This window comes from Lissotriton helveticus, chromosome 1_2, assembly GCF_964261635.1.
Source record: "Lissotriton helveticus chromosome 1_2, aLisHel1.1, whole genome shotgun sequence".
NCBI classification, from domain to species: Eukaryota; Metazoa; Chordata; class Amphibia; order Caudata; family Salamandridae; genus Lissotriton; species Lissotriton helveticus.
In genome coordinates this window covers 315,586,852-315,658,940 of record NC_136058.1, presented here as the reverse complement: position 1 = coordinate 315,658,940, position 72,089 = coordinate 315,586,852, and the positions used below count along the sequence as shown (strand labels likewise).

At 45.9% G+C, this 72,089-nt stretch overlaps 4 non-coding genes across 4 annotated transcripts; 1 reads left to right on the top strand and 3 right to left on the bottom strand.

Moving 5' to 3' along the window:
* Positions 1-38,688: 38,688 nt before the first annotated feature.
* On the bottom strand, positions 38,689-38,774 carry TRNAY-GUA (transfer RNA tyrosine (anticodon GUA)). The gene is given in 2 exon segments: positions 38,689-38,724; positions 38,738-38,774. It is a non-coding gene; the product is annotated as a tRNA-Tyr (tRNA).
* A 1,292-nt stretch (positions 38,775-40,066) lies between these two features.
* Positions 40,067-40,139, bottom strand: TRNAF-GAA (transfer RNA phenylalanine (anticodon GAA)). Its single transcript has one exon. It is a non-coding gene; the product is annotated as a tRNA-Phe (tRNA).
* A 537-nt stretch (positions 40,140-40,676) lies between these two features.
* On the top strand, positions 40,677-40,748 carry TRNAP-AGG (transfer RNA proline (anticodon AGG)). Its single transcript has one exon. It is a non-coding gene; the product is annotated as a tRNA-Pro (tRNA).
* Positions 40,749-56,047: 15,299 nt separating this feature from the next.
* On the bottom strand, positions 56,048-56,130 carry TRNAL-CAG (transfer RNA leucine (anticodon CAG)). The gene has a single exon. It is a non-coding gene; the product is annotated as a tRNA-Leu (tRNA).
* Positions 56,131-72,089: the final 15,959 nt, after the last annotated feature.

Here is a 72,089-nt window from a genome sequence, read left to right as displayed (position 1 = left end):
CACGTCCCAAGCCCCCATTATCTCCACCACCACCACCACAGCAACAACAACAGCGATGATCCCTGCTGTAAAGACCTGTGCGGCTTCAACCACCACCACCACTGCTGCCTGCACCACTCTCCCTGCCTCAGTGGTTACCCACATCACCACACAGTCAGCGGAGGGCAGGGGGAGTATGCGGGTGCATCGAGTGCCAAGGCCACAGGTCTGGGACAGCAGGGCAGATGAGAGGGCAACTGGGTGATAAATTAGAGAGGACACTGGGACCAAAGTCCTGGCCAACATCGCCAGAGTCATTGGGGCATATGACCAAACCCATGGACACATGGGCCAGGTTTTGGAAGAAGTGTGTGATCTCCGCTTGCTGCTGAGGTCCATGGACATGTGTATGGGCCACATTGTGGACCTCCAGAGCCAGCGTGTGGGTGTTCTGAGGGACAGATATGCGGCCTAAAGGACAGCTCCACCCCCATCCAGTGGCCCGCAGGATGATACTCCCACCACCTCAGCTGCAGCCACAGAGAGGGGTGAGCTGCAACAAAATGACTCCTCAGACTCCGCTGAGCCCTCAGCAGTGGCTAAATGCAAAAGGGGCTATTCAAGAAGCATCAGGAGAGGATCACGTGGCAAAGCACCATCCAAACGCTAGTTGCCGAGCCAGCCATGATGGCACCTCTGTTCCCCATGACATTGACTTTGTTGACTATCCTTACCCACAATGCCATGTTGATGGCAGGTGATTGTTGGACTGTGTGACTACATCAATGTGGTGACTACTCTATTGTCTCATTTACCATCACTGACAACTCATAAGTTCACTTAGCACCATTTTGTAAATGATCCATTTTCTGTAACAAATACTCATTGTAAATAAACACTCTTTACACACCTATGTCTTTGTGTCAGCTCCATGTTTATCACAGTATGTACAATGTCTACTCAGATTCCTATGTACCTCAAGCACTGATTGTGAAGAGACTTTGAGAGGGTGAAGGGACCTAGAAAGACACATCAGAATGTCATTTACTTGTCAGGTGATGGCATCACAGCTAGAACACACCACTAGTTATCAAGGTACACAAACTAGCACACATTACAATGAGAAACAATATCATAATAGACAGCATGTGGCTGGTCATACCTACCCTGTGCCACATACATCAGCCATTAGTACAGAGCCAACAACAGCCAGCAGTCAAAAAGCTCTTCTAGGCCTTGTCACTACCATTAAAGACAGCAGACAATGTCACTGTTGTACAATGTCACTCACACTCAAGGGAAGTAGTTGATGAGCTGTTGACGCAGGTCAACACCTTCCTCCTTTCCACCTTTGCACTATCGTCGTCACTGGACATGTGTGGGTTTGTAAGGGGGGGCATCTGCTGCTCATCATCATCCGGGAGCAGGGGGATCTCTTTGCGCAAGGCCAGGTTGTGGAGCATGCAGCATGCAACTATGATCTGACACACCTTTTGGGGAGAGGAGAGTAGTGCACTTCTGCTCTTGTCCAGACACCGGAATCTAGACTTCAGAAGACCAAAAGCACACTTCACCACACGACGTGTCCTCCCATGTGCATCATTGTAGCGGACTTCACCCGGGGTCCGTGGATTCCTCAGTGGGCTCAGCAACCAAGGCCGGTTGGGATATGCAGAGTCACCTAGGTGTGAGATACACAGACCAATTTTGTAATATAAATAGTAGCTGAGGACAGCATGTCACATATATAGTACACTACTTGACGCTGCGTACTCACCAACAATTCATGCACGCTCCGGGTGCAGATTTTTCATCAGCTGTGATATGATGCTGTTACTCAGTATGTAGGAGTATGTATGTATGTATGTATGTATGTATTTGCATACTTGTATAGCGCTGTTCTGTCACCCAGAGGGTATCCTGGCGCTTTGACTCAGCAAGCCGAACCACTGATGCGGAGCTCAGGCTACTCTAGGAAACAAATGAGTTTTCAGCCCTTTTTTGAAGGCTGGGAATTCACCCTGACTCCTTAACAAGAGCGGGAGGGAGTTCCAGAGTCTGGCGACCGCAAAACTGAACGACCGCCCTCCCATCCTTACCCTCTGAACTCTGGGGACCGTCACCAGACATGCAGAAGAGGAGCGTAGGCTCCGAGATGTAGAGTACCAGGAGAAAAGGTTCTGTAACAAAACTGGGCCCTGCCCATGTACAGCTCTAAAAACCAGACAGGATGCTTTAAAAAGGATACGCTGATGAACCGGCAGCCAGTGTAAATCCTGTAGTGCCATGGTAGAAGAGGCTTTTTTTTTTTAAGCAATGGAGTTAGGTCCTGGGACATACAGTGGGTTGGACCTTTAGAATAATGGGAAATAATGAAATACCCCCTGTATTGTTACTTTTTAGCTCAGCGCTTAAGTAGCACAAACTAGTTTAATATAGTTTATGCGGTATTATTTATTTATACCTTTTTATTTTGCTCTTTGTCAAAAAAATTTAAATTCATTAATATCTGAGAACACATACTGTCACAAACAATTACATCACAGTTAACATCACAATTCAACATACATATTTACAGTTACAAATTACATTTATATACAGCCAATAAATCAAATCAAATTGTCTTTTCAACAGACATTCATTATGGCTAGAGTTATTCGATAACAATAGTGACAATGCCATGCAGCATTAACCTGAACAGTCCATTACTTGTGAACCAATATCAGTAAATCAAAAATACATGAAAACAAAATCTATTTAAATTTTTTAGAAAAGATACAATAACAAGAATTATTTGCTGAAGACCACAAATTAATTTCTTGGTCAACTAGACATTTAAGGTATATTTTCGAAATGCCGACGCGGTTGTCGGCAGTTTATAGCGATTTTGGATCAAGCGATAGGTCACCTATCGCTTGATCCAGTCGAACTCGGAGCTACAAACAAACAGGCAAGCAGGAAGGCCCTGACGGGCGCGAGAAAGTAATTCCAGTCTAAAAAATTCACAGGCGATAAACGAGGCGTTCACTCCTTTGGAAAGAAGGTTGTTACACAAAATCGCTATAAACTGCCGACAACCACGAACAGTAAAAGACAAGTACCCAAAAGTGTCCACACTAACTAGAGGACACAGGAAGCAGGAAAGCTGAACGATTTTTTAACTGAGAGAGCCCTCGGACCGGCAAAAGCTGGAAGTCAGACAACTAAAAAGGAAAGAGCCCTGATGAGAACCCAATAACTGAAGTGACAGGGTTTGAAACGCGTCGGCATTTCGAAAATATACCTTGAATGTCCAGTTGACCAAGAAATTAATTTGTGGTCTTCAGCAAACAATTCTTGTTATTGTATCTTTTCTAAAAAATGTAAATAGATTTTGTTTTCATGTATTTTTGATTTACTGATATTGGTTCACAAGTAATGGACTGTTCAGGTTAATGCTGCATGGCATTGTCACTATTGTTATCGAATAACTCTAGCCTTAATGAATGTCTGTTGAAAAGACAATTTGATTCGATTTATTGGCTGTATATAAATGTAATTTGTAATTGTAAATATGTATGTTGAATTGTGATGTTAACTGTGATGTAATTGTTTGTGACAGTATGTGTTCTCAGATATTAATGAATTTAAAATTTTTTGACAAAGAGCAAAATAAAAAGGTATAAATAAATAATACCGCATAAACTATATTAAACTAGTTTGTGCTACTTAAGCGCTGAGCTAAAAAGAAACAATACAGGGGGTATTTCATTATTTCCCATGGTAGAAGAGGCAGCACGCGGTCGAGAAAGTGCCAGCTTGGCTGCCATATTTTGGACCCGCTGCAGCCTGCCCACCAGCGTTCTAGGCACCTCCAGGATCAGTGCGTTGCAGTAGTCCAATCTGCTTAAGATCAGACCCCGCACTACCTCTGGCCTAGCCTGCGCTGGGAGTAGTGGTAGGACCTTCCACAACATCCGAAGCAACATCATACAAGTGGCTACGGTTTTGTTAACGAAAAGGTCCAGTTGAAGGTTGGGGCCAAACATGACCCCCAGATTTCGAGCAGACTCTGCAGCAGTCACTGTCCCGGAGAAGGAAGGGGGCCAGAAATCATCCGGTAGTGCACGCGGTACATTGTCATTGGAGCAGTAGAGCACCTCCGTCTTAGATCCATTAAACTGGAGGGAGATTTAGCGCAACCAGTTCGATGTAGCAGTCAAACAGCGGTGGAATGTCTCTAAAGAGACAGCGTCTTTGCCCTCCAAAGAAAAGACCAATTGGGTGCCGTGGGCGTAATTAAACACCGAGATACCGAAAGATTTTATCAATTGGATCAGAGGGCGGAGGTACAGATTGAATAATATGGGGCTGATGGCAGAGCCCTGCGGTACCCCCTGCCCAACTTTCCGCACCTCCGACATAAAAAGGCGGCAGAGCCACCACCTGCTGTTTGTTGTTAAGGTAAGAGACTAACCAGTCCCTGGCCGGCCCCGTAACCCCGATCTCCTCCAGTCTCTCAATGAGGGTGGAATGGCTGACCGTGTCGAACGCGGCCGACATATCGAGCAGCACTAAAAAGGCTGCCCGACCTGTGTCGACCCACGAACGAAGATTGTCTAACACGGCCACCAGCGCAGATTCCGTCCCATGCCCTGGCCGAAACCCAAACTGGGCCACATCCAGCCAGGCGTTATCCCTTAGGAAACTGGATAGGGAGCGGGTGACCAACTTCTCCAAGATCTTAACCGGAAAAGGGAGCAGGGAAATAGGCCTATAGTTTGACAAACAGGTGGGGTCAAGTGTGGGTTTTCTCAGGAGGGGGGAAACCACTGCTAGCTTCCAACTCTCCGGAACAGTCGCAGTGACAAGCGACTGATGGCAGATGGAATACAGAGGAGTGTATGTGCTGATCCTGGAAATCTGGCACAGACATAGATTATCATATCCGCTTGGCATACCACTTGCACATTAATGGAATGGAAATGCTTCCTGTTCCTGTAAATGTGCTCACGTGCCTGTGGAGGAACCAGGCCAACATGTGTGCAGTCAATGGCGCCAACAACATTGGGGATGAGGCCAAGGTCATAAAAATCACCCTTCAAAGCTGCCAATTCATGTCTCCTGGGAAAATGGATGTAGCGGTCCTTGTATGTCATCATTGCGGACAGGACATCACGTAGCACCATGCTGAACATCGGTTGAGACATCCCACCTGCACTGGCCACGTTGTACTGGAACGAACCAGTTACAAAGAAATGCAGGGCCGCCATCACCTTAACTGTTGGTGTCAAAGCAGTTGGATAGATTCTGCCAGGCCTCAGATGGGGCTCCAATATACCACATAGGTTTTGAAGGGTAAGTCGAAAAGGAATTTCCGTATGATGTCCTCATCCTCCATGTCCGCCAGCAATGTGAAAGGACGATGCACATTTGGTCGTCTCCTACATAAAATGAAAGTGGACGCATGTCAATTAAATTCCCCTATGAGATGTGTCCAACAATGATTGGACTGAAACAACAGCTTAAAGCACTTAGGGCCCGATGTAGGTGGCAAATACCGGTCGGAAACGGCCGAATTCGGCCCTTTCTGACCGGTATTTGGCATCTTGATTTGTAGGGGGTCAGATTTTACAGATTCAGTAAATTTACCGAATCGGTAAATTTACCGAATCTGTAAAATACCGAATCGGTATTTTTACCGATTCGGTAATGGCCAGATGTAGGTGGGACTCTTCAGAGTCCCTAAGGCCTTACAGAATCGGTATTTTACCACCCAATCCAATTGGGTGGTAAAATACCGATTCCAGGTGTGCATGCACATGTGTGCATGCACACCTAGCCATGTGGCACACAGACATGCCCTGAGGGCATGTCTGTGTGCCACATGGCACACATGCCCGTCTTTGGGGTGCTAGAGGGTGTCAAAGTGACACCCCCTGCACCCTTGCTAAAATCGGTATTTACCGATTCTGTAATTACAGAATCGGTATTGTCCATTGATTCCGATGGGCTTCAAGGCCCATAGGAATCAATGGGCAATACCGATTCGGTATTTACAGATTCGGTAAATACCGAATCTTAACGATTCGGTATTTACAGAATCTGTAATACCTAAATCTCCCCCCTTCATATTTACCGACTCTTAAATACCGAATCGGTAAAATTCGGTATTTAAGCGTCGGTAAATATGAATTACCTACATCTAGCCCCTAGTCACATGCAGAGACAACTTGATCTCAAGTAGTTGTACACGTGTTAGGTATGTACATACTGAGTACCCCAAAAACAGATTCTGATTATGTGAACGGAAAATGGTACATTCTGACATCTTGTGTCACCAGCCCTGAGAGTAGTTGAGACATCACATGTTTGAAACTACAACACTGCTGGCTTCTACATAGCTGCTGCACCTGCCACATCTTCTTGCGTAAGTCGGACAGAGCACACATTTTCAACACAATGAGCACAGTTTGTGTAGCAGATCAACTATCAAAATGATTTCAGCAATCTACACAGTTAAATAGGCACATTATTAAGCCTCGACAAAGCAGTACGCTATGCTCGCATAGTTTGCGAAGTTTGCGCTATTTCGCACTACGCGAATTGCACATAGTGCAGTGCAAAGTTGGCGACCATGAGCAAGCAAAATGACATCCCGGCAAGACTTTTTCCTCGTTCGCGATCAGCAACATCAAGTTGCCGATCGTGAGCGTGGAAAATAAGCCTCCCAGGGAGCTTCTCAACGCGGGCAGGTCAGGTTTCTCATTCGAGTGGTCGCATATGCTCTCAACCGCTCGCGATGAGAAACTACCAGTCCGCGTTGAGAAAGCTGCAGCTCGAGTAGAAATCTACTGGAGCGGCAGAAAACGACCGCTCGCACTGTGCAAGATGCCTTTTTCAATGATTGCACAGTGCGGACAAGCATCCGACACTGTGCAATCATCGCGAACAGCGCGCTACACAGTTCGCACAGCGCTACGCATAGCTTGCATAGCGCAAAGTACACATCACGTAGCTACCCGTAGCGCTAATTCGCAAACTACGCCCTGGGTTACACATTATGTAGTCAGTCCACCTTTGCTGTGGGTTGATTAGCCATCTCACACATTGACATGTTCACAAATTTGAGAGCCCATTACACAACAAATCTGTGTACACGCACACAAATATCATGTGTGACATGTGAGGAAGTACATGCCAATGCATGTTATCCTGTGCACTGACATGGCATGTGTAGTCATCAGTGAGTTCAAATGTCACACTAGCATTGAATTTACCAATCAGGTGGCATGATTCATTGTAAGTGTCTAGTGTTCCATGGTGAGAAGTACCCATTGCATTGCTACCGCATGGTGTGTCCATAGGTACCGTATGCGTGCACCGCCACCGCAATCACGGTCATTAGCACCAATTAAAAAATGCCAATTCGCGGCCGTGACCGCCTGGCCCCGTGGTGTGACACCGCCAATGCCCGTGCCCTACCAGCCAATGGGAACTGCGATCACGGTAGTGAATTACACATTTCAAACCCGTGGTAGGTGTGCTCCACTACCGCTGGCCCGGTCATTGGGGGATCTATGACAGAATATCGACAGACAAAATATCGACCTACAGAAACATCGATGCTGGTATATCGAAGGCAAGTATATCGACATCCTATCTACAACATAGTACACAAATATTGAAAAAAAATATCGATGTTAAAAATATCATAATTAAAAATATCGTTTTATATCTGTTAAAATATATTGTGTAAAATAAAGTAAATAATACTTATAAATAAAATAAACATTGTTTAAAATATTTAGTAATGTTTAAAATTAATAAATAATAGATATATAATAATGTAACATTAATTAAACACATATGTAAAATATATATTATATATTTACTTATTATTACATTTTAATATTTACTTTAATTACTTAAAAATTATTTAAAAATACTATAAATTACAAATAGATCTCCACACATAAAATAATTACATACAAAAGTAAATAATTATTTTTAATACATTAAAAAAATTAAATATACTTTCAATATTTTTAAAATTGATAACATAACACATTATCTAAATTCATTCTAAATAATAAATAAAACTACTATTTAAAGTCCGAAAAAAATGACAGTATTAAAAACATTGGATAGCGTAAAACGTAAAATTACTATTCCCACTCCAGAAAATGCAAAATTAGGGAAAACATTGTATAGCATAGAGATAAAAATTACTATTACCACTCCAGAGAGTGAAACAGTAAAGAAAACATTGGATAGCGTAGGGGTAAAAATTACTATTCCAACTCAAGAGAGTGAAACAGTAGGGAAAGCGCTGGATAGCGTAGGGATAAAAATTACTATTCCAACTCCAGAGTGAAACAGTAGGGAAAGCGCTGGATAGCGTAGGGGTAAAAATTACTATTCCAACTCCAGTGAGTGCAACAGTAGGCAAAGCGCTGGATAGCGTAGGGGTAAAAATTACTATTCCAACTCCAGAGAGTGAAACAGTAGGGAAAACGCTGGATAGCGTAGGAGTAAAAATTACTATTCCCACTCCAGAGAGTGCAACAGTAGGGATAGCGTAGGGGTAAAAATTACTATTCCAACTTCAGTGAGTGCGACAGTAGGGAAGGCGTTGCATAGCGTAGCCGAACAAATTACTATTCCAACTCCAGAGAGTGAAACAGTAGGGAAAGCGCTAGATAGCGTAGGGGTAAAAATTACTATTCCAACTCCAGAGAGTGAAACAGTAGGTAAAGCGTTAGATAGCGTAGGGGTAAAAATTACTATTCCCACTCCAGAGAGTGAAACAGTAGGGAAAGCGCTGGATACCGTAGGGGTAAAAATTACTATCCCAACTCCAGAGAGTGAAACAGTAGGGAAAGCGGTGGATAGCATATAGGGGTAAAAATTACTATTCCAACTCCAGAGAGTGCAACAGTAGGGAAAGCGTTGGATAGCGGGTGGGTAAAAATTACTATTCCCACTCCAGAGAGTGCAACAGTAGGGAAAGCGTTGGATAGCGTAGGGGTACAAATTACTATTCCAACTCCAGAGAGTGCAACAGTAGGGAAAGCGTTGGATAGCGTAGGGGTAAAAATTACTGTTCCCACTCCAGAGAGTACAACAGTAAGGAAAGCATTGGATACCATAAAAACTTAAAAACAACATACTTAGAAAGAATTTTTATATTTACATTTATTAATATTCTAATTTTTAATTAACTAAATATCATTTAAAAATACCCATTAATATATATAAAAAATAGATTTGAATAAATAATTAACAATAAATTAACAATAAATATCAATTAATAAATAATAGTTACCAAATAATAAATATTAAGCAATAAAATACGGTAAAAAACAAAAAAATATTATTAATAATTGATTCCCAGGTAAAAAACATCAAACAATAAAATTATTTGTATACCAAAAAAGACTTTTTATAACACATTAATTACCAATTATTTACAAATAATTTCCAATAATTTTTTTTAATTACCAATTAAATAAATTAATTACCAATTACAAACATTAATTACCTATTACAAAAATGTATTACATATTAAATACATTAATTACCAATTACAAACATTAACTACCAATTACAAACATTAATTACCAATTAAATAAATGAATTATCAATTACAAATATTTATTACCAATTAAAACAATTAATTAACAATTAAAATGATGAATTGCCAATTAATAATTAATTAATAATTAATTAAAAATACATACATTATCAATACCAATAAATAAAAATAATTCATTACTTAATTACAATTAAAATAGTTCCCACCCAATTCCCCTATAAACCCACTACCCACTACAGAACTTAAATGCAAAAATTAATTAAAATTAATTTATAATTCCTAAAAAGTAATAAATAATTTAATATAATTAAATTACTTCCCACCCTATTCCCCTATAAACCCACAACCCGCTCCGGTACTAAAACATAAAACTGACTTAAAAATAACATTATAAATATATGAAAATAGTTCACATATAACTTAAAACAAGTAAAATACTTGTTTTAAGTTATATGTGAACTATTTTCGATATTAGTAACATCGAAATTACTAACATCGATATATTTGATATCGATATTACTGACTTCAATATTACTTACATCGATATAAAAAAATCGATATTACTTACCTTAGTGTCGATATTCTGTCCAACGATATTCTTGACATCGATATTCTTTACCTTCGATATTTGTTATTGTTATTGTTAATTTAGATTTATATCGCGCCAATCACCTGCAGGTCTCTAGGCGCTCGGAAATCGATGGATTCATACAATAACTATACGTCCCACAAGAAGGTAATACAGGTAATAATATTTCTAACTCGATATTTGTGTAGGTCGATATTTACAACTCGATATTTTGACTGTGTACCGTCATTGGGTACTATCAAAAATTGCACAATTGCGGTAGCGACCGCCTGGGCTCGCGGTGTGACACCGCCAATGCCCATGCCCTACCAGCCAAGCGATCACGGTAGTGAATTACACATTTGAAACCTGCGGTAGGCGTGCACCGCCACCGCGGGCCTTTCATTGGTTACATTTTAAAAAAGCTGACCAGGAACACCAATTGCAGCATTTGAGTACCACTGAAAAAACAACACCAGGGGCAATATATGTCTGAGAGAGCCACACATTTCCACTGCATCCAGACACTGCTGCCTGCCATTCTTCATCCCCAACTGCTGCTGTTCCTGTCTCCTATACCCAGTGATGGCGAGAACATCAGGGCCCGCCCCTTCACCACAGAGGAGCTGGAGGTCCTGGGTGACGAGGTGCTTTCAACATATGGGAAGGTATATGGTGCTCCAGATGTACTGGTAAGTATTTCAGAGTGACAGTTTTAGAGGGCTCACAGTGCTCACATGATATTGCTCTGTAGTAGTATGTGCCTGTGTGTGCAAGTTAATGTGCATGCATCCTCATTTTTTATGTACCATGCTACATAACTGGACTAGTAAATATGGCACTTGACTATTTGTTGAGGATGGCAACATGAACATTTCTACAGCCCTTCTCCAGCAAATAAAATATAAAAGTAGGTATGAGACTGGGTGATGTAAATGAGTGATACACTGCCTGGCATGACTTATTTCCACAGAACCATGGCTGCATTGAAAGATGGGAGGGACATGCAGTGTTTTTGCAGCCATATTGTTGCAATGCTAGTTTGCACAGACGAAGTCTGAAAAAATATTTCCTGGGCTATGTGATGACATAGTCCGCGAGGTTTTCACATGCTCATTTGTGATATTGCAAATGTATGTGTTCCAGAGGGTAATGAAGAATGGATGTACAATTTTCACATTGCCCCCATGGATATGTGTACATTATGTAACAGTTTTGGTAGTAATTCACCTATAAAACATCAGATAAATGTAATTTGGAAAAATCAGCCTTCCATTGTGTTGTGTCATGCAGATTACCCATGCCGAGACTGGTAAGCGTTCAGTATATTCTTTATTCCTCTGGTTGCCTCATGCCCACATGCACGTCCGTTCCCTTTGCCCTCATCCAGTGTAATGCCCGCCCCTTTTCCTGACCGGAAGTGGTGTCCGGTCTCTGTCCCCTTCCCTCAGTCTGAGTGCAGGTTCCTAGTGCCCCTGACCTCAAGTCACTACATCTCCCCCCTTGTCACAAAAGAATGTGAAGATAGAGAGTTCTTCGTGTAGTGTGTTGAAACGATAGGGGAAAAGAGAAAGATAGAGAGAATAAGAGAGAGAGAGAGAGAGAGAGAGAGAGAAAGAGAGAGAGATATGGAAAATGGAAAGAATGGAGAGACATGTGGTCATCCCCATTGCTACATTTCTTCAATCAGTCTTTTTGTCCTTTAGCTCTCTCTTTTTGGACAAGTCTCTTCCTCTTCATTTTGTGATTCATCTTCTTGTCCTTCACTCTTGTCCGTCCATCTTCCTTCTTCGTCTGTTGCTCGGGTTTCTCTTTTGTGCTCTTGTGTTCTCTGTCACAGCGTCCTCTCCATCTTCATTGATGGTCTTCCCTCCTTAGAAGTGAGAACTGTTATTTGTTATACGGTATGGGCCCGACTCCGCCGTAACCATTGGCCCCTTGACCTCCGTTACTATTAGCTGGTCCTTGGAGAATGGACTGTCAGACTTTCTCCGTTGCCGCTGACGCACAATCACTTAGTCTCCCTGCTTGAGGTGCACTGTAGTGGCATGTCCCCTGGCGTCTGCGTATGTTTTCATCTTTTCTTTTGGCTCCTGGTCCCTGACAGCAATGCTGCTGTGTTCTGATTACTTCTTCACTTCTAACTGTGGTAGCCATGCTCTGCTTGTCATCCCAAGCACTACCTCAGCTGGACACCTCCCTGTGGAGCTGTGGGGGGTGTTTCTATAGTTTTGTAATACTTGACAGAGCGCCTGTCCTATAGAGATCTGTGCCAGCTTTGCTCTTTGGACAGCTTTCTTGATGTTGCCTACGAACCTCTCCATCATACCATTCGCTTGTGGCCACAGAGGCATTATCTTCCTGTGATGAATGCCTAGGTAGTTCATGAATTTTTTAACTCCTCCCCTGAGAATGGAGGACCGTTGTCTGTCTTTAGTGTCTCTGGTGATCCCCAGGCTGCAAATATGTCATCTAGTACCGGCAGTGTTGCGGTGGCTCATGTTGAGGAGATGTGGCGTACTATGGGAAACCATGAGTATTCGTCAACGATCACAAGCAAGTAGTTGCCCGTGTCCAGCGGCCCATAGTATTCTGCCGCCAACGTTGTCAATACTGCCTTTGGAAGTTCAGACATTTGAAGCCGCTTGGCCGCAGTGCGCTGTAGCAAGTTCCTTTTCATTTCATTTCATTTCATTTCATTGGTTCCAGCTTCGCTGGCTGGCCTGTTGTTTCACAGATGTGACAGCTCATTATGGTGTCTTCCACCATTTTGTCGAGAGCAGGGTACCATACCTTCTTCCTTAGCATCTTCATTGTCGCGACTATGCCTCTGTGCGCCTTGTGTGCCAAACTGACAGTCCGTCGACGTAGCCCTCTTGGCATTACTATCCCTGTTACTCGCATTAGTATGCTGTTTTCAGTCTCTGATAGTTCGTCATGTATCTTTTTGAATGCTATCATTTCCTCCTTGTTGACTCCATCTCCCACTGTGCAATTGTTGGTGATGTGTCTCCATCTTTGCTGTCTTGTTGCTGTTTTCATCGCTTGCATTGTGTTGTCCTTTTCTGTCTCCTGTTCCAGTTCAGCCAGTGTTATCGGCGCCGGCGTGTTCTGTCTTAGTACGAAATTGAGATATTCTTCTGCCATTGAGGTCTTTTCTGGTGCGTGTGGAAAGGGGTGTCTAGACATGTAGTCAGCCGGGTTGTGCTCTTTGCCCGGCTTGTGCACTATCTTGAAATCCTAGTCCATCAGTCTTATGCCCCAGCGCTCAATGCGAGGTGGCATCTTTGCATTCGGATTGCCATATATTGTCACCAGAGGCTGACGGTCAGTGACGATGGTAATTGGTTTTCCGTAAATGAACATGTGGTAGTGTTTGCACGCCCAGACCACTACTAAGCTCACCTTTTCAGGTTGGGAGTATGCTCTTTCAATGTCAGACAGACTTTTGCTTGCGTATGCAACAATTTTTCTTGGCAAGTCTCTCCCTAGCAGGGTTGTGCTAAGATTGCCCCTAGTCCTACCGGGCTGGTGTCTACGGTCAGCTAGGTATATAGCAGCAGAACAAAGTCGACAAGGTGAGCTATGGTCATCACGGCCTGTCTGATGGCTTCAAATGCCCAGCCACACTCTTGTGACCAGATGAACTTTTAACCCTGCTTTGTTAGGTCCCGCAGTGGTGTGCTCACTGTGGCGAAGTCTTTTATGTAGCAGGCACAGTAACTAGCAAGACCAAGAAACAACCTCACTTCTGTAAAATTTATTGGAGGGTTTACCTTGTTTAATGTCTCTACCTTGCTGGGGTCTGGCCTCATTCCTTTTTTAGAGAAGATATGCCCAAAGAACACCAGTTCACTTCTTCCCAACTCACATTTGTCAGCGTTTAATGTTAGTCCTACTTGTTCCAGCTGCAGGCATATTTCACGTAGGGGCATTGTCATGTGCTTCATCGGACTGACCAAACACCAGGATGTTATGGCTGTAGTTTAGACTGTTCTTTACTGGCATGATTACCTGCCTTATTGTTTGCTGAAATATCTCCGCAGCTGATGATATCCCAAAACTCAGGCCAATGTGTGTAGAGAACGTGATGATGTATCTCGATTGCTCGTCGAGCTCCAGTTGATGGTACCCTTTGCACTGGTCCAGCTTTGAGAATCGGCATGCTCCAGTGTGACAGCTTATCATGTCGTTTCGGTGTGGCCCAGGGTGTCATTTTCTTTCAATGGCTGTGTTTGGTATCCTCATGTCCACGCATATGCGGATCTTTGAGGTGCTCTTTTTTGGAACCGCCAATATAAGAGACACCCAAGGAGTCGGACCTTCTGCAGTCTCAATGATGTCTTGTGCCAGCAGACTCTCTATTTCCTCTTCAACCTGAGGTTGTAGGTATATGGGCACTCGTCGGTGCTGCTGCACCACAAGTTTGACTGCCTCGTTGATGTGCAATGTTATTTGTTTCCCTTTTAGCCTCCCTAGGCCTTGTAGTATGGCTGGATGTTATTGGAGAATGTTTAGTTTCTCTGACATGTGCTATGTCATGGCCAAGAGGCCCGTTACCTGTGCTGTGACATTGCTCAGTAGGCATGGTGCCGGGATGTTTCCCCATAGCACATGTATCTCTTCTCTACATGACCCGTCATTGTACGTTAGTGTTTCTATTAACTTCCCCATGTTTTCCACCGGCTTCTTCGAGCCCCAGGTGAAAACATCGAAGGTCGATGGTGATAGCGGCGGTTTTATCTTCATCTTCTTGAACTCCGACATGCACATGATGGCCCCACTAAGCGTGTGCTGTGGCATCCTACTTCAATCTCCACTGTTGCTGTTTTCTTTATTTGTTGCTTCTCCACTGCGTTGATGTGCACTTGCATTCGTTTTTCCTTATGTGCATCTGATATTAAATACAGTTGTTCCGCCCTTTCCGACGCGACTGTTCCTCCCGATTCACATGAGGAGCTGTGATTTGCCGTATTCATGTGCCTGGCGTGTCTGCTCGTTACTGCTCTAGGTCTTGCCGGTCTTCCCCGGTCATTTTTAAACTGTCTACTCATGCAGGCACTCGTAAAGTGATTGTCTCTGTTGCACTTTCTGCATTTCTGGCCCATTGCTGGGCACGCACCGACGTGTGGGAAGTCAAGGCCGCACTGGTAGCACGTTCTTTCTTGTCTCTTCGTTGGCGATGTGCTGTCTTTTTTCTTGCTGTTTCCCATTATGCGATTCGCTTGTTCTGCCCTTCTATCTTTGCCTTGCTCCATCTCTTTGGCATGTGTTGTTGCTCTTGCTTCTGCTCGGGCCATTGTCAGTATTTTCTCTAGCGTCCTTGGTTCCTTCAGAATACGTGCGCGGAAGTCCAGGGACTAGCAACCATCGACGATGCGCAGTTGTATCGCTTGTTCATTGTCGAACTTGTCAAACTTGCAATACGTTACTAGCTTTAGCAGTCTTGTTGCGAAATCATCTAGGGACTCCTCTGCTCGTTGATACGCAGTGTTGAATGTGTATCTCTCGAAGTCAATGTGTCTTGGCGGGTCGCACTTCTGAGTGAGACACTGTATCAGTCCCTTGTACGTCGCTGTTTTGTCGCTGGGGAATGTTGTGAGCAGGTCTTCTACTTCATCTCCTGCGAGATTCAAGAAGAGGTCAACATGTTTGGCCTCTGCGATGTCTGTGAACCACATGTATCACTCGAATTGCCGAATCCAGCGTTCCCACCTGATGCCAGTCTGTGGTTCCGATATGCTGAATGGTAGCGGTCTGCGGAATATTGCCTGTGCGCTGGGTTTGTCCCTTTCGTTGGCCATTGTTCTTTCTTTCCCTTCTTTCCTTTGTAATGCTGTGTGCCTTCTTTCCTTTTCATGCTGCAATTTTCCTTTAGTTCTTTATTTTCACCTTTTTTTCTGGCTTTTTCTTAATGCCTGTCTTCAAAATGGCCACCTGGCCCTCTTTAGCCTCTCATTCGCCGATCAGCCTGACTCTAAAATAGCCGCCAGTACTTCGGTGGGAGAGATTTGCTATCTATTGCATTGCCTGACTTCAAAGTTTTCATTATGTGTACTGACTCGCATGTGTAGGCACTGTTTGCCCTCTCATATTGTACATGAATGTGAATGTTCTGATGGCCCACTTTTAACCTCAGTGTGAGTCTCCCTGGTCTGCACAGAAACTGCCCAATTTGACAAGGATACATCAGTAAATAGACAAAGTGAAACATATGTGTTGTCTGCCACCCTATTTCTCAATTAGCTATCTTAAGCCTGAGGAGTGCACAAGCCAGGCCTACACCTCGTGAGAAGAGTGTGAGAATGTAAGATCATGGCCCTACATGTGACCTCCATTACCCAGGTACCCATTCACTGGCCAAGGACATTGAGGGGTGTGTAGTGTTGGACACAGTGAGTCTGCCCCAACACATAATTTCAAATGTATTGTATGTCTTGCTCACTCACATAGTGCATCACAGATAGGGTCTTCTTCACATTGGTTTCTGTGCTGGCACTCTGCATGTGTAGGAGATGGCCATGCACTATCTCCATCCTCATACATCTATATATTTCTATGAAGGTATTTGATTCAGGTGTACTACGTGTCATGCTGTATGGCCTCTGCTCAACATGTATGTCTTGGTGGGCTCTGTTTCTTCATGCTCCTGTACTGACACACAGTGGTACATAACACAGTGTCACTGAAACTTCCTCTTCTTGTCTCCCATGCCTGCAGCTTAAGGTCCACCAGCGAAAGGCAATATGGAGGGCCATTGCACGCAAGGTGCGGGCTCTGGGTGTCTCCAACCGACGGCACACACACTGTCACAAGAGGTGGGATGACATCTGCTGGCTGAGCAAAAATGTGGCAGAGATGACGCTGGGGGTGCTCCCTTAGAGTGGCAGGTTGGCGCGCAGCAGCATGACACCAATAATGGCACGCATCTTGGCAGTGACACAGCCAGAGCTGGATGGACGTTTGAGGGCCGATCAGCAGCAAGTTGGGGGTGAGTATTCTGTGAAGGGTGACTTTGGGTGTGAGTGACTGCATGAATCCCAACCCTGAGCCAGTGCAGAGCTCTGTGATGTTTCTAGTGTGATGCAATGGCTTGTAAGTGTCCTCTGTGTTGAGTGCAGCTGTCATGCATTTTCACATTTAGTTTCTCATGTGTTTAATACAATGACCCTTGACATTGCAAGATGAGATGTGGCCTTCTGACATATGCTGCATTATGAGTGTCATAGGCATCACCTGGCAGTGAACAGCAGTGAGCATAATCTTAGTGTGCTTTTGTAGATGTGTGCTGTGCACAACTTAAAATGTATGAGAACTACACATCTGATACCAATGTGCAACTGTAGTTGTGCTTCATAGCACAACATGGTGGATATCAGGAGCTTATGGCCATTGCAAAAGGACATTTAGGAGTCAGTATCTGTGTTGTTCCCTTAAAGTGACTCCATATGTGACTGAGGAGACACGTGGAGATGTATATGTATCTCACCTACAAACACGTAGGTATGCTTACAGAGAATAGTATGTTAGGTTACAAGGAGGCACAGCTTTTGTAATGAAGAGACCTTCATTGATGATTAAGTTGAGTTTATTAAGACAGTAGGAACAACCCCCAACAGTTGTTATAATAATATTCATAAAGAAAAATTATCCACAAACATAATCCTGAAACTTTTGTGGAACAAACTTGGCACATGAACTAGGTAGTCTTTGTGGAGCCATCTTAGCACAAGAATTAGGTAGACTAACAGTAGATCTTGTAACAGAAGAAAACTTGGTTGTTGTTACATCAATCCCAGAAGCATTACCAATATCTTTTGACAACCATTCACGTACTTCAGTGTCATTACACTTAGTTACTCGATTGGCATTCCACAACATACCATCTGATAGTTCCAAAAGATTACCCTTAACCCTTTATGATCTTCTTAGGATCAGATCATTTTGAACACCCCTTGTGCTGAAATACTCCCAATTTTACTCTAACAGTCTCACCAACTTCGAATTTCTGAGAGTCTTTATGTAAATTTGAATTATGTCTATCCACATAAGAACTCTGATACGTCTCGACTTTAGCTCGTATAACCTTATCATCAACACATCTCCTACCACACCTTCCCATCCAAGCCGGAACCGTAATAGAACATGTAATCCTACCTTTTAGCAAACAAAAAGGCGTTTTCCCTGTTACAGAGTGTGGCGTGGTCCTGTAATTCCACAACATTTTTTTTACTAGACACTTCCAATCCCTATTGTTATAAATAGCCATTTAAATACATTCACCTAAAATGCGGTTGAAGCGTTCAATAAGACCGTTTCCCCTAGGATGGTAAACCGGGGTTCTCAAATGTTTAATTCCCCATGTTTTAAGGAAACAACTGAACTCATCGGAAATAAATTGCGGACCATTGTCCAATAAAATTTCTGCAGGACAACCTTGCCTCCTGAAAATCTCCTCACAAAAGTCAATTACATTTTCCGTTTTGACTTCTCTAACAAAAGTGACTTCTGGCCATTTGGAAAAATAATCCATCAACACAACAGCAAATCTACTGCCAACACCAAGAATGTCAAACGGACCACAAATATCTATTGCTAATCTCTCCCAAGGAGGTTTCGGCAAATCCATATGTTGTATGGTAGTTTGCTTCACCATGTGAGTCTTATCACTCCGAGAACACTCAACGCAATCTCTTACAAACCTTTCTATACTTCTATCCATTCCCGGCCACCAAAAATCCTCCCTGGCCTTCCTTTTCATAGCAGACATTGACCCATGACCTTCATGTAAGAGATTCAATAATCTAGACCTCATAGAAAAAGGCACCACCAATTTGTCACTTCTTCTTAAAATACCCTTCACAAACGATAACTCATTCCAGACTTCCTTATATGTAATTAAATCTACATGTGATTTCCAACCTTCTTTGAACGGAAGACAATCAATTACTCTTTTAATAACTTCATCATCCAAAATAGCTAATTTCCAATCAGACTCCTCTATGGCTTGGCAAACTTCCTCTAATTTGGCTATAACCCACTCTTCTTCATCTACATCAATGTTCTCCTTATCATTTTTATCCACAGGAAGACGCGACAAACAATCCGCATTTACATTCCTAACGCCTGGTACATATTTAATGCAAAAGTTATATTCCTGTAATCGATAAATCCACTTTGCTATGCGTGGTGTGGCCTTTGCTGCTCCCGATGTAGAAAAAACATCAACCAGAGGTTTGTGATCTGTTTGAAGATCAAAACAAATTCCCCAAACAAAATTCCGAAAATGCTGCACACCCCACCAACACGCTAAAGCCTCCTTTTTGATGGTTGAATAAGTGCTCTCCGCCCCTTTCAAAGTTCTGGAAGCAAATGCAATCACCCTTTCCTTACCCTCATGAATTTGCATTAATACCGCTTCCAAACCATAACTACTGGCATCAGTCACAATAATGCATTTGTCATTGATGTTGAAAGGTTTTAAAGCAGTTGCGTTAACAACAGCTTTCTTAATTTGTTCAAACGCACTTTGACATTGATTCGACCATATAAAATGTACATTTTTCTTCATCAATTCACGCAATGGAGAGACACAATTAGAAACATTTCGAATAAACCTCGAATAATATTCAGCTAAACCCAGAAATGACCTTAACTGATCTTTATTTTGAGGGATGGGCGCTTTCTCTAGGTCTTCCACTAATTTAAACTTGGGTTTGATTCCTTCCTTACACAAAGGGGTCGATTCCGATCCGGTAAAATCCCCGTCCGTACGAATCGTATCCGGAGCCGTTTCCGTACGACTCGTACGGACGCCGTACGACCGGACGATTCCGATCCCGATCGGCCGACCAGGACGCGATTCGTACGGTACACGTGGATTCGTACGGAAAAGCGCACGATCACCTACACACCGTACGGCGCGTACCCCCCATGATCGCAGGGGTACGTGCCGTACCCCTGTGATCCTGCGGGGTACGTGCCGTACACCCAGCGTACATGGGGTACGTGCCGTACACCCACCGTACATGGGGTACGGTGCGTACCCCATGTACGCTGGGTGTACGGCACGTACCCCGCATGATCACAGGGGTACGGCGCGTACCCCTGCGATCATGGAGGGTTCGTGCCGTACCCGGAGGGGGGCGTTCCGTACCTTTTTCGGCGCGAACTCTGTGTCTACGACTGTTTTCAGCTCCCGTAGGAAAAGGGTCGTACGGTGCGTACCCGACACGAATCGTACTTGCTGGGTCGTAAAAACCAGCCGCGAACCGTAGTGATGTCGCGTACAGCGGGTTCCGAGTGAGACTCGTACGGAGATTTGATTCGTACGGAGTCCTGTACGACTCGTACGGAGTTCGGCACCTGGTACGGATCGTACTTCGTCGTACGTACGGGACGTTTACGGGTACAATTCATACGGGGAAAAAACGCTCCGTACGACGATTCGGAGCGCATTTTACCGGATCGGAATCGACCCCAAAGTGTGACCGAGATAGTCTAATTCATCTTGGGCAAATTTGCATTTTTTAAGACTAATAGTCAAGCCCGCCTGTTCCAACTTACTTAAAGCAATCGCTAAGATCGGATCGTGTTCTTCCCTGTCCTTATCCTAAACCAAAATGTCGTAGTGGAACACTAATATATTGGTCATATCTTTAAGAATGCCCTGCATGATGCGTTGAAATACTGCCGAAGCAGATGCCAACCCAAACGGCATATGAATGAATTGGAATGCTCCTTCAGGCGTAATGAACGATGTTAAGTGCTTTGATTCTGGTTGTAATAATACCTGGTGGTACGCACTCGATAAATCTAGGGTAGAAAAACATTTCGCATTATCTACAGTGGCCAACATTTCATTTATGTGTGGAAGGGGATGACGGTCTACCCAAATATTCTCATTAAGATGTCTTAAATCAACACACATACGAATGCTGCCATTAGGTTTGTATGCGATAACGATCGGACTGAGCCAATCCGAAGCTTCAATTGGTTCTATTATACCTTCAGAGCACAATCTATCTAATTCCTGTTTTAACGGACTTCTCAAGGCTAGCGGTACATTTCGGACTTTGTGTACTTTAGGTAAGGCATTATCTTTCAAAATAATTCGATGTCTAAACTTCCTCAAACACCCCAATTTTTCCTTAAATAAACCAGGAAATGTTGACACCCATTCATTACTGTTATCCCCTTCAGTCAAAAGTACTTGCATGGGATGATTGGGATTCAAAAGTACTTGCATGGGATGGTTGGGATTTAGTATAATGTCTAAAGTTCTCTGATCTCTCCATCCCAATAAGGATTTTCCTTTTTCTACTACATATACCTTCGTTTCAGCTTTTCTATCTGAAAATCTTATGCTAGATTTAAAGTAACCTATAACAGGTAGTTTTTTGCCAGAATAATCTACTGGATTGACATCTGAACTATACAATGTTTTGAATCCCAATTCCTTCCAGACTTGTCTGTCAATTATAGTGATAGGAGAACAGGAATCAGCCCACACTATTCATTTTTTTCCATTGACAGATATTTCACATTTGGGAGGATTGTACTCTTCAGAATTATTCGCAATATCATCAATCTCCTCAATCAAATATACTTCTACGTCACTATCAACTGCAGTCTCATCCACATTTTCTTCAATAACATTAACAACAGATTTAGACTGAAAGTTACTGTAAGCTCTACACATCCTGGAATAATGTCCTATTCTTTTACATTTATAACATCTACTCTTGGATGCAAGACAATGTACGGGATCAGAATTGTGTCTGTTGCTTCCACATCTATAACAAAGACTATTAAAAGAGGATAAAACATTTTTCTGTTTTGCAACAGGTTTGACTTCCTCATTAACGTGACTTTTCTTTGGTTTTTCCACAATTTTACACACACTGGTAGCTTTGTTGTCAACCTTAGGCTCAGACAAAGATAGCTTCTTTACATATAATGTAGTGTTTTCAATGCGCTTTGCTATGCTAATAGCTTTCTCTAATGTAGGGTCACCTAAATCTAACAACTATTCTTGGAACTTCTTGTTGTTCATGGCATTAATCATCTGATCTCTTATAATTTCATCTCTGAGGTCCTTAAATCTGCAAGTAATAGCCAATTTTCTTAAAGAAGCCACATACTGCTCAATTATTTCTCCATGCATCTGTTTACGAGAAAAGAATTTGTGTCTTTCAACAACAATGCTTAACTTTTTGCCATAATTCTCTTCCAGCATAGTCAAAGCTATCTCATAAGATTCTTCCTGTATAGTATCAGACCCATTACCAGATCCTTCTTCTGTAGATTCACTGTTATCAACCCTTAAACTTGAAACAGGTTTAGGTAGCTTTTTTAATACATTCCTTCTTTCCACTCCCATATGGTGTTTTAAAATAGCTAATTTTCTGTTTGAAACATAGTCATCGCCACCTATAGCTTCCAGGTAAGTAATAAAAGACTCCTTCCAATCCTCCCAGTTCATTGGGGGTGTGCCTGGATCTTGCAGGAAGGTGGGAGGTGGCGCAATGACTTGAGAAGTCATTATGTACCAGGAGCTTGTATTAAAAGAATATATTAAAATTGAAGATTCTCAATATATAGTCTGAAATATGCTTAAAATTGCACAGATATTGATAAATCAGCTGCTTTGCGAGTCAATGAAGAAAATCCGCCGGTTTAAAATCCTTGTGGTTGGCAAAATGAAGAAAACCCGTCAGTTTAAATATCGTGGTTGGCGAAATCGCACTGCTATTAACTCCCCAAAGATGGCGGCACGTTTGCGTGACCTTTGCGTGAATTTACGTGCCCTATAAAATGGCGGCATACAAGCGTGACCTCACGTAGAGGTCGCACGTGACAATTCCAGAGTTTAACACAGAGGAATTCCAGGTCTTGCGCTCCGAGTTCCTGAGTACCTTTGAAAGATGCACCGAGTCCTCGCGTTGCCCAAAATAAACAAATGGCCGCAGACAGCATACTCCAACAGTTCTCGATGCAGCTCGCAGCTAAATTCGCCGGTGCCCGCACAACTCAGCCCAACTTTGCCAGCGCACTGTCAAAACCAACAGTTCCCGTGGAATCCGGCGAACCCCAATACAGCCAGGAAGGTCAGAAATTGTAAGTAATAACTTACAGTCGCCGTCGCTGTGATGTCTCCTCGATAGTTTACAGCAAGGTCTTCAGTATTTGCTGAAGGGGGTCTTCGTCGTTTTTTGTTTTTTTATGTTCCAAACTTCAACTAAACATCCTGATCTCTTCTTTGTAGGATGGTAATCCCAACCTCGTCGTCACTTTTGTAATGAAGAGACCTTCATTGATGATTAAGCTGAGTTTATTAAGACAGTAGGAACAAACCCCAACAGCTACTCTCGCCACCTCAGCTGTCTTCTACTGGACTCTACACACCGGATCCCAGGAGTAGAAGCTCGAGGTTGCTTTGCAGCAAACCTGACATCACATCAGAATGGAACAACGGCCAGCTATTTGGCTGGGTAAACATCACATGGAGCATTGATGTCAACTATGCATGTTTCCATGCATCTTCTGATGATTGCATTAATGTTGCACATGCTGACTGCACATGGTGGATGGCAACATGGGGTTTAATTTTCTATTTTTGTGCTTTGCTTGCATATGATGTTTGTGAATATAGCACTCTACTTAACCTATTTCTCTGTCTCTTGCAGCATCAACTAAGGGCATGGAAGGACAGGGGATCGACACCAGTGGGGAAGCTCCTAGCACCACTGCTACACATGAGCTCACTGACACTGATGGGACCAGTACCTAAGGGGGACAGGAGTGCCCTGGATGAATCATACCCAGAAACACCAACCTCAACATCAACAGACTCCAACAGTGTCTCCTCAGTGTTGGCAGGCAAAGGCAGTTCAAAATCTGCATCTTCTTCCACCACACATCATTCAGTGCCAGATTCCTGGATGCTCCCACAAGTGCTGTCCGTGCCCACAGCCCTAGGAAGAGTAGAGTCTTCTCCCTCCAGGCACCCGCTGCCCCTGTCTCCGCTGCTGCCTTCAGTGTGGAGGCGGTGGACCTTTTGCACCAGCCAGCTGTGTGTGGGTCAGGCTACTCTCCGGAATGCCTTCCAGGATCATGACAAGAAGTTGACACAGGTAGTTGCCTTCATGGAAGGCATCCATTCTGACGTGGGTGGGCCTCACCGAACTGTCCAGTCTTTGTCCTCCACAGTGACGGCAGCCATTCAGCTGGCACCGGCTCCCAGTCTAGCTCCTGTCCCTTCAGCAACCATCCAGCCAGTGGCATGACCGGACGAGAGTGCCCACACACCACAGCTCTCAGGCACCAAGTCTTCCACATGCAGCACACAACAGCAGCACTCTAAGAGGCCCAGACCACAGACACCATCCCCAAAAAACAAAACAGGCACACAGGAGCGCAAAGGTAAAAGTCCATCACAGGACACTCAGAGGCATCAGGCCAAGAAGCAGGCCTCAACCTCACATTCATCCAAATTACCCCCATCCAAGGGCACTTCCATCCCCACACTTCTCACACAGACAAACAAACAGTTGCCGCCTGCTGTGGACCTGGTGCCTGCAACAACTCAACGTAAACACTTCTCTAAGGCACATTTACCCACAACCTCAACTCCCACCCACACCCCTGTGAAGCTGGGACAGGAGAGCAAAGTGTGTGGGGGGGGGGGGGGGGGGTGGGCTCACCTGGACAACAGGGGATGGACGAGAAAAGGTAAGGCCACCCCAAGCGTACCACCAGATCCAACAAATCCCTACGGGGAGAGCCACCTGCACCAGCTATACCTTTGGTGGGGAGTGAGGCTGTTGTGCCCACCTCACTTCGCACTCCGGCCAAGATGATTGTGAGCAATCGAATCCCCAAGAAGTTGAGACCCAGCCTTCAACATTCACCCTCACACACTGTGGCTCACAGCAGCATGTCTCTGCCTCCCCGTGCCACCATACCACCCGGTCCAAGCAGCCCTCCGGCTACCACATCCACTGATGCCTCTACCTCAGCTGGTCCTTACTCTCCCAGGTCCAGAACTCCAACTGGTCAGACAATCAGCCACCTCCCAGTTCAACTGACAGCCAAATTTGAAGCAAACCCCCCCCTCCCAACACCATCTTTCCCACAGTGGTGCCTGGACTGCCCATTTGTTTTCCCGGAGCTGGGGTGAATCCCATGGCAGTGGACGATGTTATCCATTCCATGTGCAGTTTCTCATGCACACACGTACATACTTTGAATTTGGACTGGCCAATGGACATGCTGTTTGTCTCTTTGGCTGCCCATTCTCTGTGCAGTTTCTCAGGCACACATGTGCATACCTTAAATTTGTACTTGCCAATGGCCTTGCTGTTCTGTACTTTTGTTGCCTATCTGGTTATTATGTAATAAAGACAGTTACTCCTGTTGTCTGCTTTGTCAATGTCCTTGCTAAATAAAAGGTTTTATGTATGGGTATTGGTTCATGTGACACATGCTCTGTATGCCACTTTAACATTGCCAATTGCTTGTTTTACACTTTTCAGAGCTTTACAGAGGTAACAAGCACTTGTGTTCTTCTTGAGTCTGAGGTTTGAGGGTGCAATGATGGCTGTTTGTGATGGTCTACTCTTCTCCTAATCATTCTGTGCTCAGGTTTGCTAAATTGTACACATGTCATGTCAGGATGCAATACCAGAACAGATGTGAATGCTATCCATAGGATTACTTGCAGTGTGGCCAGGCTCCGGCATTTCTGTGGGCTCTTTCTTGATTTGTGTACAGCAAAGTTGGTGTGTAGCCATCTTGTGTGCCCATGTGTTCATAGTCACATGGGTGCATTAGAATGTGTGCACTTGTGTAGTCATACAGTGTGAATGTCATTGGTAGTAGTGTTCATGTGTGTGTGCCCCTGCAATGCCAGGTATGAGTACCAGCTTCTTGAAATTGTCAGCCATGTGCTTCAGATTGTGGGCACATGTAGGGGTTGTAGGTTGTGCACTGTGCAGTGTGTTTGTGTGTCCTTGCACTCCTGGGGGACACCTACTTGTTGTTACTGCCAGTTGTGAGTATGCAGAGTGTGTGACTGTAAAGTCTGTGTTGTGTTTTGTTGATGAACCATGTGTCTTGTTTCTGTTTGTGCTCCCTGTGCAGACCTGCTCAGCCACACTGACATTATTTGTGAGGTTTCTCATGCATTGCTGTCACTTGACCCATTTTTGGCTCTAGTATGGTATGTGGACTGAGGAGTCATACCATCCCCTATAGGTGCTTCTGATGCCTACACTTTGTGAGTTACTCTTCTATGTGTTTGTGGACTGTAACCTCCTCACCTGTCCACTACTGATGTACACACCACTTCAGTCTCATGTCTCCCACCCCATGCCTTGCCAGTGTGTGAGCCTCCCCACCACTTCGTTGTGTGACACTATACTGTGAGGATGATCTGTGTACAGGACCAATGTGCTACTCATGGCAGTTTTACAATTATTTTCATGTTATTTTCTTCTACTAGTTTGCAGTCATGGTTGGTCAAATACAGTACATATGTTTGAGCAGCAAAGTCCTCTGGTCATGTTGTTTGCATCTGGGTTTCCCATAGTTGTTCATCTGTGGGTGAATGCTAAGCTGTATGTGTGTTTGCTGAGGTACTGCTGCCTTTCCTGAGTGTGATGTTATCTGTGTGCTTTGATGACTTGTGTTGTGGGAGTTCATGGTGGGGAACTCAGATATGTGTGTTACTGGTTTTGTAGTTGTGCACACAAAGGGGCATATTATCAAGGACGGGTAATACATTATCGCCGCTTTTATCGGCAGGAAACTGCCGATAAAACGTGTTAGAAGGGGCGATCTCAGAGGGCCAGGTTGTCTCACCCGACCACCCCAGGACCCACCTCTCCCCCAGATATTGCCGAGTCTTCTCGTGAGGTCCCCACCGGGGAGGACTTCGAGTCTAGGATCGTACACACTGAGCTCACACCACACTTACGAATGGACACCCCACTGTAGGTTTTCTGTAACAAGTTCTTTATAAACAGTAAAAAGGAAGTAGCACTCTTATGTACAAGCGATCGAGGGATCGTAAAGTCTTTAGGGATTCGGGAAGAGGTAAGCGGGACAGTCTTTAGTCTTTAGTCTTTAGGCCAGTACGAAGCGTACCCTGCGCACAACTCTCAATCCTCGAGCCGGGGGATACGGAAGGTGGGGGTCGTACTAGCTGCTTCCCTCACGTCGAGTCGGCTCGGGTCGTGATGGTAGCGTCGATGGTCCAGCCGGACCAGGGTACTCCTCGAGCCGCGACACGGTCAGCAGGGCTCAATCCGGAGAAGTTCTTGAGGAGCCGCAACAGCATCAGCAGGGCTCAGATGGTTCAGTTCCGTGTTACGAGAAAGGAGCCACAACAGCGTCAGCAGGGCTCAGCGATTCAAAGGTCCAGTTCTCCTTCAGGTCAGCCACGATCAGATCAGCAGGGCTTTCTTGTCCAGGATACAACTGCCCGCTAGTTGTGGTGCGGGCCTTGATATAGTCCAGTGGCCCTTTGATGTCCGGACCCTCACAGGGGGAGGTCTCATTCCTTGGGGGCTGGTCGTTGGCGAGCCCGGCGGTGGGCTCTTTGATCCTTTGAAGATGCGCCCGGGAATTCCCAGACGCCCAGCAGGGTCTGGAGCCAGCACTTGGGGAGGCCAGAGGTGCGATCGAAACTGGCCCACAGGGGAAGGCCAGAGGTGTGATAGAAACCAGTCTCTCAGGGGAGGCCGGAGGTGCCATCGAAACTCCCGGGCTTATCTCACTCGGGGAGCCCTTTACCCCCCACCTGGGACTGGCGCGCCTTGGAGTCTGAGTTTCACTGGGGCCGGTGTCACGCTAGGCCCAGGGAGTCAGGGATCTCGGGAAGGGAAAATGGCTGCCGGGCCTTGTGGGGCAGGCAGGTTCTAGGCGCTCGGAGCCGGGAGTGGGACGGGACAAGCGGGCCTGGTCGTCGGTTACGGGGTTTGGGCGTACAGGGAGCAGGACGCCCAGGGAACTCTGGGTGCAGGCTACGCTAACGGGGTGCTGCGCAGGGAACTCTGGGTGCAGGGCTACGCTAGCGGGTGTGGAGGAACGGGGGGAACCATGCCACGAGGCTAGGTCCAACATGCGTCCCCCCAGCTGAAAGGCGGAGAGAACTACCCATCCTCTTGGGCGTTCTCTTCACTGAGGCGGAAGAATCGGGACAGGCCGTCTGCGTTGGCGTGGTCAACACCAGGCCGGTGCTGAAAGGGGAAATCTATCCCCTAGAGGGAGATGGACCAGCGCAACAGTTTGGGGTTCTCCCCTCTCATCTGCATTAGCCACCGGGGTGGTCGGTGGTCGGTCTGGACCCGAAAGTGAGTACCGAACAGGTAGGGCCTCAGCTTCTTCAGGGCCCAAACCACCGCGAAGGCCTCCTGCTGGATGGTGCACCACCTTTGTTCTCGAGGGAGTAACCTCCGGCTAATGAATGCCACTGGCTGGTCTAGGCCTTTCTCGTTCATCTGGGACAGGACTGCTCTGATGCCATGCTCAGACGCGTCCGTTTGGACCTTGAACTCTCAGGAGTAGTCGGGGGCCTGTAGTACAGGGGCAGTGCACATGGCGTCTTTCAACGCTTCGAACGCCTCTTGGCAGGTGGGGGTCCAGCTGACTTACTTCGGCTAGTTTTTGGAGGTTAACTCCGTGAGGGGGACTACGATCCTTTGATAAATCTTCGGTAGTACCCCGTGAGCCCTAGGAACGCCCGCACTTCCGTCTGGGTCGTGGGGGCCTCCCAGGCCACGATCGCATCGATCTTGGGCTGGAGGGGGGCCACAAGGCCGCTTCCGACCTGGTGCCCCAGGTAGACTACGGACCCTTGTCCGATCTGGCACTTGCTTGCCTTAAAGGTGAGACCGGCCCTCTGCAGGGCCATCAGCACCTCCCAGAGGTGCTGGAGGTGTTCGGACCAGTGGGAGCTGAACACCGCGATATCGTCCAGATACGCAACGCTGAACTCTTCCAACCCAGCTAGGACCTGGTTAACCAGCCTCTGGAAGGTGGTGGGGGCGTTTTTCATCCCGAAGGGCATCACCCGGCAATGGTAGTGACCATCCGGGGTGGAGAAGGTGGATCTCTTTCTGGCCCCCTCAGTGAGGGCGATCTGCCAGTATCCGCTGGTCAAGTCGAATGTGCTGAGAAAGCGAGCAGCCCCTAGGCAGTCAATAAGCTTGTCTGCCCGGGGAATGGGATGAGCATCGGTTCTGGTGACTGCGTTGAGCCCGCGGTAGTCTACGCAGAACCTCAGCTCAGGAACAGCACCGGGGGCGGCCGCCTTCGGAACCAGGACCACGGGCTGGCCCATGGGCTGTCAGAGGCTTCGACCACTCCTAGAGCTAGCATCTTTGCGACTTCGGCCTTGATGCAGGCCCGGACTCTGTCAGGGACGCGGTAGGCTCTGTGCCATACCGGGGGGCTGTCCCCGGTGTCCACGTCATGGACGCACCAGCTGGTGACGCCGGGGATGAGGGAGAAAAGGTTGGAGAATTGTCCCAGTAACTGGCGACAGTCCTCCTGCTGCTCAGGGGTGAGGGAGGAGGAGAGACTCACTCCCTCGGCGGAGCCATCTTTTTCCTTTGCGCACAGGAGATCGGGGAGAGGCTCCATTTCTTCTTCCTCTCCATCGTCAGTGGCGAGATGAGCAAACTCAACTCGGACCGTGCGAAGTGGGGTTTGAGGCGGTTCACATGGAGGACCCTCAAGGGGTTCCTGGGGGACTGCACATCGACGAGATAGGTCACCTGGCTCTTGCGCTCCACCGCCTTGAAGGGCCCTGTCCACTTGTCTTGCAGGGCACAGAGCTCCACGGGGGCCATCACCCAGACCTGCTGTCCGGGCTGAAACTCGACCAGAGTGGCATTCTGATCATACCACCGTTTCATTTCTTCTTGACTGGCTTCGAGGTTTGCCCGGCCAGTTCTCGGAACTTCCGAGTCTGGTTCCTGAGGGCCAGGATGTATCGAAGCACATCCGGAGGGGGCTCTGCGGCCGCCGTTTCCCACCCTTCTTTGACCAGGCTGAGGGGCCCCCTGACGGGGTGCCCATAGAGCAGTTCGAAGGGGCTAAACCCTAAGGATTTCTGGGGGACTTTGCGGTACGCGAACAGGAGGCAGAGAAGGAGGACGTCCCACTTGCGCCTCAGGGGCTCTTCGAGGCCCATGATCATTCCCTTGAGGGTCCGGTTGAATCGCTCAACCAGACCGTTACCTTGGGGGTGATATGGGGTGGTGAACTTGTACGTCACCCCACATTGTTGCCAGAGGGACTTCATGTACTTCGAGATGAAGTTTGTCCCTCGGTCGCTCACTACTTCTCGGGGGAATCCCACCCGGGAGAAGATCCCCAGGAGGGCCCGCCCCACTACGGGGGCCGTCACCGTTCGGAGGGGAATGGCTTTGGGGTATCGGGTGGCATGGTCCACCAAGTCGAGGATAAATCGGTGGCCTAAGGAGGTCCGGGGGTCGAGAGGCCCCACGATATCTATTCCCACCCGCTCACAGGGGGTACTGACCACGGGGAAGGGTTGGAGGGGGGCCTTGCGCCTTCCTCCGCTCTTCCCGCTGGACTGACACGTGGGGCAGGACTTACAGTTGGCCTCCACATCGGAGCGCATGCCGGGCCAGTAAAAGTGTGTGACCAGGCGGTGATACATTTTGTCTTGTCCCAAGTGTCCCGCCAGGGGCACATCATGGGCCAGGTTCAGGAGGAAGCCGCGGAAGCGTAGGGGTACCACCAGCACTCGGGCTGACCCTAGCTCGGCAGACTTCTGTTCGCTGTACAAAAGGCCGTTTTCCCAATAGGCAAGGTGGGAGCTGGACGGGTCACCGGCGGCCTGGGCGGCGGCCTGCTGCCGCGGCCCAACCAAAGATGGACAGGAGGTCTGTTCGAGGCAAAACTCTTCTCGGGACGGTCCTCCTTCCTGGCGCCACTGGGCCAGCTCAGGAAGGTCGTCCAGGCTCGGGGTCTGTTCGACGTCAGGGCCGAGGGGCCCTGTGTCGGGGACGAGGCTCTCCCCGGGGGACAGCTCGGGGGTTTCAGATGACCCAGGGACCTCGGGGTCCTCGGGGACTGGCTGGGCGTCCTCAGGGATTACCCCCTCGGGGGTGGCCACTAGGGCGGTCATGGAACGGGTGCTCACACAGGCCCATTCGGGCAGGCCCACCATCTCCAGGTGGGTCCTTCGCTCTATCTGCTTCCACGGGGAGCTCTCCAAGTCGTTGCCGAGCAGGCAGTCCACGGGCATGTCGGTGCGGACCTCTACTCGTAACTCCCCGGAGACGCCCCCCCATTCGAACGTGACTTGATCTATCCGGCAGGTGTGGACGGATTTATCAACTGCGATCACCCTGCAGGAGACGCAGGGTACGATTTGGGCTTCGGTGACCAAGTGACACTTTACTGCCGTGATGCTGGCCCCTGTGTCTCGGAGCGCCCCCATGCGGTGGCCATTGACGGTCACCTGCTGTCTGTACTTCTCAGTGCTGTCGGGCAGGGGGGCTCCGGGGACCATTTCCCTATCACCCAGGGAGACTAAAATCATGGCTGCTGGGTCACCCCCCCACCCCCGAAATCCTCCCCCTCTTCTTCTTCTAGGGCTACACAGGCTATCTGGCGCGCTGGGGGACCCGCAGCGGCGGGCTTCTTGAATAGGGGGCATCGGGGGTCATTGACATAATGCCCTGGTTGCTGGCAATGGTAGCAGGCTTGGCTGACTCGGGGTCCTGGTTTGGCTGACGGAAACCCTGCTCTCGCTGTGGGAGGAGAGGTTCCGGGCTGGTTTCTGGGGGGGGCTTCGTGGGGACCCTACCTGGGACCCCCTCTGTCTACTCTGACCCCCCTCCCCTCTGGCGGGAAGATCCTTGTTCATTTCGGCCATAGTCTCCCCCGGGACCCTGGGGGACTCTGGTGCTCACCCAGCGAACTGCTTCGACTGCCAGTTTCCGGGGGTCAGCCAACTTGCTGTCCAGAAGGTGCTGTCTCAGTTCCACAAAGCAATTCGTGGACAAATGTTCATAAGCAATGAGATCGATGAGCCCCTCAAAAGTGGACAGCTTGCTGCCCTTGATCCAACCTTCCAAGGCCCGGCTGTAGAAATTCACACATTCCACCCACGTGGTGCCGGGGATCTTTTTGCAGTCTCTAAATCGTTGTCGGTACATTTCTGGGGTGAGCCCGTACCTTGTGAGGAGGGCCTCTTTCATGTGGCTGTAGGAGGTTTGTTCGGAGGACGGTAGATCGAGCAGGGTGTCTCTCCCTTCGCTCAGGAATCGACCCCACAGCCCGGCTCCCCAATCCGTCCGCGGAACTCAGTGGGAGGTCATGGCGACCTCGTAGGCCTTGAACCATTGCTGGATGTCATCGTTCTTGTAATACTCTTTTACCACATCCTTGGGGATGTGGACTTTGGGTTCCACCGGGGGAACGGCCTCTCGGGTCCCCGATGTTCTGTTGTCGTCGCTCCGGGCCTTCAGTTCGATCTCCTTCAGGCCGCGTTCATGCTCCAGCTGGAGACTTTTCCCTTTGTGTTCTCTCTGGAGTTTCTTCTCCTCCAGTTCTCCTTGCAGTCGTAACTGCTCGATGGCTAGCTTCTTCTCAGCTAACTTGAGCTCTCCGTCTATCTTCAGGCGCGCTAGTTCTAGGTCGTGGTTTCGGTTGCGCTCTCGGTCGGTCATCTCCTCTGGTGACAGACCTCTCTCCGTGCTGGGACTCCGCGTCGGGGATTCTGCTCTCTCACCCTCTTGGACGCGGGTTTCGGCCAGTGGTCCTCCCTCTCCACCGTCTACTGGTTGCGGGGGAGGACGGGCTCCAGGCTCTACCCAGGCTGTCAGGGCTTTTTGAAAGTCCTCTTTGGTGCTTAACCCAGTCGTAGTGATATGGAGATCTTTGCAAAACTGCTTCAGTTCTCGGTGCGTATACTCTTCCAGACGCTCCATCTGGAAGGTGGCCTCGTCGTTCGTTAGGATGAGGCTCATGGTTGTTCTTCGTTCGGGTAGTGTGTCAGTACTGTACAATCCCTAGACGTAGGTTCTTATCGTGACGCTGCCACCAATGTTAGAAGGGGCGATCTCAGATGGCCAGGTTGTGCTCACCTGACCACCCCAGGACCCACCTCTACCCCAGATATTGCCGAGTCTTCTCGTGAGGTCCCCACCGGGGAGGACTTCGAGTCTAGGATCGTACACACTGAGCTCACACCACACTTACGAACGGACACCCCACTGTAGGTTTTCTGTAACAAGTTCTTTAAAACAGTAAAAAGGAAGTAGCACTCTTATGTACAAGCGATCGAGGGATCGTAAAGTCTTTAGGGATTCGGGAAGAGGGAAGCGGGACAGTCTTTAGTTTTTAGTCTTTAGGCCAGTACGAAGCGTACCCTGCGCACAGCTCTCAATCCTCGAGCCGGGGGATACGGAAGGTGGGGGTCGTACTAGCTGCTTCCCTCACGTCGAGTCGGCTCGGGTCGTGATGGTAGCGTCGATGGTCCAGCCGGACCAGGGTACTCCTCGAGCCGCGACGCGGTCAGCAGGGCTCGATCCGGAGAAGTTCTTGAGGAGCCGCAACAGCGTCAGTAGGGCTCAGATGGTTCAGTTCCGTGTTACGAGAAAGGAGCCACGACAGCGTCAGCAGGGCTCAGCGATTCAAAAGTCCAGTTCTCCTTCAGTTCAGCCGCGATCAGATCAGCAGGGCTTTCTTGTCCAGGATACAACTGCCCGATAGTTGTGGTGCGGGCCTTGATATAGTCCAGTGGCCCTTTGATGTCCGGACCCTCGCAGGCGGAGGTCTCATGCCTTGGGGGCTGGTCATTGGCGAGCCCGGGGGTGGGCTCTTTGATCCTTTGAAGATGCGCCCGGGAATTCCCAGACGCCCAGCAGGGTCTGGAGCCAGCACTCGGGGAGGCCAGAGGTGCGATCGAAACTGGCCCACAGGGGAAGGCCAGAGGTGTGATAGAAACCAGTCTCTCAGGGGAGGCCGGAGGTGCCATCGAAACTCCCGGGCTTATCTCACTCGGGGAGCCCCTTACCGGGACTGGCGCGCCTTGGAGTCTGAGTTTCACTGGGGCCGGGGTCACGCTAGGCCATGGGAGTCAGGGATCTCGGGAAGGGAAAATGGCTGCCGGGCCTTGTGGGGCAGGCAGGTTCTAGGCGCTCGGAGCCGGGAGTGGGACGGGACAAGCGGGCCTGGTCCTTGGTTACGGGGTCTGGCCGTACAGGGAGCAGGACGCCCAGGGAATTCTGGGTGCAGGCTATGCTAACGGGGTGCTGCGCAGGGAACTCTGGGTGCAGGGCTACGCTAGCGGGGTGCGGAGGAACGGGGGGAACCATGCCACGAGGCCAGGTCCAACAAAACGGCAATAATGGGCTTGATAATATGCTCTATAGAAGCCCATGTTAGATGTGAAGACATCTAACATGGGCTTCGATAGGAATTCTATAGAGCATATTATCAAGCCCATTATCACCATTTTATCGGCAGTTTCCTGCCGATAAAACCGGCGATAATGTATCTCCCGTCCTTGATAATATGCCCCACAGTTTGTTGTGCATGCTAGGCTGATTCCATCCACATTTGGCTTCAAAAGGGAAGTGTAAGCTCTACTAATGAACAATGCGCTGATCTAGAAGCTTTGCTCCTCTTACCTTGAGACTTTCTTGCTATCTTAACGATTACATGTCATTTTTTGTTACCTACTGTCGCCTGCCATAATGTCCGTTTTGTTCTTGATGTATATTGCTCTAATTTTCTTTCTACCCTAGCCTTCTCCCTATGTTCCCCCATTATGTCTTGTTTGTTATTGTTGCACATTGACCTACTTGTACATTGATTTGTCTCTTTGAGCTCTGTTCCTATGTCTTATTCAAACCGTATGTAAAGCGCTCTGATACCCACTTGGATCATGTTGATACCCACTTGGATCATGTTCGCGCTATATAAAACGTATAAATAAATAATAATAGTGCCGTGCTGTCAGTGTATGTTGCATTGTACTTGCTTGGTGTGCATCCCCCTGATGTCCAGCTGAGTTTGCTATTTGATGGATTGGTATGTGCATCTGTTGTGTTTTTCTTGTGGATGTATGCAGTGTTTGGCCTGTGTTGGCTCTTTATAATGACAGGTGCAATGTGTGTGTGATGTTCTATTTGCATGACAACGAGTGTGAGTAGTTTGTGAATTGTGATACATTCATATGTGTTGCATGTGTAGTGTGCATTTCTTGTGTGTATGTCACATGCAGCAATGTGGATTCATATTCATGAACTTGTTTTGAGTGCACAATAGTGCTTTGTCCTCCTATTTTTGGCTTGTCAGGTTTGTGCATGTACGTGCTTGTGGTACGCTATGACACCATGTTCACTTTATGACTGGTGTGATGTGTCTGTACAGCGCAGGGACATACTAGTTAGTAGAACTAAGCGCTTTAGAAATTCATGTATTATTATTATTATTATTAGTATTATTATGTGTGTGTAAGCTGATTTGTCCCCTTGATCCCAGTTATTGTTCATGATTGTTTTTTGAGGAGGCAATTCTTGTTTGTGTTGGGGTATTGTGTCTGTGCATTGGTCCAGAGTGACAATGTTGTGTATTCCTGTTCTGTCTAGGGTCACATTTCCTTTCCACTGTTTCGCTACACATAGCTGGGCTTGTTGGACTTCTGTTTATGTTGTTTGTTAGATTTGTGTTTGGATATTTTTGTTGGGTCAGCATTGGTTCAAGCATCCATGAGTGTGAGTCTGACATTTGTAGATGCACCCCAGGGTGTGTGATTGGTTATCAGTAAGCTCACAGGATATCATTTGCACCATTATGTGTTTCTCACGGGTGTTGAGTGTTGCAGGTGTGAGGTGGGTAGATGAGGGGCATGTGTGAAGGTCCTACTTGTGTTTGACATTCAGGGTGTGTGACAATGAGCCATGTGTATTGTAATGATGGCATACACATGCCAAGTAAGTTGACACAGATGTGTTGCTGGTCAGTGCATGACTTCTGACACTTCCTATTATTCCTGTGGCTATACATGGCGTGCTTTCATGTATCCCTGAGTTGTTGCACAGAGGTCACTGTGGTTTAGTTTCCCACACTGTGCTACCCATTTCTGATTTGAGGGCCTAAGGGTGATGTAATATGTTCTTCCTCTTGCATGTGATGTACACATGCTATGTGGCTTGCTCCATGGCTTTCCAGCATTGTCCACTTCACTTTGGGCTAGCACATGTATTGGCCTCCATTGCTGCTGACCTATGGTATGTGTATGGGGCTGAGTGTCAGTGTGGGGCCTTTCTGCGGGACATGATAGGCAGTGTGGGCATTTCAGTGGTTGTTCATATCAGTGTGAGTCTTCATTTCTTAATTATACTCAGTTTGATTCACATGAGTGGAAGGTAGGTATGAGGAGGAGGGTTGTCCAGCCCCTGACCTTCTGTGCAGGGTGTTCATCTTCATCCTCACCTTCCCAGTCAATCTACCTTGCCCTTAGATGTGTGAGGTGCGAGGTCTAGCCATACCTGGCTGGTAAATTATGTAGGGGGGAGGACACAGGAGGGGCACACAGCATGTGCCCAAATGGGTGTGGGAAGCGTGCTGTGGGTAGGGTGAAAGTGTAGCCCCATGAATCTGGCCAGAATGTCCATGCCTAATTCACTGTTTGCAGGTTTTCCAGCGTCTTCATCGCTGCGGTGACTTGCCCGGGACATAGCAGTGATTTTGCGGTTGATGGAGGAGCCGGATGCCAAGGTGTGGATTTCTATCAGGCAACACATGTATGAGTACACTGGGGGATATGTTCCTGTCCCCCCCAGTGGATGTGGACAGGAACAGTATTTCAGCACAGGAGTTGTGTGTTGTGGTTGTGTGCGGAGATGTGTTTTAACGTACCTGCGGTGTTGACCGTGGCGACGTCTTCTTTGCTGGTAGTGGATGAGGTACAGCAGCGGAAGGGCTTGAAGAGCTGGATCCATAGTGGTCAGGACCCTGTGGTGGTGACCAGGATTGTAGTTTCACTTTCCAAAATAGTGCTTCCGCCATCTCCGGGTGGCCGGATTCTCCACTACGGTGCGATGGGCTCTTTGGGGCCTCGTGATTTGACCGGCGGTCCGGACGTCATTCCGCACGGTGGTCTTTCTCTATTGGCTCCGTCCGCCACCGTTGCGGAAGGAAAATTCTGGCGGATCACGTAACTCTGCAGCAGGTGGGAAAGGGGCTATGTTTGGCCATTGTAATATGGCGGACTAAAGGACCGCCGATGAAGTGCAGAAAAGGACATTTTCGCCACCGCCAGCACCACGGATGTGCCTCCGTCCACCATCGTAATGAGCACCAAAGTGCCTGAAAGCAGGTATTTGACAGAATTTACTGCCAACTCAAGGGCTTGATAAAGTGCCAAATCCCACAATGGAAAGTTTCCTTTTCCACAGAAGCAGCCCCTCCTACGCCTCAAAAAGGCTGAATAGAAGCAAGAAAATCAAGCATTTGACTTTTTACCAATCCACATACACAGTCACTTCTCAGACACATGAAAATAGGGCATAACAACCCTTAACCTTTGCAATAGTTCTCCTCCTGTGTGGTTCCAGCGCCTCAAGCACTGAAGTTAGCCCAGACCCGAGCATGAGCGCTTCACCCAGACCCGGGGGTTACTTTGGATGCTGGCTCCCCTTGGCCTGAGTTTAGAGTGTTAGAAACAGGACTACAAGTCCCAGAATACACTGCAATAACCTGAGCGGAACTTGGTACTCACGCTGGACCTAGGCAATATAAGATCTCTGATGAGGAGGGCAGGTACAGGGCAGCTGAACTTTTACTTTCCCAATGTGCCTGGAAGTTCTAAACTATTACACTTAAAGTAAAAAAAAAAGTGCCACAGTCTCATAAAAAACAATGAGTCGGAGCACGATTCATCATTTAATCTATTTAGCGTATAAAACGCTAGCTTAAATGCATCCTATGTATTACATTGGACTTTGAAACCCTCCGTACACTTTCATTTTTTTAAGAAATATCTAGGTTGAGATTTAAAAACAAAATACAATCACCTCCACGTCGGGGACCCCGGTCTCCCGCGTGACAGACGGGGATACTGACCACTATGCTAACAAGGATCGGATGTGCTCACACTTGCTGAGCAGCTCCTTGACTTTGCCTCAACCTGCTCTGTTCTGCCTGTGATTGACTGTTTCATTTCCAACCTCCTGGACTCCAACACAGGGGGCCGCAGGCTCAAATAACACATTCACCCTCTCATACAAAACAAACACACTCCTCCCTCACACCAGCCCTCTCGCCTCCCAGCAGACGCTCTCAGCAGCATCACCTGCTGCCACAGTCACCACAACCAGCTCCCAGGGCTGCTCCAGAGGGGCCCCGGACCGGCTCTTCAGCCCCCCCCACCCTCATCCCCTGCCGGAGGTGAGAGCTGGGCTGTAAAGGTGAAGAGAGGAGGCAGGAAAAGCCCCGGCGTGTGAGGGTCTGAGAAAGAGGCGCTTTCTATTGTGAAGCAGAGGGGAAAAAAGTGAAGAGTTTGCAAAAATCCTTCGAGCCGGATTTGAACCAGCGACCTAAGGATGACAGACACTCCACTACAGTCCTCCGCTCTACCAACTGAGCTATCGAAGGCTGGGTTGGGAGGGTATGACAAGGCGCTATATCACATGAGGAGTGGGCAGGAGCCCAGCCATCTACACACTTTACTGTTTCTAAACACCAACTCAAGGGCTTGAGAAAACACCAAACCCTCCAATGGAGACTTTCCTTTCCACAGCACCTCATCTATTTCACGTTACCAACCCGCACGCACAGGCACTTCTCAGACACATAGGGGTGGGAGGGGGAGGGGCACATCTCGCAGCCATAGGATGCTTTGTTTGCCTGGGGTCTGCAAGGCTCTGCATTGGGGGCTTCCAGTGCCTGGTTCTCTGCGGCCTTGAGAGGTGACTTGCTCTGCCTGGTGATAGGTGGACCTCACATGCACTTCCCCAGGAACAGATCCATTGCGTATGGTCCCTTTAAGGAATATCTAATAGATCTCAAACACCTTTTTTCCATTTAATTCTCTGCCTACTTTGATATCTGTTACTATGACAAGTTCCCTCTCAGAAGGTTTCCCCAGGGCACGGCCATCTGACTGAATGCACCAGGGTGTGTGGGGTTCTTGCTACAGTGCGACCCTCACAGCTGATAACCCACGCTTCCATCCTTCGTGCATTAGCAGCTCTTCCACTCCACGTTTATTGCTTTGCATGTTGGGATCTGTAGTCCTGGATAGTCCATTAAAAATTCAGAACTTCACGTCCCAGAATGCACAGGTTAAACTGGGGAAGAGCGGCCGCTCGCCCTTTGACCTGGGGAACTTCAGCTCGCTGAGGGGCCAGTTTAACTAGGAAGGGCAGATCACAAGTCCTTCAAGGATTGATGGGAAGTGAAGCGTCTCACGCGTGGCCAGTGAAGCATTCATCCTTTTCTGCAGCTCAGAGACCCCCTGCTGTGTGCACTACCACCCAACCCGGGCCCCAAAGCAAGTTATGATTCAGCACCTCGAGAGCACTGTAGGGCTCTATTTGAATCTGCACTTTCACCCCTTGAGGCACCTTCCTGCTGGAATAACAGATGTTTTTAATCAACATCCATTTTTACCTGTTTCTTGCTCATCCGTCCACACATTTCCCAAGCCACACAACTCTTCCGAACATGTGCGTCAAATAGTGAAACTCACACGGAGTAGGATTGTGAGAAAAGTGTGTCAATAAAGAGAATAAGGAAGGAATGAAAGGAGGGGGGTTAGAAAGAAGTGGGGGGGGCGGGCTGGAACGTGGAATAAAAACGGATTATTTTGTTATTCTACGAAGTTTTAGAGGGTTTAAATAAAGTCTGACTGTACTGGTTGTAAAGTGTTTTAAACATAAAAGTTTTGCCGAAACCCGGGATCGAACCAGGGACCTTTAGATCTTCAGTCTAACGCTCTCCCAACTGAGCTATTTCGGCTCCTGTATTCACATGGTTCTTATTAAGCCCAAATCCCAGTAAAGGTCAATTTTGTACTGGAGAATTCTGAAGCCTCGGATCAGAAGACCCCCCTCCCCCCACTGGCGGCGAGGGCGGACATTGCACCTGAATGTGTTCCTTAAACTAGTGTCTGTCCATCAATTGTTTAAAAACACCTGATAGACAAGTCTGTTTTCCACTCTGGGTGAAACAGGAAGGATCATACATTTATTACCCTGACTGCCCCATGCTGCAGGCAGCGTGTGCGAGAGACCCCTCGCACAATATTCTGGATAGATTTATGGGACGGCTGCTTCCTTCCTCCTTCCGCTTTTACATACAAGGAAACACGAGATTTCTAAAAGCAGGTCCTCACTTCTGTCAAAAGACGCTGCCCTTCTGTCTTCTCACCTACTTGCTTATTCTAGGCTATACCCAAAAGAGACAGGGACACAGAAGAAATATTCAGATACAACTGTACACGTGGTGGAGTTCCTGCATGTCGAAAGTACAGAGATAACCCCTATGCACAGTCATGGCTCGTTGGTCTAGGGGTATGATTCTCGCTTAGGGTGCGAGAGGTCCCGGGTTCAAATCCCGGACGAGCCCACTTTTGTGCAGGAATCTTTTTTATCAACATATTCTTTTATGAAAAAAAAATGGGAGACAGAACAGCACGTTATGAAAAATTACCTCGTTGTTGGGGGATTGAACCAAGGAACTTCCGGTTCTCTCTTGTAACTGCACACTTTTTTCTTCCTGTGCACTTTTTACTACCTCATGTATTTTTAGCTGCTCACAATTCTCACTACCTCATGTATTCTGTGTGCTCACAACTGTCACTATTACCTTTACTACCTCATGTATTTTTGGTTGCTCACAATTTTTACTACCTCATGTATTCAGTTTGCTCACAATTGTCATTATTACCTTTACTACCTCATGTATTTTTGGTTGCTCACAATTTTTAATACCTCATGTATATTGTTTGATCACAAATGTCACTATTACTTTATGTAACGTAACGTACGCTTTTGTAATGTTTCTTATTATGTTCCATTTCTGTTCCTTTTGTGAAGCGCTCTGACACCTTCGAGTAAAGTCCGCGCTATATAAAAATGCATAAATAAAATAAAATAAATAAACACTCACTGCAAGAAACAGATCTGTAGACCCCGAGCAGAGGGCAGAAACACCTAGGGGTTGGGAGGGAGGGAGGATAGGGTTGCTGAGTGGAGCAATGTGTGTTATGCGTGTTTATATCTTACCCGGGGGCTGCTAACATGTTCAAAATAAAACTCTTGGGGGGCAGCAGGCTGAGCTGTGGGAGAGCACACGAGTGTGAGACACTCTGGGAAGTGTGGGGGCATTGTGTTAACACAGGCAGAACCCCTGCCTCCCCCCTTCTCACCTCTAGTGATTGTGACTGGTACATTCCATGTTCTGCGGCACATTAAATGTCACATAGTTTTTCTATTGAAACAAAGGGGCATATTACCAATGGTGGTGATAGGCAATTATCGCCGGTTTAGTGGCCGTTTTCGGCCGCTAAGCTGCGATAATTCTATCGCTCTATTAGCAAGCTGTCGCTAACTGATGTTAGCGACAGCTTTTAGGCGATAGCGAGCGGTTTGGGGCCCGCTTTGCATGTCAGCGATATTTATCGCTAATGACATGCAAAGTGGGCGTACCCAACCTGTTGGCGACTGCAAGCAGTCGCTAACGTCGCTATCGCCTATTAGCAAGGCAGGTGGAAATATTCCCGCTATCGCCAAAAACTAACGCCTGCTCAGACCAGTTCTTAGCCATGTTATCCAATGGGAGGTGGAGGACATGGCTAAGAGCATTTTGTCGCTAATGCATGAATATCGCTGTATTCTCAGCGATATTCACGCATTTCGCCGCTATCGCTGGATATTTTAGCACAATGGAGAAAAACGTTGCTAATAGCATGTTTTCTCCGCTAACATATCCAGCGATAGGCAGCGATAAAAAAACGTCGCTAAGCCTATTTAGCTATAATTATCGCTACTTGTTGGTAATATGCCCCAAAATTCTTTAGAGGCTCCTCCGTTCTGATTGGCTCGTCCTGACACAGTCATTGTCATGGTTATGCATGGTGGTATAGTGAATGGCATAGAGATATGCCATACGTTTTATTCTGTTGCACTCATTTTGATGGCTATGTTTGGTGGGACGGTGAATGGCATTGAAATACAGCATAGGTTTTGTTCTGTTGCACTAGTCCAGTTGATGGTTATGTTTAGCATAGAGGTACGGTAGTGCTTAATTTGAGACCGGGGAGCATATTATCAAGGACCGATGTTAAAATTATCGCCGTTTTATCGGCAGTAAATTGCCGATAAAACGGCGATAATGGGCTTGATAATACGCCCTTGTTAATACCCATAGAAGCCCATGTTGTTGTGTTAACATGGGCTTCTATGGGAATTAACAAGGGCGTATTATCAAGCCCATTATCGCCGTTTTATCTGCAGTTTCCTGCCGATAAAACGGCGATAATTTTAACATCGGTCCTTGATAATATGCCCGTGGTTTCTGGTGCTCAGCACCGGCACTTGATTTGCTAACACTGACACTTATGACAGCCTGCCACATGGTGGCACTGTATGTGTAATTTGGAGATGAGAACAACTACAGTTGTTTATCAGTTCAGTATACATTATAAGCAACTAATCCATGCCGACCGAGCCGTTGTTATAGCTCTGGGTGCCTGGAGTATCCTGAACTGTCACACCTGCAGGAGTGTGATGGTTAATAGTTGTGTTGATACTGGCTTCTTTGGAATCGACAACAGTTGGTGCAAGCTGCAGTGGCCTCCTGATGGTTCCTCGCACCTATATTTTTTTTTTAGAAATGAAGCAATGAGGCACGGCACAGGGTTTGCTCTGTAGCACTTCATTTGATGGTTATGGTTATGCTTGGTTATGAATGGCGTAGAGATACAGCACAGGGTTTGTTCTGTAGCCTCATGTTGATGGTAATGTGCGGTGGTACTGTGAATGGCATTGAGACACGGCACTGGGTTTGTTCTGTAGCTGTCATGTTTAGTGGCAGCTTCTCTGCTAAGGCGGAGGAACTTTGCCCCACTGCTTTTCAGCAGTGTAAAAAGGAAAAAATAAAATGATAATAACACAAGGTTATTATCATTTTAATTTTCCCCGCTGAAGCAGTTCTGTGGGGCGAGGTTGGGCATGGGGAGGAGTGGTGAGCACTTTGTAAGTGCGTAAGACTTGTTGGCCAGCAGTCTTTGGCCAGCCAAACAGTCATGCGCACTTTGCATGTTCTCCACCCAGGCAAGAACATGCTCAGGCTCCCTGGCCCCGCCGGAGCACTAAACTATGGTGCTCAGACCAATCCCAACACTGCATTGCAGCATGCTGATTGGCTTAGAGGATCCTGGGTGCTTTGTGATTTGTTCCGGCCAGAGGAGACGCGGATAGATGACCAAGGAGGGACACAGGGAAAAGGTAGGTGAATATTTTTATTTTTCTCCCAAGCCCGCTTCACCTCCTCCGATGCGTGCCAGCCGCCACTGGTTATGTTGATCGCCATGAGTGGCGGTGCAGTGAATGGCACAGAGATATGGCTCAGGTTGTTCTGTAGCTCCCATGTTGATGGTTATGCAGGATGGTATAGTGAATAGCACAGAGATACGGCATAGGTTTTATTCTGTAGCGTCATTGTTGAATTTAGCGCAGACGGATGCGCGCACAAAGACACAGGCCGTGCCTAGTCTCCTCGGTGGCTTAGATTATGGAGGAACAACTGAGGGATGTGATAATAGAACCAGGACTGACATTTAGCATGGCTGAGCTGGGTCCAGGTCCAGGGCACCAACCTTTAGTTGGCAGCACTGACCAGTCTGCATGAAGGTTGTGCATGAAGCTGTCCCACTGGCCCGGCTCTAGTGATTCTGCATAAATCGCTTTAAATCTTTTTTTTCTTTTTTTAACATGCGCCATGTTTAACACCTACTAGCTCCCAAAATTTCTCTCCCGTCATCCTCACATACCAATTTACAAACCACCACCACCTTGCAGCAGTGTGAAGAAGGGGAGATGTGGGTAATTAAGGTGGGTTGGATGCAGGGCCGGACTCCAACTCAAAGCAACCCTGGCAAATTGTTGGACCAACCCCCTGGGGGGAGCGCAGTACGGAGCACTACTGCTTGTGTTACTGGGGGCCGATATTGCTGCACTGCTGAAAAACCAGCCCCCAGTAACAAAATGGGTCTTACCGCTTCCAGCAGCGGCTGGTGTCAGGGAACTGTGGTGGGCCAGTGCAGGAGTGAGGGGGGATTGTAACAAAATAATCAATGAAAAAAAGTACCTGCCTATCTTCTGCTCACCGCTCTTCTGCTCCTCTGGGCACAGGCTGATGCTCCCAGACTCCCCTACGACCAATCCAGATGCTGTTCTCATACCCATTATAGCAGTGTCGGGATTAGGTGGAGCGGGCTTGTTTTGCGCTCCATCGTGAGCTGGGAGCCTGTGCCTGCTGGGTTGGAGAGATGTAAGTGCACATGACAGTTTGGCCATCCTAATACAGCCAGCCAAACTGTCATGCGCACTGACAGCGGTGCCCAAAACTCCTCCCCCCTCTGCTGCAGTGCCGGGGCCCCGCCCCCCAAGACTCGGCTATAGAACGAAAAATAAAATGATGATCATTAAATTTTTCGCGGGCAGGTGGTCAATACTCCTCCGCCATAGCCACTGCTGACCACTTTAAAACCAGCCACTACCCTTCCAGCCTCCAGGGAAAATGCTAGGCCTGGGACATAAATTCCGTTCCGCTCACGGAATTTGGGTAATTTGGTGTTTTGCGGAGAGAGCAGAATTGCCAAAAATTCCACGATCCGCTGCTTCACGTAATTTTTTGTTTGTTCGCGCTTTCATAATGCATATTCGTGTGATATTTCCCCCAAGCATGCAAACAGCACTTCCGGACAGGAAAAAAGCATCGCGAACGGGCAGAACAAGCAATTCCGCGTGTTTGCGGAACTCTGCGTGCTCATGGAGATTTATTACCGTTTTGCGGTGCTTTGCGTAGCGCGACTACGCAAATTCCGCCCACCCCTAGAAAACGCCTGATGCCAGCTATGGCTAGCCCAGCCCTGGTTTGACGAGTGGCAGAAATGTTTGTGTTTAGAGGAAGTCAATGTAGTGAGGTAGCTACTAACCTCTGAGTAGAAACCGGACCATCTTCTGCTTTGTGCATTAGTTCTTAGTAGCAGCTTGGGTGCCAAATTTGTTTCTGCCAGGGCACTATATGAGCAAAGGCTGGCTCTGAACATGACATACATCCAGGGCTTAAAGTGGGATGAAAAAACTGATGGGGGTGGTGTCTCTCAAAGGGGCGTGGCCGATATGATTAAGGGCGTGGCTTACAAACATGTGAGATAAAAATCTGTGCTTAGCATAGTGTGCCGCTTGACTGGTATTTTCTGCTACTGTCATTGCACCCAGATATATGATACAACAAGTAATATTACACCTACAACAAGCCAGAACTTTTGGCTTGGTCAATGGCTGTTATTTGCATAATATAAATAAGCAACAACTATGGCTTTGTTGGATATAATATTGAAAATGCTTCAGTTCTGAAAATGGTGAGACTGCGAAAGAATTAAAAAGGGTCCCTTTGAAGTTACATCAAAGGCTTTGAGCAGTGGCACTGCGGCAGAGTTAGGATTTTTTTTATACCCTGAGGGTGAGCGCAATAATGGAGAGCCCCGAGGGCCTCATTTATGAGGGCGTGTGTCAATTTTACGCCGCCGGTGCGTCACTTTTTGTGACGCACCAGCAGCATAAAAATGTGCCTTGTTGCACCATATTTACAAAGTGATGCATCTAGGTAGATGCGTCACTTTGTAAACCCCTGCGCAACATTATATCTGCGCCAGGTATAATGTATGCAGGGGGGGCGTATTGATGCAAGAAAGGGTCATAGAAGTGACACAGTGAAATCTATAAGATTTCACTGCGCCACTTCTAGGACACAAAGGCGTCAATTTCTTACGCCTGCTGACGCAGGCCCTTTCACATGGGACTTGCCCCATGTGAAAGGACACATTGCTGGAGTTGCGTCACTTTTGTGACACACACCAGCAATGCGCCACTTTTGCGCCATACAGATACGCCAGAAATACTGACGTATCTGTAACTCCTTGCGACATGATGCGTCATACTGTAAATATGACGCATCATTGGTCTCACAAGGAGGGCGCAGTGAAAAGTGACGCATCGCTGTTTCCACTCAGCGATGCGTCACTTTTCATAAATGAGGCCCCATGCTTTTAAGAACTGCCGGCGCTAGGACCCGGTCTACTTAAAGCCCTCTATTTCAAGGCAAATTATGACTTAGAACCCTGCCTGTGGAGAGCTGGATATAACCTGGAGTTTATAGGTTTGAACCATGGTATGGCCTACACTGACTATCATCCATCAGAGGACAACAAAATGAACACCATTAATAATACTTGTCAGATGAACAGGAAATGGATGTCCCAGTCCTGAGCATTCTTTTAACCACGTTACGTATTCCGGGAGCTTTCATCTCGATTTTCATTCCATAACGAGAAAGGAAATTTACAGGAAAATACATAAACAACCACTCAATGTTTTAAATATATGTTTTAATTTGATCTCGCAGACAATGTTCTTCATGTACCAAGCATTCAGGGGGTACAGATTATATCCCTGGTCTTTCCTGGCTTTTTAGCACAGAACACTCAGGGGCAGATTTACAATATCTGGCGCATCCCTGCATATCAGCAGGGATGTGCCAGTTATTGTGCGCCGTAACTCCGCCACCCTGGAGGCGCCGCCTTTACAATGCACCATGGGGCAAAAACGGCACATATGCGTCACGCATCTGTGCCTAAAAAGTGGAGCATGGCTGGAGATGCGTTGCAAGCGCGACGCAGCTCCAGCAATGCTCTGGGGGGCCCTATCTCCACAATGCTGCGTTAATCCTTGCGCCTGCTTCAAGCAGGCACAGGGTTTTGACGCAGCATGGGCCCAAACGTGACTGAGTGAAATCTTGTAGATTTCACTCAGCCACTTTTGGGAGAGGTTCCTGCACCGGAAGCCCCCCCCCTGCGATGGGACGCCTCCTTCTGGCGTAGGGCTTTACAACATGACGCATCTGGGAGATGCGTCACGTTGTAAATACCCCGCACCATGGCGCATCACAAAAGTGACGCAACGGCAGCGTAAAAGAGGTGCAGGGGGCTTGTAAATCTGCCCCTTAGTATTCTAGAATTAACAAAGAAGATGCCAATACTGAGTCTAGTTCCAAGATCACAACCAAATTGAATTCAAAACTAACAAACACTCAATTGTTAGTCGAATTTTGGAATATATCCATCATTATTTATTTCTTTTAAGTAGAAAATGTTTCTTCAACAACACAACCATAATAACAAAAACTCTTTTTTTATATATATGTATGAAAAAAGAAAGAAAAACGAATTGAAGGTAAGACAAACACTTCGTACAATGGACAAGTGATTACACCAGACCTGATTCAAAAAAGCATCCGTTCTACAATCAAACTCACACTCCTTACAGTTCACAAGACAGAAAACATGTAACACAATGGACAACAAGGGGGGGCAAAAAAGGTCAAAGGTTCAATCCAAAGCAATTCAGGTAAGGAGTGTGAGTTGTTGCCACCCTGCCAAGTGCCACGCATTTCGGGTCAGACTAACGCTAATCTTTAATCCTTCCTGTATTCCCATACTGGATCAATTTCTCAAGCAATTTTCAGGGCTCCTTTGAGCTCCGCTACAGTTGTTCTTTGCCACCCATCAAAAAAGTAATTTCTTTTTGAGTGCAGCTTCTATAAAAGTCTACAACCAGGATATGTAACAAGAGGTTGAGGAAAAATTTGCTGTCATCATGGTTACACCCCCAGTGGGCACCATTTTATAAGGATTGTGGTGGGGAGAAGGGGGTCCCTGCTCTCTGCAGACACAAGTAACTTTAAATTCAGTGATAATCTGCTGGCGGTGAGCAGCACTCTGTGGTACAAAAGAGGGTGGTGATGGACGGAGCATCTGAACCAATCAAACGCTCACACCCAGTCAACAGATCTGAGTTTAATCCATCACCGTTCTTTAGCCTACTCTGCCACCCCAGTTCAGACATGGCCATATGCAAATCAGTCTGACCCTGCGCTTCATGGGAACAGTCCAGCCCGAACTGCTAAGCCATGCCTTCCCTGGACCGGAAACAAGCTTCCGAGGAGTGGTTTCTGGCATTACAGCCGTCTTCAGCCGGGCTTGCTTGAATCCAGTGGCAAAGTGAGCAAGGGACTCACGTCTGAGCATACCCTGCCAATTTATGGCGAACAAAGTGGTACAAAAGGGGGTGGTGATGGACGGAGCATCTTAACCAATCAAACACTCACACCCAGTCAACAGATCTGGGTTTAATCCATCACCGTTCTTTTGCCCACTCTGCCACCCCAGTTCAGACATGGCCATATGCAAATCAGTCTGACCCTGTGCCTCATGGGAACAGTCCAGCCCGAACTGCCAAGCCATGCCTTCCCTGGACCGGAAACAAGCTTCCGAGGACCGGTTTCTGGTATTACAGAATGTATGACATTGTTCTGCATTCTGTCCATCAACTGTTGTTTTGCATGCGGTGAGTATCACTCCCTCAGTGACAGAAGGAACATTTCAACAAAAAAAAGAGGCACTTGCTTCTGGAGCAGCGGTACTCAAAGTACGGCTCGTGGATCACTGGTTGCCCGCAGACCTCTCCTTGTGGCCCGCAGACATTCCTCTGCAAAACAGCACCAGAGAAATTAAAGCTGTGATTTCCATTTTCTCTCTCATTTTTACTAACCAGGCCACTTCGCTTTCTGGTTCCGGGCTTTTTTCGATTCAGGTGGAAGACTCCAGATTTTTTAAGCCAATAATGGCTTTATATTAGGTGTTTCCCACCTAAAATTGCCTCGGTTTCAACATAAACCAATGGGGAAAATACATTCCCCCATTTTTTTTCAAAATCTCCCATGTTCCTGTTTTGAAAATGTGTTGATTCTTAATTGTCCCGATAATCTCCCATCCCTCCTTTTCCCAGAGGATGGCCCTTAAGCACATCCCAGCCTGTGCTTTGTGGCCACCAAGAAAATATTTATAAGTGCCTATGTCCTAGAGCTTCATGTTGAGCCAAGGGGGGCACTTTCTTATGTGTATCTTATTACTGGGATTTTTCAGTGTGTTTTTATTTACAACTAAGTTTTACTCTAAGTGTTACACAAAAGGCATGGAATGTCACTCATAAGCGCACTTAAACAATGATAATGTCACTCATAAAATTTGCCAGCTGTGCTATTGTGCCTGGATTATTTTTCTTAACCTTTTTAGTTTAAAAATATATGTCACCATCTTTGCGACTCATAATGTTTTAAAACATAAAGGGGCTTATTTATGGGCCCTTGAGTCACTTTAGCGCCGCTGGTGCGTCACTTTTTGTGACGCACCAGCAGTGTAAAAAATGCGGCATGTTGCCCCATATTTAAAAAGTGACGCATCTAGGAAGATGTGTCACGTTGTAAAGCCCTGCGCCACATTATACCTGCGCCAGGTATAATGTATGCAGGAGGCGTTCTGACGCAAAAAAGGATCGTAGAAGTGACGGAGTGTAATTATAAGATTTCACTGCGTCACTTTTAGGATGCAAATGCGTCAATATCTTAGGCCTGCTTCATGGCAGGCGTAAGACTGACGCAGGCACATTGCTGGAGTTGCGCCACTTTTGTGACACACTCCAGCAATGCATCACTTTTGCGCCTACAGATACATCAGAAATACTGGCGTAACTGTGACTCCTTGCGACATGATGCGTCATACTGTAAATATAACCCATCATTGGTGTTGCAAGGAGGGCGCAATGAAAAGTGATGCATCACTGTTTTCTCGCAACGATGTGTCACTTTTCATAAATGAGGGCCATAGACTTTCTAGGGAAGAATGGCATATATGTTCACCAGATCTATGTTCACAGCTTCAAGCACCCTTCGTGATAAAGTGGCACTCACACATAAGGCACTGAAATGTCAACAATAAGCAAACTGAAAAAATAAGAATGTCACGCCTACGGGCATGGAAAACTTGGCAGCATGGATGAAGCAGATAAGTGGAAAAACACTGACAACGAGTTGCAGAGTGTTACAAATTACGATGTAGGCTGACGGTAAATAGAAGCTGCATAGTAATTGCAGGTCTGAGTGGGTAACGACATCTTTAAATGGACTGTGTTCATCAAAATCAATGGGGAAATACAGGGGCATATTATCAAGTGGGTTTATCTCCGCTTTTTTGGCTTTAAAAGCCAAGCAAGCGGAGATAAAATTATCTCCCTATTACCTAGCTGTCGCTAACACCAGTTAGCGACAGCTAGTAGGAGATAGCGACCATCTTGGGCCCCACTTTTACATGTCAGTGATATTTATCACTAATGACATGCAAAGTGGGCGTGCCAAGATGTTAGCGACTGGAAACAGTCACTAACATCGCTATCTCCTATTACCAACTTTTGGAGATATTCGCGCTAAGCGCGAATATCTCCAAAAGCTAACACCTGCCCTGAGCAGTTCTTAGCCATGTTATCCAAAGGGAGGTGGATAACATGGCTAAGAGCATTAGCTCGGTAATGCATGAATATCGCTGACTTTTCAGCGATATTCATGCATTGCGGCCGTTTTTTATCGCATTTGCGATAAACCTTGGTAATACCAAGGTTTATCTGCGATAAAAATCGCCGCAGCTTAGCGGTAAATTTTTATCTCTAACCAAGCAATAGCGATAATTATCGCTATTGCTTGGTAACATGCCCCACAATTTCTATAGTGCGTACTAATGACTGTTAATTACTACCCAAAGGGATCCCTTTTACAAATCTTAAAATAATTTAAAAAAAAGATAGAGGAAAACATATTTTGTTTAATTTATGACTTGCATTTCACATACAGCTCCTCAATACTGGCTCACAACGTAGAAAGCTATATGACAAGGGGGCATATTACCAACAAATAGCAATATTTTTATCGCCGCACATCACCGGTTTTTATCGCAGAGATAACTTGCTATTAGCAAGGTTTATCTCAAAAGCGATAAAAATCATGCGAAATGCGTGAATATCGCTGAGAATACAGCGATATTCACGCATTAGCGACAAAATGCTCTTAGCTATGTTATCCACCTCCCATTGGATAACATGGCTAAGAACTGGTCTGAGCAGGTGTTAGTTTTTGGCGATAGCGGGAATATTTCCATCGCTACGCCTACCTTGCTAATAGGCGATAGCGACGTTAGCGACTGCTTTCAGTCGCTAACTGGTTGGGTACGCCCACTTTGCATGTCATTAGCGATAAACATCGCTGACATGCAAAGCGGGCCCCAAACCACTCGCTATCGCCTAAAAGCTGTCGCTAACATCAGTTAGCGACAGCTTGCTAATAGGGCGATGATATTATCGCCGCTTAGCGGCGGAAAACGGCCGCTAAAGCGGCGATAATGTCATTTCGCCAGGCTTGGTAATATGCCCCAAGAATTGTAACTGGCGACCTATAACTAACACAAGATTCTCTTCCGCAAAAGCAGTAACTCACTGAGCTACCTACATAAAATACAAATGTGAATATTACACATTTTGCTTTGCGACAGGCACATTAACCCTCTATCCAAAAAGTGCATTAACCACCTGAGTTATCGTACTGTTATTATATCCTAGAACTTACTGGGCACACAAAGACCTCAGCAGCAGGTGCCTAAACCCTGTGCAATTCAGCCTGCTTTTGACTATTTAATTAAGCCAGAGAAGATTTATTATTACATTTGTCCAAATTGCCGATTTCTTTTATGTCAGATAAAAAAAAAAATTACATTCGTTGGCTGTATTTATGCTGTTTGTCATGATCCGCCCCCTTTTCCCGCCTCCCCCAAATTATGGTACCCTGAAGTACGTGTTCCATTGCGCTATATAAAAGCAACAATAAGTCCTGAGTAAGTGTTGTCTGAAGGTAAAGCGCCACCGTGTGGTTGGTTGGGGAATGGCTGCGTTCTAAAACAGTAGATTAGGAATAGCAGAACCAACATAAAAGAAGGTAATAATAAAAATATAGGAATGATGGGGCATATTACCAAGGGCCATTATCGCCACTTTAGCGGGACTTATTCCTGCTGATGCGGCGATAATTTTATCGCCCTATTACCAAGCTGTCGCTAACACCAGTTAGCGACAGCTTGTAGGCGATAGCGGACATTTTGGGGCCCGCTTTGCATGTCAGCGATAATTATCGCTAATGACATGCAAGGTGGGCGTGCCAAAATGTCAGCGACTGAAAACAGTCGCTGCAATCGATATCGCCTATGATCAACACAGACGTAGTTTTGGAAATATTCGCGCTAAGCACGAATATCTCCAAAAGCTAACGCCTACCCAGACCAGTTCTTGGCCATGTTATCCAATGAGAGGTGGATAACATGGCTAAGAGCATTGTCACGGTAATGCCTGAATATCGCTGTATTGACAGCGATATTTACGCAATTCGCCTGTTTTTTATCGCTCCTGAGATAAACCCTGCTAATAGCAAGGTATCTCAGCGATAAAAACAGGTGAAGGGTGGCAATATAAATATTCCCGTTAAGCCAACACAGCGATAATTATCGCTAGTTGTTGGTAATGTGCCACGATATTCGTTGAGGAAACATTACTTAATTATCGCCAGATAAACTGCTCTCGCCTCATAAGCTACCAAACCTGAAATACTTTTCAAAACTCAATTTATGCCAGTCTTACTATTTCACACAAATGTATTCTAGGTCGTTAAAGTACATATTGGTTTTAATTAAGAGACTTTTTTGCCTTGGCCATATGATATCTAAACCTCAAACCAGATGGCATGAAGACAAGCAAAAATGCAAGTAATAATCCATACTAATAAAATAAAGAGAGAGCCCAAACCTTTGAGGCGGGTAATCTCAGGAACCAAAGCACCAATCACAACACCCAATACAGCGTTGGAAAGGGCAGTTGCAGCAGAAGGACATAGGCTATGCAAACGTCCACCATATACATTTAAAAGGTAAAAGAACCATGCCGGCAAAGTAGTCCCTTGTGGCCGTGTCTGCGTTGTGCTGTGGGCGTGTGCTGGGGGGCGTGACAAACGCTGGGGGCGTGTGGTACGTTCCGCCCTTCGGGCTGGACTGTTCCCATGAGGCAGAGGGTCAAGGCTGATTTGCATATGGCCATGTCTGAACTGGGGTGGTGTGGAGTGCAAAAAAACAATGGATTTAGGCCCAGATCTCTGTACTGGGGTGAATGTATGACATTGTTCTGCATTTTGTCCTTCAACTGTTGTTTTTGCATTTGCCACCCCGAGTGGGATGGGTACGCTCAGACGTGAGTCCCATGCTCTCCACACCACTGGAATCAAGCTATTCTGGTTGAACACAGCTGATAGCCAGAAACCGGTCCTGGGATGCTTTATTCTGGTCCAGGAAAGACATGCCTTGGCAGTTCGGGCTGGACTGTTCCAATGAGGCAAAGGGTCAAAGCTGATTTGCATATGGCTATGTCTGAACTGGGGTGGTGTGGAAGTACAAAAGAATGATGGATTTAGGCTCAGATCTCTGCTGTGGGGTGAATGTGTGACATTGTTCTGCATTCTGTCCATCAACTGTTGTTTTTCTGTTCTGTCTTTCATGCCATAACTTATATTGTGGGGGTGTGCTGGGGGTGTGGGCGTGTGCGGGATTACGGGGAAAAAAAGCAAGCATTGTGCCAAATATTTCATTGTTTTTTCTTCCCAGGTTCTGTACATTCCAGCTCCGGGTGTCCACCCTGCTCCCTTTAAATACCCCTGCACCTCATAATCATAACCCACCCTTACTCCTTAAAATACCCCAACACCCTTAAACTCTAACCCATCTTAACCCTATAAATATACCCTGTACCCCAAAACCCAAACCTATCCCTAAACCCTAAAAATACCCCTGTACCCCAAAACCTAAACCTAACCCTGAACCCTATAAATACCCCTGTACCTCAAAACCCAAACCTATCCCATAGCCCTAAATTTACCCCTGTACCCCAAAACCTAAACCTAGCCCTAAACCCTAAAAATACCCCTGTACCCCAAAACCCCAAACTAGCCCTGAGCCATAAAAATAACCCTGTACCCCAAAAGCCAAACCTACCCCTGAACCCTAAAATACCCCTGTACCCCAAAACCCAAACCTAGCCCTGAACCCTAATAATACCCCTGTACCCCAAAACCCAAACCTAGCCCTAAACCCTTAAAATACCCCTGTACCCCAAAACCCAAACCTACCCCTGAACCCTAAAAATACCCCTATACCCCAAAACCCAAACCTAGCCCTGAACCCTAAATATACCCCTGTACCCCAAAACCCATACCTCTCCCTAAACCCTAAAACTAACCCTGTACCCCATAACCCAAAACTATATCTGCACCCTTAAAATACCCCAACACCCCAAAACATATACCTCAGTACCCCAAAACATATACCCCTATACCCATACTTACCTTATCCAAACATTAAAAAAAACATGCTTTTAACATTCATGCATTTACAACGAATTTCGTTGTAAATGTATGCGTGGTAAAAGCATATAAAATGTTATGCCATGCGTTATAATGGCATTGCAGACTCACGGGGCCTCATTTATGAGGACTTGCGTCAGTTTTGCACTTCCGATGCGTCACTTTTTGTGACGCATCGGCGGCGTAAAACATGCCTCCTGTTGCGCACTATTTACAAAGTGACGCATCTAAGCAGATGCGTCACTTTGTAAACCCCTGCCCTACATTATACCTGCGTCAGGTATAATGTATGCAGAGGGGGCGTTCCCCCGCAAAAAGCCTCGTAATAGTGACGCCATGAAATCTATGAGATTTCACTGCTTCACTTTTAGGACACTGTTGCGTCAAAATCTTGCGCCTGCCTCACAGCAGGCATAAGACTGACGCAAGCCCTTTCACATGGGGCTTTCCCCATGTGAAAGGACGCATTGCTGGAGTTGCATCACTTTTGTGACACTTTCCAGCAATGCGTTACTTATGCGCTTACAGATACGTCAGAAATACTGACGTATCTGTAACTCCTTGCGCCATGATGCGTCATTGTGTAAATATGACGCATCATTGGTTTCGCAAGGAGAGCGCAGTAAAAAGTGACGCATCGCTGTTTTCACGCAGCGATGCGTCACTTTTCATAAATGAGGCCCATGGTACTTTCGTAATGAAAGTATGCGGAGTGATGGTATGCGGAAAGAAAGTTGCGAAATAATGGGTGTTTACCCTCCCCAGGTAAGTACATTGGTGGCCCGGCGGCCCACATCTCCAGCAACATACTCATATTTTTTCACCACCGATTTGAAAAATGCACAGGTCTCTCTCATTGATGGCCAGCACCGACATACACTTTTAGACACACCTCCCGCCACAAGTTCTACAATTGCGAACTTTAGAGCTGGGGAGCTACGTTCGAATCTCGGCATCAGCTCAACATCCTGTGATTCCAGGCAAATCGCTTTGTCTCCCCGTGCCTACCACAAATTAATGTGCTCTTCTGTAATGTAAACTGTGCTCATGCCATGTTGACGAGTTCGCGCTATATAATATTGCAAGGAAAAATAAAGAAGGGATACTCGAGTTCACACACTACTGAACGCGCCCTCTTAAGTGCATCAGCAGTGCACTGTGAATCGGAGCGTTTCACAGGCCTGTCACAGATAAGAAATGCTATCAAAACGAAATCCTACTAAACAATATACTACTGGCCGGCAGCAATTCATACCCGGACAAAGTCGAGATGGGCTGCTAGTTAAAAATAAAACTGAACTTGTCAGAAGAGGGATTCGAACCCACGCCTCCAGGGGAGACTGCGACCTGAACGCAGCGCCTTAGACCACTCGGCCATCCTGACAGCTGATTAATAATTGTGCACGTGTGTTGAAAATTTTACACACACCGAGCACAGGGGTTTGGGGCTATAGACAATTGCACTCATCCACTAGTGTCAAATTTATATCTAAGCAATTTAGGTGCTAGGGACTGGAGATCCAAAACCCCTCGACCTCCCTAAGACTAACAAGTCTCAAACAAACATAATCCAATAATGTCCAGCACTCTTTAACAAAGTGAAAGTGATCTATTACTATACCACACAATCATAACAGTTTATAATAAACAATATTATATCAAGGTATTCCATTCATTGAGTCCTGTTAAATGATGAGTCTTCAGTGGAAAAAGTAGTAAATTCTTTATTTGATTCAAAAAGAGGGTTCTTTCTTCATAAAAACAAACTGTAGCCGATCAAAGCACACATGTAGGCTTTCTTTTGATGTTTTGCTTTTTGAATAAACGTGTCCTTTCATAACTTGAATTTTTGGAGGTTAAAGGTAAGTGAATGCAGCTGGTCGCTGAGGATTAACATTTGTCGTGGCATATTTTGTTTCCTTTTTGAGCTACATTTTTTGCGTGGAGGGGACGAGGAGGCTTGCCGGAGTCAGTGATGTCGATGATAACAGATGCCCCAAGAAAGGAGGGAATATGAGCTGAAATGCAAATTGAGAGAAAAACACATGCCATTAGCAATGAGGCTTTTTGCACATTTTGATATAAATGAAACACCAAAGCTATAAAATCTGAGTAAAAACACTATACACATGTGGCAGAACCTATTCAACATTATTAATGTTAAATGACCTTTATTAACACTGTCCTTACTACCGCTCTGAGTAAAATAGATTGTATAAAACAGACACAAAGTTTGCACTTTGCAGGAAACATGCCTACACGTACCCCTCATGAGGCTAAATCCCACAGGAGACAATATGCTCCTGAAATCATTGGAAAATATATGATCTTATGTTATAAATATTTCCATCATAATAAATGCTACAGATAATCAAAGAACTAATCAATAAATTGCCTGAGATGTATAATCCATGAATCATTTTCTTTCAAAGAGCTTTTATAATTAGCTAATTTGTATTATCAGCCCCAAATGGGGCCAAGCCTTGGACTATGTGAACAGAGACTTCAGGTAATCATAAAACACAAACAAACACCTGGGTCTAGATAGAGAAGATGAAAAAGAGAAAACAGAGATGTCATTATGCCTAGCTGGTGTGGAGTATTCATTTTAAAGGACAAATTCCCTCACTCCCCGTAGGGGGCATGCTACATCATTGGGCACCACCTCACACCATGATGCCTAGACACAGTGTGGGCTGCACCTCCCTCACTAGAGGGTGGAGCTCAGATATGTTGTAAGAGGTACAATAAATACCTTTCTATTGAGCAAGGAGTGGTGAGAGAAGTAGAGCGAGAATGAAGAGTGAGAATTAAAACTGGCTCCAGGGTACACAACACACTTTATTCATGCATCTCTGGCTCAGGATTAAAACAAGCAAGGCCAACTAGGTATATTATACCCACTGGAAGTTACCAACAAAGTAGGTTGACATGTTTCTGTCTAAGACCCTCCTCGGAGGTGTTGTGCATTCTTCAGGACCTATGTAATTGGTGCTTCTGCTCAAGTTCTCAACGTAAAATGTGATAAATGTGTAATACAAACGTAGTGGTCCATTTATAAGTCCAGAGTAGGGATCCACTGGCGATTACTTGAAAGCAATAGTATGCATAATGTCATCAAATCTCAAAAAACACACACACTAGGAAGAGAAACCAGCTTACAATAAACACATTGGAATGTGGTAGGTCTATTTTACTTTTATTTATCACCCATGCAACAAACCCTGGGGCATGATACCAAGCAATAGCGATAATTATCGCTATTGCTTGGTTAGAGACAAAAATTTACCACTGAGCTGCGGCGATTTTGATCGCAAATAAACCTTGGTATTACCAAGGTTTATCACAAATGCGATAAAAATCGGACGCAATGCATGAATATCGCTGAAAAGTGAGCGATATTCATGCATTACTGAGCTAATGCTCTTAGCCTTGTTATCAACCTCCCATTGGATAACATGGTTAAGAACTGCTCAGTGCAGGTGTTAGCTTCTGGAGATATTCGCGCTTAGCACGAATATCTCCATAAGTTGGTAATATGAGATAGCGATGTTAGCGACTGTTTCCAGTCGCTAACATCTTGGCACGCCCACTTTGCATGTCATTAGTGATAAATATCACGGACATGCAAAGTGGGGCTCAAGATGGTCGCTATCTCCCACTAGCTGTCGCTAACTGGTGTTAGCGACAGCTAGGTAATAGGGAGATAATTTTATCTCCGCTTTCTTGGCTTTTAAAGCCAACAAAGCGGAGATAAACCCCCTTGATAATATACCCCCCCTGTATCCTTGTGGAAAACTAAGGGTGCAGGTAAGTGTAACCAGGGCTGGGAGAGGCTTAACCGTGAACGTTAAGAATGGTGCCTCAGCTCAGGCCCTGGAGTTAAAGCTCAGACAATAGTCTAAATTATGTAAACTATCATAGAAGAGAGAAAAGAGAGAGAGCAAAAAAGAGTAAGACCTTTAAATATACATGGCCCGATGCTACCAGGGCCAGCAAGTCATTGACCAGAGCTTCAAACTTAAATATAGTGCATGCACACAGAAGCCTGATTGCTGGCGTTGTCTGACTTGTTTTATTATGGTGATATATGACCATCAATTGGGTAATTTTGTTTTTGAGTTACCAAGCGTGGCGCTGCGTGTGTATGTACTTTGGGGCATATTATCAACACAGGCGATAAAATTATCACTGCTTTTATCGGCAGAAAACTGCCGCTAAAGCCGCTTTTGCGGCAGTTTTATGCCGATAAAAGCAGCGATAATTTTATCGCCTGTGTTGATAATATGCCCCTTTATTCGGGTCTGAAGCTCTGGCCATGCATACTTACTGTAGCTGTACTGGTCACTGCATCCTTGGTATCTCGTGCCTGTTTATTAGCAATGTGGGTGTGAGTGGGCTTTAGTAAATATGGGTTTCCAGATGAACAACATACCTGACTCTGATTATGAATGATAAGACATACTTCATGGGACATTCTTGAGGTCCTTGGACCACCTCTGGCTGGGCCCTTTGTCTTGTTTTTTTTCCTCAGATGATTTTCTCCTTCACTCGTTACAAAGCAGGGCACTTGACATATACAAATAACTCTATATCTGCATCTGAGGTTTTAATTTCATTTTAGTTTTCATTTTGATTACAAATGGTCACTTAACTTTGAGTTCACAAAAATCTCGGCATTTTATATTGCTCTTACTCTTTTTTTTGCTTTCCCTCTTTTTTCTCTCTCCTATGATGCCATACAGGGCAGACTATTCCCCCCGTTACACTTACCTGCTCCCTTAGCTTTCCATGTGGGTACAGGGTTTATTTCATTGCTGATAAATAAGTGAAATAGACCTCGGCATTCCAATGTGTTTTGATAGGTTCGTTTTTGTGAGTTGGTTTCTCCTCCTAGAGTATGTGTTTTTTTTAGTTTTGATGGCATTATGCATACTATCTATTTCAGGTAATCACCAATGGATCTATACTCTGAAATTATCATTGGACCACTGGTTTTGTATTGCACATTTATCACATTTTTCGCTGAGCACTTGAGCAGAAACGTCAATTACATAGGTCCTGAGGAATGCCTCTACACCTCTGAGGAGGGGCATAGGCAGAAACATGTTGACTTACTTTGTTGGTAACATCCAGCGGGTCTAATATACCTAGCTGACCTTGCTTGTTTTAATCCTACCTGAGGGATGCATGAATGAATATAGGGGCATATTATCAAGGGGGGTTATCTCCGCTTTTTGGCTTTAAAAGCCAAGAAAGCGGAGATAAAATTATCTCCCTATTACCAAGCTGTCGCTAACACCAGTTAGCGACAGCTAATAGGAGATAGCGACCATCTTGGGCCCCGCTTTGCATGTGAGTGATATTTACCACTAATGACATGCAAAGTGGGCGTGCCAAGATGTTAGCGACTGGAAACAGTCGCTAACATCGCTATCTCCTATTACCAACTTTTGGAGATATTCGCGCTAAGCGCGAATATCTCCAAAAGCTAACACCTGCCCTGAGCAGTTCTTAGCCATGTTATCCAATGGGAGGTGGATAACATGGCTAAGAGCATTTGCTCGATAATGCATGAATATCGCTGACTTCTCAGCGATATTCAGGCATTGCGGGAGTTTTTTATCGCATTTGCGATAAACCTTGCTAATAGCAAGGTTTATCTGCGATAAAAATCGCCGATGTGCGGCGATAATTTTTGTCTCTAAACAAGTTAGAGACAAAAATTATCGCTAGTTGTTGGTAATATACCCCATAGTGTGTTGTGTACACCGGAGTCTGTTTTAATTTCCACACTTTCACGCTCTACTTTCCTCTCCGCTCCTTGCTCGTTAGAAAGGTATTTATTCTACCTCTGAAAACATCCCTGAGCCCGTCCCTCTATTGAGGGGGCTGTAGCCCCCACCATGACTAGGAATCAGTGTGTGAGGAAGTTCCCAGTGATGAAACATGCCACCTATGGTGGTTGACTGAATTGGTCCTTTAAAAGGAATACTCCACACTAGCTAGGCATATTGACCAATTTTTTCCCTCTTTTTTCATCTCCTCTATCCAGACCCAGGTGTTTTTTGGTGTTTTGTTATTAGTATTGGGGAGTCTACGCCTGCTGGTCTTTAAATCTCCTCTGGGCTTCATTTAGTGTTTTTATTCAGTATTCAGGTAATCATAGCCAGGGACACTAGATTAATGCGATTTTACAACCACAGGGTTTCCACATAGCCATAGATTTTCTGCATTTGCCACATAATTCAGCATCTTTCATGCATAATTTGAGAACTCAGTCAAACAAATCTTTCAAGCTCCAACAGATCCAATGTTACTAAACAAGAAGTGCTACACACACTTCTGCATGGCTGCAGATCCTCTGCAAGGGATAGCTGACAACGTTTCAGATGCTGATTGCTGTATTCGGGTGTTAAACTGGTTCTGCTGTGGTGCAACTTGACCAGACACTAGTAATACTTGTCGCTAAAATAACAAAAAAATGAATAGAGACTAATATACATATTCATCCAAACTAGGACACCTAATGTGCCCTTTCTTGCTGCATACTTTTGTCAACCTGCTGTAGACATACAAGCATGTGCACACATATGGAAGCACGCACACACTACTGATCGAACAGCCAGGTCTTGAGTATCCTCCTGAAGGTCAGCAGGTCTTGGGTCTGTCGTAGGCTCAGTGGGAGGGTATTCCATGTCTTGGCGGCGAGGTGGAAGAAGGATCTCACACCGGCTATAGACAGCATATCATATGGACACAGATCTTGCAACAACTCTGAGTCTCTTCTTAGAGGTTTACTACCTCACATGGGTGTAGATTCACATATTGTTAGAGTTCTAAAAAGTTTCAAGAGCACCCCAAAAGAACATGCAAGAGCCAAACCTTTATAGGAATACACTTAAAACACTTTTTGAAATTCAAACTCCAAACATGCAACAGGCTTTCTTCGTGCGCAGCTGCACTATGGGTGATGCGCATGCGCAGGATAGTGGCTGATTCGATTCTAAAAGTGGTTAACAAAAAAGAAAAACCAACAAAAAAAAACACCTCAGCTGGTTGGAGGAATTGCTGTGCAAGAAGCGGACAGCCTGGCATGGGGATGGTGGGCGGAATTGTGAAGTACAGGGGCACCAATAACTAGCCAGGAGTCTGCCAGGCCCAAGGTCTGTCCGGCCATAGTGTTAAAAGCAGAATAACATAAATCTGTCAACTGCGTGTCTTGATGTGCTTTGAAAGAGACATGTTAACCCTCCATGCTACCTAGACACAAAACAGGGACTAGAAAAAATACTTACTTCTCCAGCAAGTGCCTTAACATCCAGAGTTATTTTACAATTATTAATCTACTCTGACATTTACTGGGCACCCAAAGATCTGTGCAGCAGGTGCCCTTAACCCATCAGATATTTATTTTAAAACAGACTTTTCAAACAATTAAGCATAACAAATTTACTGCCACATTTCTCCTTATTGCCAATTTCTTTGCAGCAGATTTAAAAAAAACTGTGGGGCATATTACCAAGGGCCTCATCGCCGCTTTAGCGGGAATTTTTCCCGCTAAAGCGGCGATAATTTTATCGCCCTATTACCTATCTGTCACTAACACCAGTTAGCGACAGCTAGTAGGAGATAGCGATCATCTTGGGGCTCACTTTGCATATCAGCGATATATTAGTAGTAGTAACGTTAGGACTCCTAACTTTAGGACTCCTAAATGCCTTCTGTGAATACCAAACGTCTTAAAATTAGGATTTTTCTCAATTTAGTAGTAGTAAAGTTAGGACTCCTAACTTTAGGACTCCTAAATGCCTTCTGTGAATACCGAAAGTGTTAAAATTAGGATTTTTCTCAATTTAGTAGTAGTAAAGTTAGGACTCCTAACTTTAGGACTCCTAAATGCCTTCTGTGAATACCGAAAGTCCTAAAATTAGGATTGCTCTCAGTTTAGTAGTAGTAAAGTTGAGAAAAATCCTAATTTTAAGACTTTCGGTATTCACAGAAGGCATTTAGGAGTCCTAAAGTTAGGACTCCTAACTTCTGTGAATACCGAAATGAGTAAGTGCCTTCTGTGAATACAAAAATGGTAGTAAGTTTAGGATTTTGTCTTAAGTTAGTTCTGTGAATCGGGTGCCCTTCTTCGATACTCTCTATAACACCTGTCAGAATTTCTACAACTGTATGCTAGCGATAAGTGACTAGATGGCCCTCAAATGCCTTAAATTGCATTCTAGAAAGACAGGGGCCCTTCTTTTTGGGAAGGTTACTTCTTTCTGGACTCCATTTTGTTGGCCTTCGGTGCTAGCCTTCCTATCATTCTCCAGCCAGCAAAGGAAAGACATTGGGAATTATTATGGCCAATAAACTAACATTTGGAGACCAAGTGAATGCAATCATATCTACATCCTTTTACACATTCAAGACAATGGGGCATATTATCAAGTAAAGGCGTTACATTATCGCCGTTTTATCGGCAGGAAACTGCCGATAAAGCGGCGATAATGGGCTTGATAATATGCTCTATGAATTCCAATCGAAGCCCATGTTAGATGTGAAGACATGTTAGATGTGAAGACATCTAACATGGGCTTTGATTGAAATTCATAGAGCATATTATCAAGCCCATTATAGCCGCTTTATCGGCAGTTTCCTGCCGATAAAAGCGACGATAATGTAACGCCCTTACTTGATAATATGCCCGAATGATTTTTTGTTTTATCATACATCCCTCACCTTACAAACGACTGTGGTCATGGCCCCAGTTTTAGCAAAATTTAAGTACTGCAACAGTCTATATCTTAACTGGAGAATGCAGTATGCCATTAAGCTCCAGACCCTCCAAAATGCAGCAGCCAGGCTGCTTCTGAAAATCTTGAAATGTCAATGGCTTCCAGTAACACAAAGAGTGAGTTTGAAGGCTCTGTGTATCACATTTAGGGCCTTACACAACCCCGGCCCTAATTTCTTCAAATGCAGTCTCAGATTATACCAGCCTGAGAGAATGCTATGCTCGAGAACTGCCACTAATGTCATTGTTCCTAAGTTCAGACTCTATTTTATTCCTGGAGTGGGAGAAGTTTCAAGTTGGGGCCTCTAAAGTCTGTAACTCCCTTCCATATCACTTCACTGCTGCAACTTTTATCCTTCAGAAAGGCTCAGAAAGCCTGGCTTTTTAAAAGTCTTATAGAGCATGCATCCCTTTGTCTCACTGCAGCGCCTAGATGCCTCTGAGTAGTTGTCGCACTTTATAAAAATAGTTAACATTGCATAACTCACAATCTGTCCGTCTGACTCCCTTCACTTCACTCAAAGTTCAGTTGAATTGTGGAGTACCGCCCGGATCCTCCCTGTCCCCTCATCTTTTTAACCTGTATATTCACCCCCTCGCGCACTCACCTTAAAAAAATGAATGTCAGAAACGATAACTACGCTGATGACAAGCAACTACTCTTCACCATTGACAACTCTCCAGAATTAAAGGAAGCTTTCCAAAGCACTATACTGTAGATCCGTGACTGGATGAACAGCAATCAATTGAAATTCAATTCTGACAAAACAGAAATTATTATCACAAAACAAGTATGATTTCTGGAATCCTTTGATCCAGCTCTGGGCAAAGCTCTTACCACTGGTTATCCAATGGGTCTTTCTTTGTGACTTTAGGCCTGATTCTGATGCGATTTGGAAAGCATTCCCACCAAGGGCCCGATTACGATGCTGTTAGGAACATAGGCTCCCATTGAAGTCAATAGGAGTCCTACCAAATCGTATCTGGAAGCATCCGGATGCATCGTACTGGGTCAGCTGGACTCTGCCAATCCGAATCGGTTGGAAACCATTCCCAACCCCATTCGGTCAGGAAGTTTCCATACCGCATCAGAATCGGGCCCTAAGTGCCTGATTACGATGCGGTTAGGAAACCTTCCCACCGAATCCGTTTGGAAATGGTTTCCAACCAACTCAGATCGGGAGAGTCTGATTGATTGCGTACGATGCATCCAAATGTTTCCAGATACGATTTGATTGGACTCCCATTGACTTTATGTTCCTATCCGCATCATAATCAGGCCCTCAGACGGGAAGACACGTTCCTGATCCGATTCTGAAGGAGTGAATGCCGTTATGAGGCCGTCCTAACCGCATCATCATCGGCTCTTAAGTGGGAATGCTTTCCTAACCTCATCGTAATCGGGCCCTAAGAGGTAAAAGGAGTTACCATTTGGTCAAATACATGTAATTAAAAGTGTAACCCATTTGGCTATGCATTAAGGACCAGTAATCAGTAAATAAAGTCAAGAGGTTATATAACAAGTTAGCAGTTATGTTTATGTAAATAAATCTCAATACCATGTTGTAAAGATAAAGAATAACAACTGGATAGCCAAATCTCCTGTAGAAGTTCAGATGCGTCAGGTTTTTGTAATTAAAATGTTTTTGGCTATAGAAAGATTTCATTAGCAGAGAGGAGAGAGAAGATGGCGACCGGCTGATAACGCCCCAAGGACGCTCCTCTGAGTCTCCCCTGAGGTCCGGGTCAGCTATTGATGGCAGACAAACTCTAAAATGTAAACGGCGGTGAATCTCCCCTGCAGGATTTATGAGAAAGATACCAAGAAATACCACAAATACGGACATAAAATGCGAATGAAATACCCAGCTGCAAACTCACGAGTCTCGATCTTCAACCTAGAGCTGGGGCTGGAGCTGCGCTGCGAGGATGTCTTGACCGCTCTGCGATCATGGATGCAATCTGACCTGCACGATCCACGGAAGACACAGGTGACCAGCAGAGGAGCAAGGGTGCAGCAGCTTCGGCACGTCCGCTTTTTCGTGGAAGAAAGGGTTATCTCCACGCAACAGAGGCATCAGCGGCGGCTTGGTGAAAGAGCGGAAGGTCGTACAAGCTGGAGACAAGGTTGCAGGCATTCTTCCTGAGTCATCAATCAAGTAAGGATGTCGGGCAGGGGAGCGAAAGCTGGCAGGGGGAAAGCTATGATCGGTGCCTCCCAACTACAAAGTAACTTGTCCATCACCCGCCAGAAGAAAGTGGAGGCCTTAAACAATAAGGACAGAGGCGATGGTGGTGACAAAACCGACCCTTTAAATATAAGCACTCAGGAAAAAGACAATTCAACCTCAATTAATTCAGCAACTGGGAGAAAAAGTTTAATCCGACAAGTGAAGGAAATAAAGGAATTAGGGGGCATATTATCAAGGGGATTTATCTCCGCTTTTTTGGCTTTAAAAGCCAAGAAAGCAGAGATAAATTTATCTCCCTATTACCTAGCTGTCGCTAACACCAATTAGCGACAGCTAGTAGGAGATAGCGACCATCTTGGGCCCCACTTTGCATGTCAGTGATATTTATCACTAATGACATGCAAAGTGGGCGTGCCAAGATGTTAGCGACTGGAAACAGTGGCTAACATCGCTATCTCCTATTACCAACTTTTGGAGATATTCGCGCTAAGCGCGAATATCTCCAAAAGCTAACACCTGCCCTGAGCAGTTCTTAGCCATGTTATCCAATGGGAGGTGGATAACATGGCTAAGAGCATTAGCTCGGTAATGCATGAATATCGCCGACTTTTCAGCGATATTCATGCATTGCGGCCGTTTTTTATCGCATTTGCGATAAACCTTGGTAAAACCAAGGTTTATCTGCGATAAAAATCGCCGCAGCTCAGCGGTAAAATTTTGTCTCTAACCAAGCAATAGCAATAATTATCCCTATTGCTTGGTAATATGCCCCTAGATTCCTTGCAGCCCCTAATCACTAACAGCTTCCCGGCAACAAAAGGGGGGGAAGGCAAGGACTTCATATCGGAGACTGATAATCAGGGAATAGCTAACGCAGCAGGAGCCACCATTCCCCTTCCTCCCACCTCCTACCCCTCTTAAAAAATAGACAAAGAGCCCGCCCTTGTTTCAGCAAAATTAACAATGGCAACTAGGGCAAATAACACTTTAGAACAAGCAAGTGGCGCCCAGAGAAATGGCTTTACTATAGGCACAGGGGCTAATTATTCGCAAGTCATCGGAAAATGCACACATCAAACCCCCCTAGTATCTGAGGGTGAACGATCACGATAAATTCTTCTCTTTAATGGAAGAATCGGACATATCAGATATCAGCATTTCACTCTCAAGCGGAGAGGAAGGGTTGAAGTGGTTTAGCAGCCCTAACTCAGATGCGCAAAGAGATAAACCAAGCACTAAGAAACGTCTTAGAAAGAAAAACAGTAGAGACCGACTCCCAAAGGAGAGTGACATGTCGGGAAAAGAGGATGCGGCAGACCTAAAGTGGGATTATAACAATACCCCCTTTACCCTAGTCAAGACATCACGCAAGGCACTGGTTATGATCAGACCAACTCGGGAAACACCAAAGGAGGGGCCCCTTCAGTGAAAGAACCAGCACTGACAGATATCTTGCAAACCATCAAGGGGTTTCAGGAAGAGGTAAAGGCGGACAGTCGCAGATCTCGTCTAGCCGCAAAAAATCTGCACGGGGCGGTTAGAAAGGTTGGAATAACTTGCTCTGATATCGCCGAGCAAATGGCTATGGTGGAGGAAAGGACAGAGCAGTTGGAAAAAGATGTTGTAACACTGCAGACACAACATGAGAAACATGAGGGGCTGGTAAAAGATTTATTGTGAAAGATGGAGGAGAGTGAAAACAGACAAAGACACAATAACCTCTGCTTTCTCGGGATTCCAGAGGGAGCGGAGAAAGACGATCCCAGAAAATGTATGATAACCCTACTTAAGGGGGCTTTTCCAGAGCTACATACTTGGGATTTAGATAGAGAAATCCAACGAGCCCACAGATTCCCTCTGTTTCCTGGGAGGTGCACAACAACTTCACAGCACCCCCGTGCTATGTTGGTATTCTTTGGGAACTTCCTACTGTGCCAGACACTCTTCGACTTGGCAAGACCTACTAACAAACGAACATATGAGGGGGTAACTTTTTTCACCAGGCCTGATTTCGCACATGCCACGATGGAGCGCTGGTGGTGACTCCGGCAACTGTTTGAGCCATTTAAAAAACAAGGAGCTGAGGTTTATCTACAAAACCCAGCTAGGCTTAAGGTGGTGTACAAGGGGGGTACACGTAGCTTTATTTCCAAAATACAAGCTCAGAAATACCTAGAGGAACTATCTAGTCATAAGTCATAAGGGAAATTGGTGTTAGCACTCCTCTTGCCACTAGGGGGATTAAAATTAAGTAAATGAATAATAATAATGTATGGGGGATGAGAGGCTTTACCAAGCTATTGAAACCCGGTTAGGCCTTCATTGCGGATATGGGGGGGGGAGAGCACCGCTACAAGAGATAAGGATAAGATTCTGTGTATAGTATCTTAGTAACCTAGTTCCATTTATGGGGAGATGAGGAGCTCAGCGGTCTTGCGGGGCTCTGCACATCGGATGTCAAACTCCTAGCCCGGCCAGGTAACTTCTATGGTTGGTGGTGGGTGGGGGGAGGGAAAGGGTGGGTGGGGTCAGACTGGGTGCCTCAAATTGCACAAAACTCGCAGCTGGGTGTAATAAATTAAGCTGGTATGCCTATAATATCAGGGCTCAATTTGTAGCAAGGTCCGGTGATGAGTATGGTCCAAGGAAGAAAATGAAATGGGTCTGTTAAGGGTTTTGTCAATGAACATATGCGGCCTGAATGATATAAAAAAAAAGACAAATGGTTGCTGCAGGATTACAGCCTGGGGGACATATGTGGTATGCTATAAGAAACGCATATTGAAGAGGCACAGATGCATATTTTAATATGACTAGGGTATAGACTCATCTGTATATCTACCCAGGGTGCAAGAGTTCGGGGAGTTGCTATTCTTGCTAAGGGAGGCAGGTTTCTTTTCAGCAGCTCAAAGGCAGATACATTTGGTCGTTGGGCGATCACGGAATGCCAATATGGGAAAAGACAAAAACTGACGCTCTGCGCGATCTATGGGGACGATTCACAGAACTAACTTAAGACAAAATCCTAAACTTACTACTTTTGGTGTTCACAGAAGTTAGGATTTTGTCTTAAGTTTGTCTTAAGACAAACGTAAAACAGACTTAAGACAAAATCCTAACTTCTGTGAATACTAAAAGTAGTAAGTTTAGGATTTTGTCTTAAGTTAGTTCTGTGAATCAGGCCCAAATGGGGAGCAACAATGATGATCCTTCAGTATTGGATGTGATCTCAAACGAACTTATGCACTGGCCGTTACCCCTTATGGTCTGCGGGGACTTTAATATCAATCTCCCTGTAAACTGGTCTTTAGAATATAGTTGGCAGTATACCAGTCGAAAGCCCAAAGTATTTAGAGCTTTGAAAAATCTTTGTAACATGCATGGCTTGGTGGACGGCTGGCAGACCATAAACTCCAATGACCCGGGATTTACATTCTTTTCTAACCCACATCTTACACACGCAAGAATGTATTATGTCTTAGTCTCAAACTCAATAAAAACTAAAGGGGATTTGAAAAAACGTCTGCAAATCCTCTAGGATCATAATCCACTAATATTCACTATGGAAATAGACTCTGATAGAAGCACCCCAACAAGCTTGGACATTTGAGAAAACTTTGCTTTTAAATAACAATTATTGAGTGAGTAGATTCCGAAGTTCTTAGATGACAACATGAGTTCCGGGAGGAGACACTGCAACATTCCTTAAAAGCCAATAAAATAGCTAAAGAAGCTATGCAGAAGATGCAGGAAAATGTAAGGCAGGCGGCAGAGGGGCTAGTGAGGGTGACAATTGGAACCATGCATGGTGGGGAGGAAGCGCTTGAGACAATGCAGAACCAAGTGGCTATTGATAAAGCTATAATTATGAACGTCTTTACTGATAAAGCAGTTAAGAAAGCGCTATCTCAGAAGGAAAAGTTATATGAAATGAACGAAAGAATGGGGCACCAACTGGCAGTTCATACAAGGCAGCAGATAACATCAAATCTGATTCAGGAAATGATTAACTCCCATGGGAATCGCGTATCCTACCCAGAACAATTAAGACAGGCTTTTGGGCAGTTTTATCAAGTTTTATGTACAGAAAACGGTAGGGCAAACAAGGGAAACTGCGAGAAATATTTAGAGAGCGTTAGCTATAATGATTTTCAGGATGAGGATGCAGATCTCCTAGAGGAAATCCCAACTCTAGATGATCTTTTAATCACCATCAGAGAATTGCCAAAGGGGAAAGCAACCAGATTGGACTGCATCCCCTCAGAGTTCTTTGCTGTCTTTTTAGATCAAACTAGCAGCCCATCCCGACGTTGTCCGGGTATGAATTGCTGCCGGCCAGTAGTATATTGTTTTATAGGATTTCGTTTTGATAGCATTTCTTATCTGTGACAGGCCTGTGAAAAGCTCCGATTCACAATGTACTGCTGATGCACTTAAGAGTGCGCATTCAGTAGTGTGTGAACTCGAGTTTCCCTACTTTATTTTTCCTTGCAATATTATATAGCGCGAACTCGACAACATGGCATGAGCACAATTTACATTACAGAAGAACACATTAATTTGTGGTAGGCACGGGGAGACAAAGCGATTTGCCTGGAATCACAGGATGTTGAGCTGATGCCGAGATTCGAACGTAGCTCCCCAGCTCTAAAGTTCGCAATTCTAGAACTTGTGGCAGGAGGTGTATCTAAAAGTATATGTCGCTGCTGGCCATCAATGAGAGAGACCTGTGCATTTTTCAAATCGGTGGTGAAAAAATATGAGTATGTTGCTGGAGATGTGGGCCGCCGTGCCACCAATGTACTTACCGGGGGAGGGTAAACACCCATTATTCCGCAACTTTCTTTCCGCATACCATCACTCCGCATACTTTCATTACGAAAGTACCATGACTCCGCAATGTCATTATAACGCATGGCATTACATTTTATATGCTTTGACCATGCATACATTTACAACGAAATTCGTTGCAAATGCATGAATGGTAAAAGCATTTTTTTTAATGTTTCGATAAGGTAAGTATGGGTATAGGAGTATATGTTTTGGGGTACTGAGGTATATGTTTTGGGGTGTTTGGGTATTTTAAGAGTTCAGATATCGTTTTTGGTTATGGGGTACAGGGGTAGTCTTAGGGTTTAGGGATAGGTATTGGTTTTGGGGTACAGGGGTATTTTTAGGGTTCAGGGCTAGGATTGGGTTTTGGGGTAAGGGTGTATTTTTAGGGTTCAGGGGTAGGTTTGGGTTTTGGGGTACCGGGGTATTTTTAGGGTTCAGGGGTAGGTTTGGGTTTTGGGTTACAGGGGTATTTTAAGGCTTCAGGGCTAGGTTTGGGTTTTGGGGCACAGGGGTATTTTAGTGTTCAGGGGTAGGTTTGGGTGTTGGGGTACAGGGGTATTTTTAGGGTTCAGGGGTAGGTTTGGCTTTTGAGGTACAGGGGTATTTATAGGGTTCAGGGCTAGGTTTGGGTTTTGGGGTACAGGGGTATTTTTAGGGTTTAGGAATAGGTTTGGGGTACAGGGTATATTTATAGGATTAAGATGGGTTAGTGTTTAAGGGTTTGGGGTATTTTAAGGAGTAAGGGTGGGTTATGATTATAGGGTGCAGGGGTATTTAAAGGGAGCAGGGTGGACACCCGGAGCTGGAATGTACAGAACCTGGGAGGAATAAACAATGAAATATTTAGCACAAAGCTTGCTTTTTATCCCCCTATTATCCCGTGCCCCGCACACACCCAGGCCCCCCGCACACGATATGAGACATGGTATGAACAGCGGAACATAAAAGCAACAGTTGATGAACAGAATGCAGAACAATGTCATACATTCACCCCAGTACAGAGATCTGGGCATAAATCCATTGACTTTTTGCACTCCACACCACTCCCATTTCAGACATGGCCATATGCAAATGAGCCATGTCTTTAATAGACCAACATCAATCATCCTAGTACCGGTTTCTGGCTGTCTTCAACCAGGATAACTTGACTCCAGTGTGTGGAGAGCATGGGACTCAAGTCTGAGCATACCCATCCCACTCGGAGTGACAAATGCAAAAACGACAGTTGATGGACAGAATGCAGAACAATGGCATACATTCACCCGAGTACAGAGATCTGGACCTAAATCCATCGTTTTTTTGCACTCCACACCACCCCAGTTCAGACATGACCATATGCAAATCAGCCTTGACCCTGTGCCTCATGGGAACAGTCCAGCCCAAAGGGCGGAACATACCACACGCCCCAGCGTTTGTCACACCCCCAGCGCATGCCCACAGCACAACGCAGACACGCCCACAAGGGACTACTTTACTGGCACTGTTCTTTTACCTTTTAAATGTATATGGTGGGCGTGTGCATAGCCT